Consider the following 72,089-nt stretch of genomic DNA (forward strand, 5'->3'; position numbering starts at 1 on the left):
AGGAAGTGATTCCATTTGGCCTATACTTATACTTAATATTTTGATTGAGATATACTTAAAAGTATTAGCTTGTAGTTGTGTTTACTCTTTTGATTGAGTAGCCTTATAAAGTCTTATAAACTTATGAAAAAAATATATACTAAAAATGTACTAAATATATACTAAATATGTACTACTAGTACTAAAATAGTACACTACTAGTATACTTATAAAGGCTGATTTATACTTCTGCGTCGAGTGTACGCCGTAGCAATGGCGTAGGCTGTGCGTAGCACGTGTAGCCTACGACGGAGCCTGACGTGCACCTCTTCAAAAATGTAACAACACGTCAATTCTACGCGGGGGGCCGACCAAGATGCGGTGTGAAAGGACGGAATTTTCGAGCTCTCAGCATCAAATTTGATTAAGAAGGATAAACTTGTTTTTTGGAAAGATCTTTCGTGTTGAGCAAAGTGTATAGCATTTTGGTAAATTGTTTGCATTATAACATTGTGGCAAAATGCCTAAATCTGCACAAAAACGACCAAGTGCTGCTAGCAAAACAGCGAACAGTAATAGCATGTTGATTGACACCGATCACGACTATGAAGACGGGGTGATACACGATCTGGGCAACGAAGAAGAATTTCCTTCACTTCCCATAGTACCCACAACGCCCAGCAAGCCTCCATTAGCCAAAAAAAAACCATCGCTTTCCCAAACCAGGGGTGCGTTTCCCGAAAGCATCGTTGGTGAACCATGGTCGTAAGTCCCATTGAACTCTATTGGTAACGACGGAACTTGCGACCATAGTTCGCTTTGGGAAACGCACCCCAGTATGGATAAATCTGACGAGATTGTTACTAAATTGGCTAACCTCATTAACACCAGAAGCGACGCACTAGAAGAGATGGTCAACGCGACACGTGCAGAAATCAAGACTCTTAAAGAAAAGATGGGCTGTATTGAAAGACGTGTGGAGAAGAGTGAGCAATCTACTTTGAGCTGCATGAATCGTGTGACAGATCTGGAACGATACGGCAGAAGATGGAACTTGAAACTGCACGGCATCCCAGAAGCAGCGAACGAGAAAGTTCGCGAGGAGGTGATTCGTATCTGTCAACAAGTGTTACCGCAAGAAAGGGATCAGCTACCAGCTGCGATGTCGCGCGCCGTGTGGGGTCCAAGCAATTGAACGATTCGAGGTCTCGTGCTGTCATCATTCGCTTCGTTATAAGGAGGTACAGGGAAGCAGTGTGGAAAGCTGCAAAAAACAACCCGTTTCTTCGTGATCATGGCCTGCACTTCACTGAAGATTTAACGAAGGAGGACAGAGAATCAAGGCAGAAGATGTGGCCAGTGATTAAAAAGGCGCGAGAGGAAGGCAAATCAGCATATTTTGTTGGAGGCCGTGGTTATATTGAAGGTGTGGAAATTACATATGTGATGTGTCTTATACATATGTTGCAATTGCTTTGAGTTTTAAGATTTAATGTTTTATGTTTTATGTTAATTGTAAAAGTGATTAGCTATTTCTGTTAATTACCTGTTATGCTTTTAATTCGAAAGTGAAGGAATTGCCTAATATAAGGCTAATGGTCAGTTATCCTTGTTTTAACTGTTTTAATAGGTGCTGATCTTGATTCATTCTGATTTCTTAGCTTTTTATAGCTTTCCCTTTCGAAAGGGAACTCCACTCTGCGTTTGACAGAACGCATTGGGGAACCGTCACGTGACCCAGGTGTCGAAAACACTATCCAACAACTCCAATTCCTATTGGCCGGCGACAGCCTATGACGTCATACGGCGCGACCCGGAAGTATAAAGGGAGCGCCTGGAGAGACAGTCTCTATCTTTTTCGTCTTTCGGTCCTGTTCTGTCTGATTGCATCTATACCAAAAGACTCCGGTAGGGTTTTCTATATATACCTTACAAACGTTCATGACAGTGTGTTTATCCGTGTCCCAGGGTTTGACACTTGATATACATATTTTTCTGAGCGTTTTCTGTCTGGAGAGGAGCACGCATACACAGTGCTTGAGGGCACTGCTGTGTGTCTGTCTGTTGTTTACTCTGTTCTCGTTTGGTACTCTTCCTGAGGGAAGAGCTGTCTGCATCTCTGCCTGGTGGTTCTGGCCCCTGTTTGTGCTAAGGCTTAACGGTGGCTGCAATCATAGGGCTCGCAGATGAGCTCGTTGGGAAGTTTGAGAAAGTTTTATTCTCTCAACTTCCCTGGGGCTGGCGAGAGCACCCGGATGATGATGACGTTCGTGTTTGACGTCATCGCGTCCAGCGGCGAGCGCTCCTCTGGCGGGTGTATGCGAGCTGCTGTGTGTTTGAGACACGCTTCTCGGCGGGCTGCGGCTACCGGGAGGGCGCGTTAAGAAAGGGGCCGCGCGCGGACGGTTCGGCGAGCGGTTCCTTTCTGTCCATTAATACGGCAGCTTCCATACTTTCCATTCCGTTCTGATCTCCGCTTTTGAGATCGGTGAGGAATGGAAAAACCCCTAGCCATTCAGATTTGTATCTGAACCCAGACAGACGGGAGGGGGAGGAAACACTGTTGCGTTTGTGATCGATCTCCCAGCTATATAGGGCGATTTATAGCTACCCTCTCCTCTTCTTCTTCCACCTCCTGTGTGTATATGTATATGTATATATATACATATGTCATGCTCAGATGCTTCTTATGGTCAGACTGATGGCTGGGCCCATAGTCATTGTTTCTATCAGCCCGCTGTTTCTGTTTGATAGTAAGAGGATCTTTAAGCTTAAAGAACCTTAGATTCCATCCTTTTATGTAAAAAGGAGCATTAGGAGTTTTTGGTTTTTGAGCTGCAGGAGGGTCTATATTTTATTCATTTGAAATAAGACCTTATTTCCTGTATAGTTTTCTGTGCATGTAGTCAGGAAAATTAGGGTTTTTTTGGCAAACTGAAGTTGATAGCACTTGTCACTTCAGCTAATATGTAGATGTTTAGGTCGGCCTTAATCGGCCGCCTGACATTGTTTGCTTGTGAGCTTCACTTTCTTTCTCTTATCCATGAGATTTGGAGGTGAAGCCCGGGCTTCACTAGGCTTGTGGCCTTGTAAGAAGGCCCGTAGCTTAGCGGCTAGGCTAGAGCTAGGTTTGGTGTGTTATTTACATAACCTTATATTTACTATCCCTGATTAGGTTGTATAGTTCCTAGTTCTGGCCTCCTCCCGAGGGAGTTGTTAGGCCGTATGCCATTATCCCCTTGCTTATGTAGGCGCAATTGTGAGATTAACAGCTAGGTCGTAGACTGTTTTGACTCCCTGATACTGTCTCTCAGGTGGTAGGCCCTTATCTTTGCGTAGATAAGTTATGCAGGTTTTTGCTAGGCCCCACTTCCTAGAACTTTCATGCTAAGGGAAATGAATTCCTCTGAGCCACTTGATATCAGTATTTATCAAGTTTGATTGGACGATGCTAGTTTTTAGCCTTTTGTCTTCTAGGCTTAGAACAGATTTGAGGATCTGTATGGGAATGTTTTTCCTTTTTAAATAGCATGTATTTCAAAGTTTTATGTTACTTTGAGTTCTAGATTTTTGCCCTACATATATATATATATATATATATATATATATATATATATATATATATATATATATGTGAGCTTACGTATGCTGCCACAGGTTAGTACCTGTTCTCTTAATAGTAGACCCCTTTCTGCTGTAAAGCGGCCTCTATTTGAGAGGATGGTGACTACATATTCCCCAGTTAAGAGGTGTATTTGTGTCACTGAGTGCATCACCTGTTGGATTGCATACTCAGGGTAGTTAGAACCACTTTTTGAGGAAAGTTGGTATCTATTTTAGCTCCCTGGTGATCTTGTTAGCAGTTATATTGCATATAACTCAGATTGTAGGCTTTATGATATTTAGCCTCCTTCTAGTTAGCAGTTGTTTTCTACAATGCTGATTAACTGATCATGGTTTGCTCACATATGTACACTACCACAGGCCCTGCCATGTGTTTGTTTGAGTTAGTAGGCCTTATAGCCTCCCTTAGACCACGTTGGCTTTGATTGGTTCCCTTTAGTCACATGTTTAGGGTACATTGCCTGTTGGAATGTTTTGTTATTACACTGCTTCAGGCCCTGCAGCATGTTTGTTTGAGGTAGTAGGCTTAATTAGCCTCCCTTAGACCATGTTGGTTGTATTGGTTCCCCTTAGTCACAAGAACTTAGGGTACTTTGCCTGTTTGGAAAGTGTAGCCTAGCACAGGTAGCAGTTGGCTTCCCATAGTTAGTGGGTTAGAGCTGGTTCCCTGTAAGCTTGGTTCCCTGGAAATTCACGAGCTGAAGCCATGTGTCACTGAATCGGCAGGCCACTTCAGGCCTCCTTTTTAGTTTGCACGTTGGCACAGATTGTGTTTTTCTGTGCGGCTCTGGATGAGATGTCAGTAGTGAAACCTTACTGAGGTTTAGTTTAACCTATTGTTGCCTCTGAGTCGATGATTCTAGTTGAGCTAAGAGCCACCTAGCGCTTAGGTTGGATCTTTGTGCTCCTGGAAACGGCCACGAGACTTACGCCGTGTGTCCTGAAGGATGCTAGCCTGCGGGCCACCTTTTTTTGGATACACTAGTGTTTGTTTAGGTGTATTTCTCTCTGAGAACTATTTCTATACACTTTCGTTGGCCAGGGGCCCAAGTGGTAGATTCAACCCCCTCTTTTGCGGGCTGTTTACCAGGCTTGGGACCTAAACACTGCCACGAGCTGATGCCACGTGTCTGTTGAGGTTATAGGCCTTCCAGGCCTTCCTTAATATGTGTTGGCGTACGCTGTACTCCTCTTGCTTAAAGAGTAAAAGGTGCTTTTACTGAGTACACTGCTCGTCGGATTGTGTTGGGTGGATTATCATAAGAGCGCTGTGCAGCTTTCTATTGCTGCCATGGAAGTTGTCTGTCTGCCGCCGGTTTAGACAGATTTTCAGAATGGCTTTACCAGAAACAGGCCTCATTCTGAAGTTTACTTCTGTCTTATGTATATAAGAACTGTTGTCATGTTGTAGCCCCTCTCGGGCCTCCATGAGTATGTGCTCTTGGCATAGTCTACCTGTTAGGTGAGCTCTGCGCTTCCCCTTGGGGTTTGTAATAGTGCTTAGCTCCCTAAGCTGATTATGATGGTTCGACCTTGATCAGGCCCCGTCTTAAGGGTCAGCCCCAGGCTGGTTTGTGCTCCCCTTTTCAGGGTTTTCAGCGCACAGCCTCCTCAGTGCGTTAATTAAGCACTGGGTAGATCCTAGGTTGGGCGGATTATCTCCCCTCGATATGAAGGTTCATAGCACTCAGCTGAGTTCTGCTCTCCAGGATGCCCGTCTCTACGCGTGGGTCTGAGCTGGTTTCTGCCTTTCTGCAGTCACTCTTACCTACTATCTTCCTGAAGAATGTGTTTTAGAGGCTCTGTATTCAGACAGGGTTGGCCTGAACTGAGTCTGTTCCCTGAGAAGACCAGGTCGGCCTCCCTGGTGGCAATGAGGGTGACCCTGCTCCCCTCGTGAGTGACTGGCCGAGGTTCCCTTTGGTTCCTTGGCCACATTCCCTTAAAGGGACCACTTTTCCTACAAGAAAATTGGGTTCTAGACGCCTTAGCGTTTTCTCTAGGCTCTATTTGCTAGAAGAGAAAGATAGAAGCCTTTGGGAAGTTCAGCTTGGGCTGTTGGCCAAAGGGAATGCTGTCACTGACAGCCTGGTGTGACCCGAGGGGGAGTTGCTGGGCAGTTTGAGAACTGCTTTGAGGCCTTTGCCTCAGCCATATTTTTGGCAGGCACTCCCCTCCAGCATGGCGGCGTGGGTATATCGTTCCCCAATGCGTTCTGTCAAACGCAGAGTGGAGTTCCCTTTCGAAAGGGAACGTCTCAGGTTATGTATGTAACCATGGGTCCCTTTAAGGGAATGAGACTCTGCATTCCTTTGCCATGCTTCAGGTTGCCTGCCTTCAGAACAGTCCCTCAAGACGATAAGATAGAGACTGTCTCTCCAGGCGCTCCCTTTATACTTCCGGGTCGCGCCGTATGACGTCATAGGCTGTCGCCGGCCAATAGGAATTGGAGTTGTTGGATAGTGCTTTCGACACCTGGGTCACGTGACGGTTCCCCAATGCGTTCTGTCAAACGCAGAGTCTCGTTCCCTGTTCTCAGGGAACCATGGTTACATACGTAACCTGAGACAGTTTTCGTTATATCTACATCTGTTCAGTGTGTTCTATCAACCTGTTGAATTTATCTTTTATTTCCTTTAACGCTAGGGGGCTGCGTAATATTATTAAAAGAAAAGCTTTATTTTTATTTGCTAGACAATACAGGGCTGATTTCTGTTATATACAAGAATCTCACTCAGTTATTGATGATGCCAAATTCTGGACTGCTCAATGGGGGAACTCAATATGGTTTTCCCATGGTTCTGAACATTCAGCGGGGGCAATAATGCTTAAGAATAGGTTTTGTGGTGAAATTGTGCAATCACTATGTGATTCAGAAGGCCATTTTGTTTGTTTACTACTCAATTGCAATGATACATTTTTTATTACAGCTAATGTTTATGGGTACAATAGGAAGTTAGAAAATGACAATCTTTTAGGGATCATAGAGAATACATTGAAAGGATGGTTGGACAAATATCCAAATGCATACATAATAATGGGAGGGGATTTTAATATTGTTCAGGACTATGCTGTAGATAAATGGCCACCAGGTCGACCAAATTCGACAAACACTAATATCAAAAACTTTATGGATAAGTTTAACCTAGTGGACATTTGGAGAACTAAATGTCCTAACAGTATAGCCTTTACATGGGGTAACAAATCAGGCTCTTGTCTGTCTAATAGACTACTGGCTAGTTTCTGAAAGTCTTGACAAGGATGGTGTGGATGTAGATATTTTACCTACTCCCTTAACAGATCACAGAGCTATTTATATAAATGTAGAGCTACTCCCCCATAACCACATTGTGAAATCTTCATATTGGAAACTCAATAATTCTCTTCTGCTGCATAAGGAAGTCCAAAAGAATGTAAAAGATTTGATTTCTATTTATTGGAATAAAGCCAAGTCAGAAAATGCCTTTAGCACAAATTGGGAACTGTTAAGGTTTGAACTTGGCAAATATTTGAGAAAATATGGTTCCTTTATGGCCAAAAGTAAGCGAGCAGAAGAAACTAAAATAATAACAAGAATAACAAATTTGTCTCAGAGACATCCAGATTTTCTCCTGGAGGATGAAAAATTAGAAATGGTTGAGTTAAAGAGTAAATTAGATGACATATAAGAAAAAAGTTGAAGGTGCTTTTATCCGCTCAAGAAGAAAATGGCTTGAAGAAGGGGAACAAAACTCACATTATTTCTTCAACTTAGAAAGGCGGAATTTTCTTAATTATTAAATTAAATATTAATGGGGTTACGACGGATGATCATGCAATAATTTCTCAGTATTGTAGCGATTTCTATAAGAATTTATATACCTCAAGTTACTCTCAGGTGACAGCTGATGCCTTTTTGAATTCGTTGCAGATTAAACCCACTGATAAATATAAAAAGGATATGTGTGATAAGCCTATTACATGCTCTGAATTGACGGATGCAATTAATCATTTGAAAAATTCCAAATCACCAGGTACTGATGGTCTGACATCAGAATTCTATAAATTATTTTCTAAAGAATTGTCTCCTTTTCTCATAGAGGTTTTTGTTGAAAGCATTGAAAGACAGTATCTTCCACCTACTCTAACACAAGGTCTAATTACATTGCTCCCTAAACCAAAAAAAGACAAGCTATATATTGATAATTGGCGCCCTATTTGTTTATTAAACAATGATTATAATTTGCTGGCCCTAATTTTAGCTAAAAGATTAAAAACAGTATTGGATTCCATAATTGATGAATCACAATCAGGATTCATGAAAAATCGGCATATAAGAAATAATATACGATTTGTCTTGGACATCTTGGATTATTCAGAAATTATTAGTGACAATGGATTTATAATATTCTTAGATTTTTATAAAGCATTTGACTCAGTAGAGCATCAGTTCCTCTTTGACACGCTTAAGAAATTAGATTTTGTTTTTTTCTTTTCTGCAGCTATTAAAACTTTATATAAAAATGGCAACTGTTCTGTTAAGTTATCAAACGGTACTTCTCCTAGATTCGATATTACAAGAGGAATTAGGCAGGGGTGTCCTGTCTCTCCATATCTCTTTTTATTAGTGAGTCAGCTTCTTTCCTCTCATATCAAATTAAGTCCTATGAAGGGTATCACAATCGTTAATAGAGAGATAAAAATAACTCAACTAGCCGATGACACTACACTATTCGTTCAAAATGAAAAACAGATTTCTGTAGCTACTGAATTAATCAGTGAATTTTCAAGGGCATCTGGTGTATACTTGAATATAGCTAAATGTGAGCTTTTGGCCATCAAGGAATGTTCTGAAACATCTTATTTTGGTATCCCCTTAAAAAATGAAGTTCAGTATTTAAGAATAATCATTACTAAAGATCAGCATAGAAGATGTTTTCTGAATTTCAACCCTATTATTCAAAAAACTAAAAAGAAATTAAATCAATGGCTAATAAGAGATCTTTCTTTGAGGGGCAGAGTTCTAATTACAAAGGCTGAGGGTGTCTCTAGACTGACTTATGCAGCAATGGCCTTGCATCTGGATAAAACATTATGCAGAGAGATTGATAAAGTATTGATTGACTTTATATGGAAGAACAAAATACACTATATAAAGAAAAAAGTTATTATGAATTCATATGAAAATGGAGGCCTAAATGTTCTGGATTTTGAAATATTAAATAATACATTTAAAGTTAAATGGCTTAATCAGATCATCAGAAATCCTTACTCCATTTGGAATTTTATCCCCTCCCATAGTCTTTCAAACCTGGGTAGCATACATTTTCTTCTCAGTTGTAATTATAATATTGATAAAATACCAGTAAAACTATCGGAATTTCATCGCCAGGCCTTTTTATCGTGCGCAAATCACTTTTTATGAAACATTGGTTTGATAATAACATCATATTGGTGGATCAGTTATTTAATTCAAATGGTTTTCTTTTCACCTATAATGAGTTTTTGGCATATTACATTGGCATAAGATTCCTGTAACAGGAATTGTTCAGGAATTGAACAGATTCCATATTCATAAATGCAAATTTTCTTGCAAAAAACCCTGTTTTATACTATCTTTTAAGAGAGAAGTTGAACTTTATATTGACTCTATACGATATTCTTTGAAACCAAAAGCAATTAAAACTTTAAAAATGTGTAAACTTTTCAATATTTTTTTTTCTAGATTTTATTTAAGCCCCCTCTAGTGTAATTGTGTTTTGTTTGTTACATATGTGATGTTATATATTGTATTGTGATGTCTCTGTAACACATTTTCTAATAGAAAAAAAAAAAAAAAAAAAAAAAAAAATATATATATATATATATATATATATATATATATATATATATATATATATACACTACTGTTCAAAAAAACAAAAAACAAAAAAAAAACATCAATTCTACGCGGACCGCAAGCGCTGTGATTGGTCTGCTAGAACCACTCCCTCGGGTCAAAAAACTGGCGCGGAGCACTCGGAGAAGAGCGAGCACTTTCAACTTCCACATGAATGAAAAAACACTCTGTTTCAGAGGACACATGAAGTCAAACTGCAACAAAAGTCATTACTTATTTGCTGCTTCTCTGCCGTTTCTGTTTTGTTTGTAAGCTTCTCTGACAACGTACATATCGAGCTGTTTCTTCTTCGGCTTTTGTTTTGATACTAAACATGACCACGGACACTGCCTCCTAGTGGTCTGCATGCACGTCGACGCGGACAACGACGCAGAAGTATAAATGAAAACAGACGCATAGCCTACGGCGCAGAGGCTCCGGCGTAGGTCCGACGCACAAGTATAAATCATCAGCCTTAAGTTCACTTGCAGTGCAAATGAGAAAAGTAATAATGAACTAGTTGTGCACTTAAAGTTTATAGTACACTCAAACATATACTTTTATATACTAAAAGTGGGCCAATTTAGTCCCAAGTGGTATTAAAATAGTACACTTATAAGTTTACTACTAGTAAATTGATATTAATATACTTACTACATAATGTATACTTAAAAATACTTAAACATTACTTAAGTATACTTCATAAAATGATCTTGAAGTATACTTATTTTTCATAAAGGCAGAGTTGCTTCTGTTTCATAAATCTATGACTTAGTGGCACTCATGAACAGGCCTGTGTAGTGGTTTAAAAAGATCAATATGATTAACTTTTACAGTTCATAACTATTATCAGTTTGTTAACTGCAACATATAGAGTGCTAAGTCAAAATGATTAATTCATGTGAAGTATATTATTGTTCTAATTCTGTTGGTTAGCTAAAAATTAGATGTAATTCAAGGAGTGTCCAGTAGGGGGAACTCAAAGGCTGCCGGGAGTAGCTGACGCGAACTATGCTGTGCGTCACAGTCAATACAGCTCAGCACGCAGACAACGGCACGAGTCTGTGTCTCTTTTATTAATATATATTTTCCCCCTTTTCAAGGTATGGAATTTTTATTAATGCCTTCCTTGTCATAAGTTAAGATTGCACAGTAGTTTGTAATGCTTTTTTATTTTTGAACGTGCTTAGAATTAGTGATGGGCAGAGCGAGGCTTCGTGAAACACTGAAGCAGTTGAATCAAATGTGCCGTGATGTTTCGAGGCTTCGAAACAATCTGACACCCGACTCCACGGTGACACCTAGTGGTCAGAACAGTGTAAATGCAACAAAACTCACACTAAACATGCAGTAAAAACACCTTTTACAAATCTATTGCAAATGTTTTATTGAGAGTAAAACCAATCAAATGCAAATAACTAATAATCTAATAAGATTAAATATATTGTGTCTGTATATATATATGTGTTCTTTTATCAATTTTCAAGGCTTGTTTCTCTGTTCCATGGCTCAAGCTAAACAGGCAAATAAGAGAATAACTACCATTATTTATTTTGACTATTCTAATGTCTAATTAAAACATCTACAAATTTATAAAACTGATCAGAGATCAGGTAAAACCCACAGACACTTTTTCAACAGTTCTCAGTGAATCTGAATGATTTATGGGTTAACTTTATCATCTCCCTCTACCGGTGAACCACTGAAATTTCAAACTGTTTTGAAATGTTTCGAAACAGTGATGACGTAATGAAGCCTCGTTTACTAAAATCACGTGACTTTGGCAGTTTGATACACGCTCCGAATCACTGATTCGAAACAAATGATTCATGAAGCTTCGGAGCTTCATGAAGCACGTGTTTCGAAATCGGCCATCACTACTTAGAATGTGAGGTTTAATGGTTTGATTGTCATGTTAACCATGCTAACCACGAGGAAATTGTGGGTAAAATTGTATTGTCTATCAATTTAAATGGTTGGGAGCAAATATTTTGTTGAATGTAGCCCATGTTATTTTGTATTTCATGTTTCAACTTGTTGATTGATAATGGGCTACTGAAATATTGTTCAAATAATTATTTTATTTTATTTTACTATCAAATAAGTCATAAAAATGGCTATAGAGGACTGAATGTTTACGAAATGTAAGTTTAGTGTTATTATAAAACAATTATAAAAGTGAAAAGTTATGAATATGTAACCAAAGAAGTATTTGAATGACAGTGTTGTACTGACTGTGATACATCTGCATCTCTTATCTAGACTGGATATTAACGTGATGCTTTAATCTGGAAATTAATGTCTTGTTGTGTGCATTCAATGTAATGTTAACTATGCTGTGCGTCACAGTCAATACAGCTCAGCACGCAGACAACAGCACGAGTCTGTGTCTCTTTTATTAATATATATTTTCCCCCTTTTCAAGGGGTACAACATTTTGGAGGCCCCAGCGAGGATGGATGGTCCCTGGTCCTGCTGATCGATGTAGTGCCATATGACGACATCCCACCTTGCAACCACAACCACAGTGATAAGAGGTCAGCGGTGTGCAGTAGTTTCACAACAGGATGGGCAGAAGTGCGAGTACTCTGAGGTTCCTTACTCTAACCAGGAGAAGCTACAAGTTCTTCCCAACCAAGTAGACATTTTGCTTTACACTGACACTGACCATTTATTCGCAACCAACATGGACATGCTGGAGGACCTGAAACTTGAAGTAGTTGGGACACTTTATACACTGAGTAGTTATCAGTTGACTGCAGTGTGTGACTTTCTAGATATTGTTGGTACTGAACATGAGAATATTCTGGGGAAAAGTCGTTCATTTCTAATTGCACACATTGTAAAGTATATTGGATGAGATGAGGTACAGGAACTTGAGGACCAAGGTATGTCGTTCCTCCTTAACCTGAAAGACAAAATTGTTGAAATTCAATTACCACTTGAAACTCAGCCTGCAATCCAGAATTCTGTAGAGCCAAAACAATTAGTTCAGGTCTCAGAACAGGAAAGGCTGCAAAAACAGATTGATGCACTGCAGTTAGCTCTACAATTATCACTACAGCAAACACAAAGTGAAACAAAATATGAAGTTAAGACAGTGAGCCAAACAAACCAGAACAGTAGTCCAGCAAAAGACTTCAACCAACCATTTGTATGGCAAAGAGAGTTTAAAATATCTGGCCAAATTGGAGAACCAGGACAAAAAGATAAACTCAGTTTCTCTAGCCTGGCTCATCAGATTGAGAATGGAATAAAGAAAAACGTCCCTGAACACGAAATAGTCCATGCAGTCATCAAAGCAATCGCGCCTGGAATGCAACTACGCAGTTATTTAGAGGGCAAAGGCAATTTAACATTACCTACCTTGAGAAGAATCCTTCGCTCACATTACCAGGAGAGGGGCGCAACCGAACTGTACAAACAACTCATGTCAGAGGCCCAAGACAGTAAAGAAACTCCTCAGAACTTTCTCATTCGTGCATTAGATTTGAGGCAGAAAATTCTTTTTGCATCACAGGAAGCTGAGTCTAGCCTCAAGTACGATCCTATTCTGGTGCAAAATATGTTTCTCCACACAGTGCTTACCGGCCTGCAAAACGACTACATCAGAGGTGACCTCAAGCCATACCTGCAACAAACAGACGTGAGTGATGAACTGTTGTTAGAGAAATTGAACATTGCATGCATGACTGAGGCAGAGAGACAAAGTAAAAAGAAAACTGCAGTCCAGCATCGGCCGATGGTGCACTCAGTTGAATGCACTGATGTTCCAGCACCTACAGAGAAGAAAGGGAAAACGTTACCTCAGGAAAATAAGAATAAACACAGTTCTGACTTGCTAAATGAAATCAGAGAAATCAAATCAGAGATGGCACTATTAAAGAACCTTAGTGCTGAAGTGTCACAAATCAGAGAGTCGATTCAACTGCCTCAAGCCAGTGCAGCACAGAATTTGTTCACACCTGGTTTACAAAACAACATACCAGCAAATCAGATTGAGTATTCATCTCCTGCGTATTGGCCAAAATACAGCCCAGGACAGAGAGGAAGGACTGCTCAATTTCAACAAGGATTTGCTCCTCAACGTCATTTCATGCAGCCCAGGAGTCGTCCTAGGAGGTGTTTAAACTGCCAGCAGAGTGAAACCGATATGTATTGTACACACTGTTACAGATGTGGAAGCAGTGAGCATTTCCTGGCAGGTTGCAGAGTAAGAACCCCAAACTTAGCCAGAGATGGTAATTTAAACGAGGGAGGGTTGCTTCCATGGGACAGGAAGTGACCTACCAATTGTTAAAGTCCCACCAACAGTGCTTGTGTTGTGGCGTGAAGGGGGATTCCCATGATTTCAGACTGTGTACATCATGCCACAAGGCCCTTTACTGCTCTAAGTTATGTCAGGCTCGTCACTGGAGTGAACACAAGAAAGACTGTAAGCAGAATGGACACAAAGATGTGAAAACTTTGAGTGTGGCCGCTTTAGTGGGAAAACAGTGTCTCATTGATTGTTATATCCATGGAGTAAAAACAACAGCATTGTGGGACACAGGTTCTCAAGTTTGTATCATTGATGAGTGGTGGAAAAATAATGTATTACCTGATGTGAAGCTGAGGCTTGTCTCCGAGATAATTGATGCATCTGACACACTCCAGATAGTTGCAGCCAATGGACAAGATATCCCTTATGTTGGATGGATAGAAGTTACATTTCGGTTGCCAGGAGAAAACAGTGACAGCAGAGATCCCGTCATTCCCATTCTAGTAACAAAGGGAAAACACCTCTCGCATCCTATCATTGGTTACAATGCTATTGAGCTCATAGTGACCAATAGGACAGGTGAAAGTGCTGATCCAACATGTGGGGAACAGTTGAAGAGAATAGTGAAGATGACTTTCCCGAGATTAGAGACAAACCACATTCAAGCTTTTATAGAACTTGTAAAGGCAGAAAAGTCAAATGAATATGTGGTGAGAACTTCCAGAGAAACGGTATTAATACCCAAGCGTACTTCTCTGCAGGTTGAGTGCCGAATAAAGATGAGCCCACTGAAGGAGGACACCACTTTGATGTTTGAACCTGATGTTGATCCCAAATGGGCAGAAGGGCTAGAGTTCCAGGAGACTCTTGTGCAGGTGAAGAGGGGTGCCCCACCGTACATTGTACTTGATGCTCGAAACCCAATGGATCATGACATTGTCCTGTGTGGCAAAACAGTCATTGGAACAGCACATGGTGTACAAGCTGTTTATCCATCTATGTCATTTGATCAGTCAAGTCAGTCCATACCTGCATCAGTGACTTCCATCCAAACAAGCAGCGTTGAGTCTACCAGTGATGCTTGGGACCCGCCAGTGGATTTGAATCATCTGAGTCAGCCTGAAAAAGAAATAGTACGCAAAATGTTACGAGAGGAATGTTTGTCATTCTCCAAATCAGATGATGACATCGGGTGCATAGAAAATCTAACACTGGAAATATCTCTAAAAGACACAATTCCTGTTGCACGCTCGTACATCTCTGTGCCGAAGCCGCTTTATAGGGAAGTAAAAGATTACCTTCATGACCTGATTGCTCAAGGCTGGATATCAAAATCAACATCATCGTATGCATCACCTGTTGTCTGCGTTAGGAAAAGGGATGGAAGCCTGTGCCTTTGTGTGGATTACAGGGAGCTGAATAAGAAGACCCATCCTGATCGTCAGCCAATTCCCCGGGTACAAGATATTCTCGACAACCTGGGTGGGAATTCATGGTTTTCACTATTAGATCAGGGCAAAGCATATCATCAAGGGTTTATGGCGAAGGAGAGTAGACCCCTGACCGCATTCGTAACTCCATGGGGGTTATATGAGTGGATACGAATTTCTTTTGGCTTGATGAATGCTCCAGCTGCCTTTCAAAGGTGTATGGAGGAATGCTTGGAGAGTTTGAGAGACCGTATATGTGTGCCGTACCTAGATGATGTCTTAGTATACAGCAAGTCTTTCGAAGACCACGTCCACCATGTGCGGGAGGTACTGCAGCAGCTTAGACGGTACGGAATTAAACTTAAACCGAGTAAATGTGGAATGTTCAGAAAGGAAATACGCTATCTTGGAAGAATTGTTTCTGCCGAAGGCAGCAAAGTGGACCCAGCTGATACAGAGGCTGTGCGAGCATGGAAGGAAAAGAGACCAAGCACTGTCGGACAGTTGCGAACTGTAATGGGCCTATTAAGCTACTACCGGCAATATATTAAAGATTTTTCAAAGATTGCTGGACCACTATATGACTTACTCAAGGGCACTCCAGGAGAGGAAAAGATGTGTCAACAATCAAGGCAAAGCAAACTGAAGAATAGAGGAGTGCCTTCTAACCAACCAATAGTTTGGAAAGTTGAGCACCAAGAGATTTTAGAACAGTTGATCAACCATCTGGTTAAACCACCTATCCTCGGATTCCCAGATTTTTCGCTGCCCTTTATTCTTCACACAGATGCCTCAAACCAAGGTCTGGTGGCAGTATTATACCAAAAGCAGAATGGCAAGCTCCGTGTAATAGCATATGGCTCTCGGACACTCACAGCTGCCGAACGAAACTACCATCTCCATTCGGGTAAATTAGAATTCCTCGCCCTTAAGTGGTCGGTGACCGAGAAATTCAGAGACTACTTATACTATGCACCTACATTCACAGTCTTCAGCGATAATAACCCCCTCACGTATGTACTGTCCAGCGCAAAACTGAATGCAACTGGTTGTAGGTGGGTAGCTGAGTTAGCCGATTTCCATTTTTCGATTAAGTACCGCCCTGGCCGAGAGAATGCAGATGCCGACAGTTTATCAAGATTGCCTCTCAGCATTGAAGAGATGATGAAACAATGTACAGAGGAATTGTCATCAGACTGTTTCTTTTGGCCTCATATGCAACAAGAGGTTGAATATTATGTTGCAAAAAGCTGTTCTTGTTTGAAGCAAAAGAAGCCTTGTAAAGAGACAAGAGCCCCTCTCACCAATATCATCACAACACAGCCCTTTGAGCTTGTATCGGTAGACTTCCTGCATTTAGACAAATGTAAGGGGGGATATGAATATATATTGGTGATAGTCGACAACTTTACACGGTTTGCACAGGCATACCCCACAACATCAAAGTCTGTTAAAACGGTAGCTGATCGCCTGTTTAATGACTATGTCCTGCGTTTTGGATTTCCAAAACGAATACACCACGACCAAGGTGGTGAATTTGAAAATCAGCTTTTGGCCCAGTTGACGAAGAATTGCGGTGTCCTCAGTTCCAGAACGACACCATACCACCCACAAGGGAATGGTCAGACAGAGCGATTTAAGGACCTTACTTCAAATGCTCAAAACTCAGACAGACAAGCAGAAGACGAACTGGAAGGAATCCCTGAATAAGTTAATCTTTGCATATAATAGTACAAAATGTGAGGTCACAGGATTCTCACCTTTCTATCTTCTTTATGGCCGACATCCCAGACTACCAGTAGATCTACTCTTTGGTTTGGAAGAAAGCACGGGTACGGTGAGCCACCAAGAATACCTGCAGAGATGGAGAGAACAGATGAGTGAAGCATATGAAATAGCAAGGAAGAATGTGGAAAAGGCAGCTGGACGGAGTAAGAAACATTATGATAAGAAACTGAGAAGCACAACCTTGTATCCAGGAGACCGCGTACTTATTAGAAATCTGACGCCAAGAGGAGGTACAGGCAAGTTGCGTAACCATTGGGAAGACACCATCCACACTGTTGTGAGGCAAGTTAAGGAAGACCTCCCGATTTATGAAGTCAAGCCTGAGCTGGGGAAGGGGAGGTCTAGAATTCTACACTGAAACCTCTTGCTGTCATGTGATCATTTGCCGATGGAAGGGCAATCCAACAAGGATGTTGGCCTAGAGAAAAGAATGACAAAGGACAACAAAAAAAGAAGTGATATTGTTGAAACCAGTAAGGATGAAGAGGAGGATGAGGATGAGTTTTGTGTTTATTACTCACCAAATCAGCAGCATCGTGAAGAAAGGTGTGACAAGGAAGTTGACGAGTTGGAAAGAGGGATGAGTGGACTGGCCGAGCAGACTGAGGAAATTAGAGATCAAGTGGATGTTGTTGGACTAACAGAGGAAGGAGGCCCAGGTGAAGAAGAATGTGATGAGGAACTGATTCAAGCTGAGGATTCCTTTGTGATGGGTCAGTGTGAAGACGAACAGGTTCAAATTGAGAACACAGCATCACCTGAGCCATTTAATGATTCAACAGCAGATGAGAGACCTTCTAGACCTCAGAGAGAAAGACGAGCCCCTCGACTGTTCACTTACGATCACCTTGGTACTCCCACTTGCTATAATGCAAGCTGTAGTGGTGAAGTTCAGCAGTGTCAGAACATGCCTTACTGTGGACAGCAAATATTTCCACCATGGCCAAGCCCAGCGCCTTTTTATAATTCTTACTCATATCTTGCATATGGATATCAGAGATAGACTGTGGCATAATACAGGCTGAGAAAACATTGATTTAGTAAAAGCAGCATAGTCCACATGAAACAAAGACTAATAAGCTTATGCTATTATAAAAAAAAGCACAAGTGAATTGCAAGATGTCGGGACGACATCTAATTTTGAGGGGGAGTGTGTAGTGGTTTAAAAAGATCAATATGATTAACTTTTACAGTTCATAACTATTATCAGTTTGTTAACTGCAACATATAGAGTGCTAAGTCAAAATGATTAATTCATGTGAAGTATATTATTGTTCTAATTCTGTTGGTTAGCTAAAAATTAGATGTAATTCAAGGAGTGTCCAGTAGGGGGAACTCAAAGGCTGCCGGGAGTAGCTGACGCGAACTATGCTGTGCGTCACAGTCAATACAGCTCAGCACGCAGACAACAGCACGAGTCTGTGTCTCTTTTATTAATATATATTTTCCCCCTTTTCAAGGTATGGAATTTTTATTAATGCCTTCCTAGTCATAAGTTAAGATTGCACAGTAGTTTGTAATGCTTTTTATTTTTGAACGTGCTTAGAATGTGAGGTTTAATGGTTTGATTGTCATGTTAACCATGCTAACCACGAGGAAATTGTGGGTAAAATTGTATTGTCTATCAATTTAAATGGTTGGGAGCAAATATTTTGTTGAATGTAGCCCATGTTATTTTGTATTTCATGTTTCAACTTGTTGATTGATAATGGGCTACTGAAATATTGTTCAAATAATTATTTTATTTTATTTTACTATCAAATAAGTCATAAAAATGGCTATAGAGGACTGAATGTTTACGAAATGTAAGTTTAGTGTTATTATAAAACAATTATAAAAGTGAAAAGTTATGAATATGTAACCAAAGAAGTATTTGAATGACAGTGTTATACTGACTGTGATACATCTGCATCTCTTATCTAGATTATCTAAATTAATGTCTTGTTGTGTGCATTCAATGTAATGTAAACTATGCTGTGCGTCACAGTCAATACAGCTCAGCACGCAGACAACAGCACGCGTCTGTGTCTCTTTTATTAATATATATTTTCCCCCTTTTCAAGGGGTACAACACCAACATTTTGCTAAGCGACAGTGAACAGCAGATCTTTTAACCTTTCCATTCTAACTTTTTAAGAGTACAGTAACCCAATAGTTTTAGCGGGACAGGCCATTTGCTCTACTCAGTATTAACTCAATCAAACACTGGGAGAAAAAGATAAGGTTCATTAGTTAAAAATTAGTTAACTACATTAATTAACATGAACTAATAATGAACTGCACATATACAGCATTTATTAATCTTTGTTAATGTTAATTTCAACATTTACTAATACATTATTAAAATCTTGTTAATATTAGTTAATGCACTGTGAACTAACATGAACAAACAATGAACAACAGTACTTTCATTAACTAATGTTAATGAAGATTAGTAAATACAGTAACAAATGTACTGATCCTGGTTAGTTAATACATTAACCAATGTTTAACTAATAAACCTTATTGTAAAGTGTTACAGAATAAATAAAGGAGAGAAATCATTTTAAATGGACAACAAATAACCAAAAATGGCATTCATTTCCCACAAAACCACATCAGGTGTGGAAGAATTTCATAGATCAAGATTTGTGTCATATATTCATTATCCTTGCATAACCTTAAATCGCATAACCTCATTTTTCTGCCCTTAACTGACAAAGGGCGTTAAACTGGCACAAATCACTTCCACACACCCTACCTCCTTCTCCCATCGACAAAGTACAGGAGCCGCCCTGCATCTCCGTCTCTATAAGAGATCAGAGCCGGGCTCAAATGTTCCATCCTCGACAGGACAGCTCTAACGGTTTCCTTCAGTGTCCTCTCTGGGTTCATCTCATCTCTGCATCCATCCACCATGTCTTGCTCTCTCCGTACGTCATCCTGCTATGGTGCCAAGACCGTGACCTGTAAATCCGTAGTTACTCCAATTAGCTGTAGAACAATAACTACTTGTACACCCAAAGCATACAGTGTGTATGGCTATGGTTTTGGAGGAAGAACTCGGATCTCTTCCCCCTGTTATCGCCGCCCTGTTATCGATTGCTACCCAGATCTGCATTGCAAAATTGGTGGAGGATATGGACGTTATGGCAGACTGAACAGTGGAGGAATCGGAATCACCGCTGGGAACGGTGATTACATCCAGCTGAATGAGAAGGCCACCATGCAGTGCCTGAACGACCGTCTGGCGTCCTACCTCGAGAAGGTGCGCTCCCTGGAGGCTGCCAATGCCACTCTGGAGAGGCAGATCCGTGAGTTCTATGAGAAGAAGGGGCCGATCTGCCAGAGGGACTACAGCGCCTACTGGAACACCATCGACTGCCTGAAGGAAAAGGTACACTTGTGTACTTTCATAAGGAATGTAATGATGGAAAACTTGTAACATATTAAAGTATGCTCTACGTCTACATTGATAGATTAGAAATGCTACCATCGACAACGCCAACATCCTACTGCAGATCGACAATGCTAAACTGGCTGCTGATGACTTCAGAATAAAGTGAGTTCTCTTAAATTATATTCCTCTGTAACCATAGTTTGGAAGCTTTAGCATCTTAAAAGTTCATTTTGGTCATGTTTAAAACATGATTGGTGAGTTTATGCCCCATCCTGCCTCTCCACCAATCAGATATGAGCATGAGTTAGCAGTGCGGCAGTCTGTGGAGGCTGACATCGCCAACCTGCGTCGCTTGCTGGACCAGATGACCCTGACAAAGGCCGACCTGGAGATGCAGATCGAGACTCTGCAGCAAGATCTAGCGTGTTTGAAGAAGAACCACCGGGAGGTTAGTTTGCCTGTAGCAGATTAAACTATGAATCTTGAAAGTTTGTGCTATGTGCAAAGTGAAGCATGCTTAGAAAGGACTTGCAATGGAAATTCTTTCATTAAATGAAAATTCAAAAGCCATGTGTAAATGAGTTAGTCAAGACCTGATGCATGAGCCATGTGTGGTTACAGGATGTGGAAGCGCTAATGTGTCAGTTGACAAACACAAAAGTGTGTGTGGAAGTGGATGCTGCTCCTCAGCAAGACCTGAATAAGGTTTTGGAGGAGATTCGTTGTCATTATGAGACCATCATAGACAAACACCGCAGAGAACAGGAGTGCTGGTTCAACGAGAAGGTGAGACTTCAGCCTCTGTCTCTTTGACTCCTCTAGAGGTGAATCTCAAATTGCCATCATATAGAGTGGCAGACATTTGGTATTAAAACAGTAAACAGTAGGGTATGACAGTAGAGTGCATAACAAATTATACATAGTTCATTATACATAGTTGTGTGTCTTTCTTTCTCTCTTTAAGACGGCACAACTGTGCAAAGATGTGGCCTGCCGCACAGAGTGCTTAGAAACTTCTAGGTCACAGATCTCAGATTTGCAGCGTACCTTGCATTGTCTGGAGATCGAACTACAGTCTCAGATCAGCATGGTGAGAAAATCATCTGTTTATTTTAATGTGCATTAGCTGAACTAACCTGAAAAATATTATTGTTTAGTGTAATTTTAGCTTTAAGTAAGCAATAAGTTACGAGAGGCTGTGCTGTATCATGAATAAGTCTCGAGTACCTTATTGCTTTTATAAAACAGTTACCACACAATACAAATATTAAAGCCAAAAATATGTATCAATGCAATCAAGTAAACTTTCACTAAAAGCCTTCCTTCTGCCAGAAAAAAAAATAGTCCCTGACTGTGAACAGGAACAGAAGTTACTTTTTCACGCCATTAGATGGCGGCAAAGACTGTCTTTATGAGTGACTCACTTAGAAGCGAAGACTTTTATATTGAAAAGACTGAATTGTTGTGAACACGGAAAAAGATGCAACTGACAAATGCTTTAGGCTTGTTCGACTTGATGCCGCGCCACAAAGACCGATCGGCGGCTGACTTGTTGTCCGACTTGAGACAGCGCTGACGTCATGTGACTGTGACGTATGGCTTTAAAGTACCGCGAGAGCGATTCGAGATCAGCCGCCTGAGTTAGCCAGCGCAGTTTCTCAAGAGGAGCTGTCGGTACACGATCCGTTCCACCTGCACGATCCGTTCTACGCATGCGTAGTAGACTCTTTAGAAAACGCACATGCGCAAATGATAATTATGTTTTGCGACGACCTGCACGATCCGTTCTGTGTGTGTGTGTGTGTGTGTGTGTGTGTGTGAGAGAGAGAGAGAGAGGGAGAGAGTGTGTGGGAGAGGGAGAGGGAGAGGGAGGGAGGGAGAGAGAGAGAGAGAGAGAGAGAGTGTGTTTGTGTGTGTGTGTGTGTGTGAGAGAGAGAGAGAGAGAGAGAGAGAAAGAGAATTTTTACTCTTAAATAAAACTTCTGTGTGCACACATGCTTCTTTCAAGTCATTTCCATTGTCAATTTGAAATACTCTATAACGTTTCCCCACACTTGTTCTTCATGTAAGTGCAGATAGTCTTGGTAGAAATGCATGTTCCTTATTGTCTTCTGTAAACAACATTGAAGGGGTTATTTTCCTTGTTTAGATTATATAGATATATATTAGCCTATATAGACCCATACTAATACAAAATTACTCAACTTAAAAGTTAACTATTAGCAGCTTTTAATTAAAAAAAAACAACACAAACCGTCTTTGACAATACTACTGACCTCAGACCAAAACACGGCAAGTTAAGTAAGTTAAGCCTTATACCAGCAATGAATCGCAAAGGAGAGTATGGAGGAAACTGATCATGTATGTTCATGTAACGACTCACAACTCCTTTATTATTTTGGATTGGCAACCACGTAAACACATCGTAATGCATAGCGTAAGCTACATTTAAAAGCATCAAAATAGACCCGCTGTTAAATGTTAAACACAATACAACTAACGTTACACAAATATGCCACAAGTTGTGCCGCCTTGCTGTCAAGTGTTTCATTAGTAGGTACCGATAGTGTAGGAACACCGTGACGTTTTCTACTACATAATTACACGCATGCGTGAAACGGATCGTGCAGCGCTGATGACGACACAGCTGTTTCATGATTGGCCGGATTCACCGCATGACAACGATCACGTGTGTTTCATGTTTATTGTCACGCCTTCAGCTCCACTATTGCTCAAAAATCTGTGTTTTTATAACAGTTAAAGGGGCTCTATGTAAGATTTTTACTTTAATAAAGCATAAAAATACCCTAATATGTTTGCAGATATTTAGGAAACATGCTAAGTTCACCTACTTGTTTCTCAGAAAAACAATGCTACAGCCAGATATTCTACTTTGAACATGTGCCTTCAGTGTCGGAATGTCTGTTTTTGTTTTGGTCTGTGCGAAACCATGTGCTGCCAGTTTATCCAATAGTATTTCAACATCACAGGTTGCCAGTTGGCGGAAAACACCGCGTATTGCAGCCATGGAAACCAGCAAACAACTGGGTCAGAGAATCAGGCAATAACGTCAGTGCGTTTCTGCTCTCTTCTCTGTCACGGTGAAGTGACACACACCCACGCGGGCACCTCCTTTCTCTCGTCTCATTCGCTCCGGTTAAGTAGTGCTTGTATTGCGCATTAATTTTAGTCATTCCCGCAGGTCTCGCGCTCACACCGAAAGCGCGCGCACTACTGATCTATATTAGTGGAGCGAACAAGCCACGCTCAGTCTCAAACAGACAGAAGTCAAACAGAGTTACAAGTACCAAAATAAGCGCCTTCCTGCGCTTAAACTGTCAAATATATACAAAAGTATGTCAAAACCAGTGGCACAGGCAATCTTGGTGAATACACAGATAAACACCGTCAGTTTTGAATCATTAAATAGCTAAGAAAGTGAACCCATGTCGTGTGTGTAACAGTATTGGATCCGTTGAACACCGTTTATAGACTCTTAAAGGGACAGCAGTCCAATATTCCTGCTGCTGTCTGTCATGTTAATCAAAGAACAAAAGACAAAGAAAATCACTTTCTGCTCTTGACTGAATACGTTTTATAACTTTAATGGTAAGAATTGTTTGCAATAAAGACTACAGAAATTAAGGTAACCAATGCAGAATAACACAATGTGTTATTTTACATTTGATTACTTTAATTTCTGTAGTATTTCTTATCTGAATAAAAACCCAGTTAACCCGAAAAACATTTCATAGCTCTCTTTATTCTATTGCATTTATTTGAGCTGTTTATATTTTATTACTGACTTTTACTTTTTTTAATGAAAATAAAACTCTGCATTGAAGAAAAGTAGATTTTTGTTTGTATATGTTGTCATTTATAGTTCTTAGAAAGAAAATCGGAATCGGCAAAAAATATGTATCTGCCGATCACACTAACAAAAAATCGGAAATCGGAATCGGCCAAGAAAATTGCAATCAGTGCATCTCTACTAAAAAGCCTCTGAATCCATCTAATTATCTCTATGAACAACAGCATATCAAAACTAATCATAAATCAACTCATCAGCTTACAGTGTGCAAGTCTCCTCAGCTTTCATTGTCAATTGCACACCCTATTGTTGCTGGCAACCATATGCTGTAAAAGCTGGCAACCCGCGTCTGTGAACGAGGGGGCGGGCCAACAATTTGGACTGCAGTACCTATTTTGAACACTGGGTGTCATTTCTACAGAGAGCCCCTTTAAAGCTCTTTTCATGTAGTCGCGATGTTGTATTGTGTCATGTTCATCAAAATAAAACGGATAAAAATCAAAGACCCCATTGTTATTTAAATAACATATGCTTATGTTGAACTTTATTCTTGTAAAAACAGACGCTGTAAGCAGTAACTTACATAAAGTTTTGAATGAAAAGGTCTCTGAAACATCAGTGTATTAGTCAAATATTGCATTTATTTCACTTCAGCTGTGATAAAGTATGCAAACCGATGCAAACGCAGCGCGAGCATCACTACAGGAAGCAGAAAGTGTCCGACTTCACATCTCCGTTTTCAGCTCCTCCCTGCCTGCACGCGGCTAATCTCGCCGATCAGTTACATCCAGCCGCAGCCGATGTCGAACACACCTTTTGACTAGCGCTGTCAGTCACAGGAAAACCCCTTAAAGAAACACTCCTCTTTTTTTGAACATAGGCTCATTTTCCAACTCCCCTATGAGTTAAACAGTTGAGTTTTACTGTTTTCAAATCCATTCAGCCGATCTCTGGGTCGATCTGGCGGTACCACTTTTAGCATAGCTTAGCATAGGTCATTGAATCTGATTAGACGTTAGCATCTCGCTCAAAAATGACCAAAGAGTTTTGATATTTTCCTATTTAAAACTTGACTCTTCTGTAGTTACATCGTGTACTAAGACCGATGGAAAAAGTTGCTATTTTCTAGGCCGATATGGCTAGGAACTATACTCCAATAATCAAGACCTGCCGTACCATGGGTGTAGCAGGTGCAATGATATTACGCAGCACCTGTGACCCCCCTGTTTGCACAGGGAGCGTGCCTTGCAACCATGGAGACATTTGTGAGAGACGCTGCGTAATATCATTGCGCCTGCTGCACCCAAGTAATCCTTTATTTTTTCTGCCTCTTCTCATCACGCACACAGAAAGGAGCACTGGAGTGTTCACTAGCAGAAACAGATGCTAGGTACAGCATTATACTAGCAGGCTTCCAGAAACACATCGACACATTGGAGGCAGAGCTTTGTCAGGTGCGCTATAGCATTGAGCAGCAGGGCAGAGACTATGATGCACTGCTGGACATCAAGAGCCGTCTGGAGCAGGAGATCGCCACTTATAGGTGCCTCCTGGAAAATCAGGGCATCAAGTAAGTTCATGTTTTTATTCTAAAGACCTGAACATCACAAGGGTGGGAAAATGTGTGTTTTTTTTTTTTTTTTTTTCTGAAGTGACTTCACTAATGTTCTAATTTTTTTCCTCTCTTATAGGACTCAAGGACCGGGTAGGCTAATTAAAATCTCTTAATATTTTGTGGTTGTGGGTGTGTTTTGGGTCAGCTTCAGACTGTATGTTATTTATTAATATCTCTTTTACTCTCCCTTTCAGGTTATGTGTTGTGTAATGTTGTGTGTACCCCAGTCAAAACAGAGCTCAGATGTGAAACAGTCGTCAACAACATCAACATCAATGTCAAAGAATGTAACAAGGCTGTAGTCAGTGTTGGGCACGTTACTTTAAAAAAGTAATTAGTTATAGTTACTAGTTACTTCTCACAAACAGTAACGGAGTTAGTAACCGAGTTACATCATTATAAAAGTAAATAATTACCAGGGAAAGTAACGTTTTGCGTAACTTTTTTAAATTTATTTTTAAATATGTCAAATAACTTGAATGCCCCTATTATTAAATATACGTAAATAATAAATAATTCTTCATCGGACTCCTGACTCATGATCCGCTCTTGCTTATGAAATTTCTCTGTACTGTCATTAAAGAAAACGTAGTTTCATATTTATGTTTAAATAGTCCTATGTTATGTTTTAAATTCACTTACTTGATTATGAAAAGTGAACACCATGAGTAAGATGCGCAAATATATCGGGAGTCATGGAGTGGGTCAGACATGATTTTGACCACTTCATTAAGTTTTGTTTTATAGAAAGCCTCTCTTTAAAGTGAATTTCGTTTTGTAAAAATTGTATCTTAATTTTAATCAATGTTTCATCAACCAATTGCCTGGATTTAATAAATAAGAAGCAAATATAGCAGGCAATATAATCATGGATGCGCGGGCGTGATCACTGGCGCGTGAACTGGAACGCGACTTATAGGCTAAATGAACCAAAACTCAGCGTATAGGCTGCTTGCCTCGCGGACATGAGAAATATATCTATAGAAAGCTTGAAATATCTACTTTAAAACGAAATAATTAAAAACGAAAAGAGTCTACTCTGATTATGTAATCCGAATGAAATGTGCATTTTCTCTAGGCGCGTCCAGTATATGCGGAGATCTTTGCAGCCGACACTGATTCAGAAAACATTACTTTATTAATAAACAATTAAAATGTCTCCTTGCTGTTTTTTTGCCATATTCATAATCATTACTTTTGCCGGTTCTTTACATATGGCAAGCGTTATGCGTGCGCTTGAGTGCCTATATTACATAAACGCTCATTATTAGTTTATTCTCTCCAGTATTTAAGAAATTAAATTAATATAAATGTGATTAGTCAACTAATGGCTTAAATGAACAACTACTAGTCGACTAGAAAAACTTTATTTCACATATTTTCGATCCAGCATGTCACATGTTTATCGCAGTAGATAGGACCTTCGAACCAGAAAGTCACAGCTTACATTTCACTAAAAGGTTTTTGTCTTTATGCTCAACTAAAGTGAAATAATGAGCATATTTCCACTTTGAGAAACTCGTCTTGCTCTCGCCTTGACTCGCCAGGACTGCCGCACATACTTGAATAAACGGAAACACGCCCACAGTGCGTCTTCGTGTGGTTGGCATCCTCCAATCATACAATGCGTCGCTGCTGTAAACAGGTTAGGGTGTAGGCTACACTTCAGCCAAAATTAATTAATTTAAAAAAGTAACGTACAACGCACCATATGGTAACGGTAACGGAGTTATTTAAAAAGTAATGCGTTACAGTATTACTAGTAACTAGTTTTATAGAAAGCCTCTCTTTAAAGTGAATTTCGTTTTGTAAAAATTGTATCTTAATTTTAATCAATGTTTCATCAACCAATTGCCTGGATTTAATAAATAAGAAGCAAATATAGCAGGCAATATAATCATGGATGCGCGGGCGTGATCACTGGCGCGTGAACTGGAGCGCGACTTATAGGCTAAATGAACCAAAACTCAGCGTATAGGCTGCTTGCCTCGCGGACATGAGAAATATATCTATAGAAAGCTTGAAATATCTACTTTACTGCCCAACACTGGCTGTAGTGCAATGAAACATTCTGTACTGACAGTCTTACAATTCACCATTAAAGACCAGTTGAGAAGCAGTTTTCTTTCCTGTCCTGATGTACGTATTTCTTGTTAAAACAGGAAGTTTGGGCATCTGCAAAATGTACATTTTGACTATGTTTAAGGACATACTCTCATTTTATTTTAAGAGGCCTTTTATTGATATTCTGACTGGAAGAGCCATTATGACCTTTAATAAAATTCAATCCCAGTATTTTAGTTTCAATTCCTATATTTAGAAACTTTAATTCACTCAATGGAGTGTATAAATAAATACTAGAACACCACCTTGAGATTGTTAAATAAATTATATTACTTGAGAGGTTATAGTATAACAGTGTAGACTTTTTAAATTTATTAATGCATGTTACGTTCCTCTCCTAGTCTAGGATAAGCTAACAAAAAGTAACGCAAGGATAAAAAAAGAAAACGTGGAGGACACACTTCAGCCTCAGTCTCAGAGGGAAAACACAACACCACTTTAAAGGAAAGTCAAAAATGTTTATTTCCTTATACCAAAAAGAGAGCTTAACAAAAAAGAACATGAGGGAATAAATCTTCAGGAGAGAGTATGCTTAAAATAATAAACAAAACTGGAGCTAACTAAGGTTTAAAGAATCTACTTACCCTGCTCAAAAACAAAGATGAAAAACAACAACACAAACTTCCCTGAGCTCCCTCTTTAAACAATAAACAGGAGAAAACAATTGTACACAAAAATAAAGAGGCACTCTCTCCCTACGATTCCCAGGTAACCCAATAATAATTAAGAGTTAAATGATACAATACCTTCTAGTTACCCACACATGGATAGACCTGAAAGCAGGCTAAAGAATGATGCTAGCACACAGCAAAAGTATAGGCCCACACCTAACTCAAAACTGTTAGCACTCAGTCACACACAGTATACACGGGCAGACAATTCAATTTCCACTCTGAGGCTGGGGAGAAGTGTTCCTCAGCACAGGATTTTCTGAATGCACCATATATACAGCTCTGCTCAGACTCAGGCATGCTCACAACGAGTTGCAGCTGGTGGTAATTAACCTGAGTAAGAGAGTGAGGGAGAGAAACAGAGCACAACACAGCACAGGACACACACACAGGGATATTGTCGATATATGTCGTGGCCACGCGATGTAAAGTCGTGGCCTCGAGATCATATGGTGAGGGAACGATATATTTTTCTCGTGGCCACGACTTCATTATGTTGAGGGAACGACATCTATTTCTCATGGCCACGAGTTACATGTGTAAACAACGCGCGCTACCATAGCAACCTGGAACTATCAGAAATGGACAATACCATAATAATATTTATTTTTAATTAAGAAAAAGCGCGGAATCAAGAAGTGATTATTAACATGTTACCTATTGTGTTGTGTGCGATGCCTACAGCAGCATTCGAATAAAGTTTATCAATAAATGTGCCGTGTCTTTTAAATCCATTCACTGATTGTTAATTTTTTATATTTTTATATTATTTATTATTATTATTAGGCTATCATTATTGGTTAAATGTTTTTTATTCATTGTTATGTAGCCCTATTTGCTTTATTTCCCCCTTCATTTCGTGTATCCTTTCTGTAGGCCTATATTATGTTAGCTATATTTTGTAAATACTTTAAACGCCAGATCATGCCAATAAAATGTGACTTTATGACTGTATTGTAGCCGTGAAGATAGGATAAATGAGGGTCTGTTATCATTTGTAGCCCCTCGTGCCCGTGACAGCATTTGAATGAAGTTCGAATAATTAATTATTATTAATTGGTTATATGTTAAAAGAATAGGCCTATTTAAGCTAAAAAAATAAATAAAAAAATCCATTCACTGATATAGCCAAGACAACAACTTAATTTTGTTCATCATTTTATTCATTTTATTTAGGTGTAATAGGCTTATTAATAATAATAATAATAATAATAATAATAATAATTATTATTATTATTATAGAGACACGATCAGATTAAAAGGCTGTGAGATGGGATGGATAAATGTTCATTATCATTAAATGAAGTTTGTCATCAAATTGATAATAACAAACTTCATTTGAATGCTATAGTGGCAACGTCGCGCGCAATAGGCTATTTATAGCTTATTACATTGCGCGCGATGTTGACTAGACAGCATTCAAATAGCCTAATAATAATTTCTTAATTCCGCACTTATTTTATCATTCTTAATTCCAGGTTGCTATGGTAGCGCGCGTTGTTTACACATGTAACTCGTGGCCATGAGAAATAGATGTCGTTCCCTCAACATAATGAAGTCGTGGCCACGAGAAAAATATATCGTTCCCTCACCATATGATCTCGAGGCCACGACTTTACATCGCGTGGCCACGACATAAGGATGTCGTTACCTCGACAAAATGATCTCGTGGCCACGAGTTATTATCACGTTCCCACGAATTAATATCTTGTGGCCACGACATATTATAACGTTCCCACGAGTTTATATCTTGTGGCCACGACAAAACTAAATGAACCGAACATGTCACCGTAGAATCTAGTGCGCTCACAGCGACCTCTAGTGTATGAAAACAGATGTTTAGGTTACAATTACAGTCTTCTACAACTGCTAAAAAGTGCTTACCAATTACTTAAATCTACTTTTTCTATACTATTAGCACAGCAATAGACCCACTTCACTCAATTAGCCGAATAGTTAATTTTCTGTCCAAAACCATATTTTGTTAAATAAATACACATTTCAAAATACTAAAAATCCTTTTCTACATATACTAACTATCAAAACACAGCAAATCTGATTGAAAAATCGAGTTGTTCTGTCAAAACTCTAGCAGTAAAAGTATGCTTACAAGTAAGCCATTCTACATTTTTGGTTGAGTGTTGAACGTGTGCATTCTTGGCAACATACTATCTAAAAGTGAATAAGTCATTACTTTATAGGATGTACAGTAGAAAAAGAGAAGAAGAAGAAAGTAACAGAATTGCAGCTACTGGTCAAATGAGTCCCCTATGCAGAGCTTCAGTTGCCCCCTTGGTTGAAATTGCTTTCTGGAGGTGGGGTGGATGATGTTTTTTACCCTTGGTAGTTGGTGATAAACAACAAATCCAACATACATGGCCTTTGGTTACTGTGAAAACTTTTCTCCACGACAGAATAAAAAAAAGCAAGGTAATTGTGACTTTTTTTCTTGCAATTGTGAGTTTACATCTCACAATTCTGACTTTTTTTCCTCTGAATTGTGAGATATAAACTAGGGATTTAGAGAAAATGTCAGAACTGTGAGATAAAAAGTCACAATTACTTTGTTTACTTTCTATAAAACATAAAGATGAACAGTTTAGCACACATTCTTCTTCCTCTCCCATACCTCTTCTTCTCCAACTCTTTTCCTTCAACTCTTCCTCTTATTTTTTCTCTCTCTGCTTCTCTGAGTTGTTCAGCATCTACACTGAACAAAAGTATGTATGTCCAAGTAATGAAAAGAATTCAACACCTGACTGAGATTGGAATCAGCTTTCTCAATATTTCAGAGGTCTTTAACCTACAAACCTAACCTAAAAGCAGTTGTTTCAATATTTTTAATATATAGTTTTCTATCACTTTTGAGCTGCTGTTGTTGCAAAAGCAGCTTTATACTATATTTAAGGAACATTAGGTCTTACAGTTTTTTATGATTGCTTAAGCACAATTTTAAAAACAAGGCTCATTTTGTCAAAACACACACAATTCACAGATCTACACACACAAGTAGCAGAACACCTCAGTTCTTTGGCAAAATGAAACACTTCATTCAAAACTTTACATTAACAAAACCCAACTTTGACACCGTATGGAACACACATGGTTCATACATTCTGATTCTGTTTGATTCATTTACACACTGCTGTGCTCAATCTTAAACACTTGTAACTTTTATACTTTTCTAATTATATAGTCTGGGTTTGATTTTTTTTCAGAGATATTGCTGGAGTAAAGTACATGAATATATTGACAAAAAAAACCAACAACAAACAAACAAAAACACAAGGGCAGTACTGCACATTGATGAAAATATTTATTTCTCACCACATTGTAAAACCATTCAGTACATCCATGCCTTTCCAAAGGTTACATTTTGCACTGAAAATCAGAACATATTCTAAATACAATATATTACACGAACAAAAACATCAGATAAAACAAAAGCATGATTTTAAATGAAAAATAGAAAAAAAACCTAAGCATCATCTCTTGGCCTAGCTGGATCTGGTCATAGCACTTCATCCACATCTCAGGCGATGTCCTCTCACGCAAGACAGCGAGGGAAGAATCTTCTTGAATCCATCCTTGCACAGATCCTGCATCAATTAGGTCAGGCCTTCTCTTGAATGAGGCATATCCTGATATAGACCTGGAGATTGTAAACCTTCCATGCCAAAAAAAAAAAAAACCCTCCTCAATGAGTTTACAGTTTTTGCCCGTTGCTTGAACACATTTTGCAAAACTTTGCTCATTGTGCCAAAACTCTACACACAAGTAAACATGACACAACACTGGGAAATATACCATTCATATCTCTGTCAAATTGAAACTCTACTATCAAAACCTAACATTCCTTTGTCAAAATGTAACTCTGATGACAAAATGACACACACTTGCATCATATGCATACACTTTCAGATCAGGGGGAACACACTAGTCTACTTTATATAAAACACTGCAGTCTTTAATTTTCAATGTTTTTATTCAGTTCATCAGTTAGCATTCTGTGAGGCTCAATGCAACACTTAGTTTTTGTTCTGCTTTTTTTTTCCAACAAAGGTTTTCACAACAACCAAAAATGAAAGTACTGAAAGGTTACAGATGACATCAACTCAATACTGCACATCACAGTACTATACAGTACAGTAAAGTAAATGTAGTAACGCAAAAATAAAACAAAAATAAAACAAAATACACTACTGTAAATACAGAAAAACAGGCCAATTGTGCGTGGGTGGGATTATAGATCCTGCCGTCTGTTTGGGTCTGGCCACATGATCCACCACCATTGCTCTAATATCATCTGAAATATTGTTCCGTGCATAGCCTCTTTGACCATGTCCTACTCCTCTCTCTCTTTGTCTTCCTCTTCCTCTTCCTCTGCCTCCACCTCTTGCTCTCCATGCTTGCAAAGTTCTCAGAATGGCTTTAACTGAGGCCTTTTCGTAGCTGGCTGATTGGTGTTCAGTTTTGTAAGTAAGTGTTTTGAGGTGTGTATTTGAGTGGTTGCAATTACCCGATGTGTTTTGTATTTTGGATACATGTGTTTTCCAAATGGCACCCTGAGATTTCATTTTTGAACGAAGTGTCTTGTATGAAATAGAGTGTAGTATGCAGGACCAAGTGTGTTGCATAAAGGAGTAAGTGTGTTGCAGAATTGCAACTAGAGTGCAAAGCAGCGCTTTTGTTTAAGGTATGGGTACATGTGTTTGAGGTATGGTATAAAGCTTCAAGTTGTGTTACTTTAGTCTAAGCATGGGTCTATAGTGTTCAAGCAACGGGCAAAAACTGTAAGGAAGGGACAGTATGGTGGGATGTCTTGGAGTGAAAATTGTGGATGCTAATGAAACCAGTTTTGGACCAGAGAAATTTACATTGTCCCATATGACAATGTATCTCATCTGCTCTGCATCCATTTGGTCTTCTGCTGTGACGATTTTGTGCAGTCTGTCTGTGAATATGTGGGCCGTGTTGTAAGGGACTAAGTTGGCATGCTGGTGGAGGACCACATTCTGCATGATTGCAACATATATTGTGATGGCCCGGGACATTCAAAATTATTCAAAATGATGTTTCTCCATCTCCCTCTTACTGCATCATTGCCTTCCATTTTGTTGAAGACACATAAACTCACCTTTTGCCTTTTTATAGTACTTGCACCTGATTGTTGAGTTTACAGTTAAGCACCTAAGTGTCTGCACACCTGACGGCTGTGTTTGATCAATTGGTTTATAGGGGTGGTATTTTGGAAAGCAGTGTCTTGAAATGGCAAAGAAGTGACATTATGTTAGTTTTCTGTGTCTAATGTAGAGAAGTGTGTTTAGTGTTTTGCAAAAAGTGTGAGGCTGAGAATGTGCTTATAGTTGTGCAGATCTGGGCTGAGGTTTTGCTCCTTGAGTGTAGAGTTTCAGTAACTGTGTGTTATTTTTAATTTTAGTGTGTAAACAATTGTAAAAAACTGTAATGTCTGACTTGCTGTGTTTAAGCATTTGTAAATAAGACCAGAAAGATCCATGATTTAGGTATAAGCTTGTGTGAAAAGAAAACGTAAGCATTTTAGAAAAATGTTAATTGACTGCATTTTTTTGTATAAACAACATGAATTGTGTTAATGGTATGGTCACAACAGATGGATGTTGTGCTAATTGTGTAGAGTTTTGAAAATGTGACTACAGATTGGACAAAAGTATGGTAAGCAGGGTGAACGATAGCTTGTGGAGGCTAATATTTTCACAAGCTGTTCATTTTCAGTAGTACAAATCTCTAAACAGATAGGCTAAGCAAAAATTCAGTTTTCAATTTTAAGCATACTGTCAATTGACTATAGTACAATGGGCCTGCATGAGCTCACTTTTTTACCATGCATAAAAGTTTAATTTAGACACTTTCATTTAAAGTAACTGTCTTTCATAATGCAATTGCATAAGAGTTTTCATTTTTCATCTGTTCTTATTCATTTTAATATATCTGACTATTTTATTGGCTACAATGAATTAATAATAGTTAATCAATTAATTATTTTAGCTGGTTTGATTATTACAGTTTTTTCAATTGCTAACATGCATTGTCCAATAATGAAAAAAAGCCGCATTTTTAAAAAAAAAGCCACATTTTTCAAAACTCTTCATACAGTCTGATATCAACATGAATTTTGGCCAAGCAGTTCATCTCACCTCCAAAACTCACTCAGACCAACAAAACACTTCATATCTCAAAATAAGCTCCATCATAACACTGGCAACAATTCACGTAAAAAAAAAAAAATACATTACATTCATAACACACTGACCTAAAACACTAACAACAGGGAGCATTACATAAATGATGAACTTTGATCTTTGAAGTTTTAAGGATTTTTCACATAAATCAGTATTTCATAGAGTAAGAATAAGATCTTTTTATGGTTGACTGTATTACAGCATAAATAATGAATGAGAAATGCAGCAATTCATTATTGTCTATATGTTTACATATATAGAGTTAAATTTACATATAAAGTTGAAACAACAAAAACAAGAAAATGCTGAAGTAATAATTACAAAGAAAAAACAAAACAAAAAAATAAATGATGATGATAATGATAATAAACAATGAATAAACAAGCAAAGAAAAAAATGATCAAATGAAGTATAATCACGTAATGTGCAGCATTGGAGTTCCAGCAGTGCAAAAGTGTTAATTTTGAAAAACGTGGTCATTGAACGCATTTTGCGTGAAAGCAATGAACAATGATTCACAGTTTGGTCCACACAGATTTCTGTTTCGCTGAATGTGTTTAGAGTTTTGAAAATGTGGCTTTAGTATTGAACAGTTTGTTAGTAATTGAAAAAACTGTAATAAAGTGTGAAACAGCGCCTCCATCCGGACATAGAATATGCAGTCAATGAATACTAACAGACATATCACATTTCTTCCAGAGAGAGGCGGTATAGTACCAACAATATGATACAGTACAGCACATTAGTGCAAATCAGCAATTGCCATTAGTGAAACGATTTAACATTTAAAAAAGATTACAAATTTGAAAGGGAGAGGAGGTAATATCTGGAGTTAACAAGTAGAAATGGAAATGCACGATCATAAAATGACTGTAGTCACATTATTATAAACATTATCTTTCACTTCTATCCCAATGAAGGAGAACGCAAAAGACTGAGTCTCTCTGTATCGCTCAGGCTGCACCGCAATGTCTATTCACAGGCGCGATCCCACTACTGATCGGCACGGGGGTTTTGACCTGCTCCGTCTCCGACCTGGGCCGGTTCACCCCTCCTTAGACGACCTGGTAGTCCCGGGCTCCCCCAGGAGCACCATATCGATACCGAACTTAGTGCGGACACCCGATCGACATAGTCCACTGCAGCCCAGAACCCCTGAGCTCAAGCGATCCTCCAGCCTCAGCCTCCCAGTAGCTTGGATTACAGGCGCGCGCCACTGCACCCGGCGAGAGCTGCGAGAATCAGCGCTGCTACTGAATCTAGTGCGCTCACAGCGACCTCTAGTGTATGAAAACAGTTTTACATTTTACAGACTCATTTTACAGTCTCTTTAGTAGCTATATTGTTAGCTATATTGCTTTAAATTAGTTTAGCACACTAGACTGAGTCTTCCATCTACCATAAGAGTAGCCTATTTATTTGAATCTATTCTCATTAATTTTAATACTTCTGTTTTGTTTTTTTGTTTTGTTTTTTAAATAAACTGATCTTAGTTTAACCAATTAATCATTTGTTATATCTATAGATTTTCTGCTGGTTTGAACAATAAATGTGTATTATATTTGTAAAACACTATCTTACATTTGTGACACATATAATAAAAAATAATGGATTGTTGTACATTTATCTTACAGAGTAGCCATAAAGAATAATATACTTTATTATTATAAACAAAGACTGGACTGGATTACTTAATTTGGCCAGTAAGGTCTTTATTTTGTGTTAATTTTGTTGTTGCTATTCAACTAAGAAGAAAGTGACACCTCTAGCAGTTCAAAACGCTTACACTACGTCCTACACCTTCCGTATTCAACTTATGAAACAAGTGTAACTGACTTGATGTCAGTTCTCATTTCTTTCTTTTTAAGTTGAATATAAAGGTGGTCTGGCAGAAGCTAGTTATTTTACTTTGTAACGTGTTAAATATGGATATTTTTCTTACATAAACACATGCCTTCATTTGTGTGTGTGTTTGTTCTGGATTGTGCCAGACTTTTTACATTTTTTTTTTTTTTTTAAATATTCCTGATGTTCCATTCATTCCATCCATTCATCCACATAAACTCCTCAAATCCAGTAAATTTGTTTTGTGTATTCCAAGTTCAAGTGCGACAAAAGTCAGAAGGTTTTGGACCACTCTGATGAACACTCAATTTTTAATTTTTTTAAAAAATATTCATTTTGGGTCAAAATGACCCGAGGAGAGGATGAAGAACGTGAAGGAATGTATGACTGAAGAAGGTCTGATGATAAAGAGGAGCCAAATTATGAAGAGCTTTGAAAGTGAGCAACAACATTTTGTAATGGACACAATAACAACCTGGAAGCCAGTATAGTTGAAAAGGAATAGATGTTATATAGTCAGGAGTATGTGTACTGGTAACAAACCTTGCAGCTGAGTACTGAATTAACTGCAGTCGGTGAAGTAGTTTTTAAGGAACACCAAATAAAAAAGAATTGCAGTAATCAAGCCATGATGTTACCAGACCATTAATAAGGACTTCATTACAATGCTGAGAAAGTGAGGAACGGAGTCTAGCAATATTACGTAAATGAAAAAAATTCAATAGGCCTAAGTGAAATATTATTAATATGAGAGCCAAAAGAACCAGCAAATCATCAAATATAACACCAAGGCTTTTAGGTGGAAATACTAACTGGACAGTTGCCAATAAGCAGAGTAAAAGACAGCATTTTAGAGATGGATAGACCTAGACCCAATAACTTTCAAGTTTAATTTATTTCACATTTAAAAACAACAGGTTGCTGTACATAGAGTCATAAAACAAACAACAACAAAATCAAAGAGAAAAAAAACAGCTTTCAAACTGAATTAAATTCCAAAGAATAAAAATATGTTTTAAGACTATAGATTTAAAGGCAGACAGTGTCTGGGCCAGCCTGGCAGACAGTGGTAAGGTAGTCCAGCAAATGCAAATGCACAATCTCCCCTGTGCTTCAACCTGCTCTAGCCAGAATTATGTGGTTGGCAGACCTCAGAGACCTTTTTAGGACGTGCAGTTGTATAAGGCCAGAAAGGTAGGTTGGGGCTTAACCATATAAGGATTTATAAGCAAACACCAAAACCTTAAAATCAATCCTAAAATGCACTGGAAGCCAGTGCAGGAAAGCCAATATGGGTGAAATGTATTCATGTTTGTGCATTCCTGTTAAAACTCCAAGCATGAGAAAGAGGCCTGGCTGACACCAGCATAGAGGGTATTATAATATTCTAAACAAGATGAAAAAAAAGACATGTATAACCCTGTCAAATTCATTAAATGACAAAAAGAGATAACTTTATATAAAAGTCTTAACTAATAAAAACTCTTTTACCACAGAATTTATCTGTTTATCAAATTTAAAGTCTATGTCCATTATTTTATCCAGATTTTTAAGAGGGTTTAGCATAGGGAAGTAGAGAGCGCAGATGTTGTTGGAGGCCTTATAAGTACGGTTTGGGCCAAATATCATGATTTCAGTCTTGCTCTCATTAAAATGGAAGAAATTTAGGGCCATCCAAGCCTGAATGTCCTTAAGGCAGTCAAAAAATAAAGAGCTGGCATCTTTTCATATCAGCGGCAAATAAATTTGTGTGTCATCTACAATGAAACGAAATGCCATAATTCCTAATGGACTCTAAATGGGAGCATTGGGCATTGGGCCAACAGGATTGGGCCAAGAATAGAGCCTTGAGGCACTCCACATGGAAGGGGTGAAACGAAGAAACAAAGTCTCCAAAGTGGACAGAAAAATTCCTGTCAGATAGATAGGACCTAAACCACTCCAAAGAAATACACTTAATACCAACAACGTGTTTCAACCGATGATTAGGATATTAAGATCAATGGTGTCAAATGCAGCTGTCAGATCTAAAAGCATAAGAATGGCAGAATCCCCTGAGTCTGTGACCTTTAATAGATCATTAAAAACTTTTAAAACTTTTTTTGTGTGCTATGAGTTTTAAAACATGACTGACATTCTTCAAAAATGCCATAAAAAAGATTGCAGCTGTATACAAACAACTTTCTCTAATATTTTTAAAAGAAAGGGAGTTTAGACATCGCAGTGCTTTATTTTGCAGTAAAGTTGAACTGTTTGGTTAAGGTGAGAGTTTGTTTATTACCTTTCCATTGTTCTTTATTTGTTTTTTTTTGTTTGTTTTTTTTTTAGATTATTAAAATGCACACTTATTGATGCATAGTACAATTTCAGTTGTTACTATGCATGAGCTCCATCCATTTCAGATTCATTACATTTGCCAGCATTTAACACATGAAACTGTTTACACACAATCTCTTAATGGAAAAATGTAGTGAATGTGGAAATGTATGGCAGAAAATGTGTGTTTCCTTTCAAGTTGTGATATAAACAAAAAATAAGTAAACATGAAAAAAATTAAAAAGCCAAAATATTGATATTGAACTTTAATAAGGAATGCACACCATACATTTCCCAGTATAGCAATCCCATAATGTTACAACAGTTAATGGTAAGAAAGTTAATGTTAATGGTACGAAAGTCATTACATAACAATTAATGGTAAGAAATTACAGAGTGGTGGTACTTAAAACTGCACTTTAACCAGGACCATCCACTGCATTCACTGTTTACAGCCCACCTGCAGAGTAGAATAACATTTATTTATTTATTTTACACAGCAAAATCTCTACAGTTAAATCAACTCTGCTTAGAGAACATATGGTCCCTCTCTAAATAGTGTTAAAGTAACACTGAAACAGAGTTAAAGTCAGTTGTGGTTTTTGTGTTTCTCTTTTCTTCAGTGATTCTGCTTGTTAACAGCAGGTGTTCATCACTAATGCTCAATCATCACTTAATTAATCGCTTAATTATCTCATTAACGTTAACTCTGCTTCAGTGTTACTTTAACACTATGTGTACTCTGCGTTGATGTAACTCTGGAGATTTTGCTGTAAATATGCATGGAAGAGAGAGATTGTAATTACCTTAATTTTTGGACCTAAAAAAAAGAAAGATGGAAAGATACATGTCAAGCCAGGAAAAATTATGTAATATAAAACCCTTGATCTGTGATATAAAAATATGAACTGACCTACTGCCCTGATTTTCCAGGAGGCACCTGTAAGTGGCGATCTCCTGCTCCAGACGGCTCTTGATGTCCAGCAGTGCATCATAGTCTCTGCCCTGCTGCTCAATGCCAGAGCGCACCTGACAAAGCTCTGCCTCGAATGTGTCGATGTATTTCTGGTAGCGTGCTAGCTTAGCGCTGTACATAGCCTCTGTATCCAACAGTGAGCACTCCAGTGCTCCTTTCTGTGTGCGTGATGAGAAGAGGAAGAAAGAATAAAGACAAATTTCCATTAATCCAAGACAATAAACTATACAGTTATTGAATAGAAACCTGCAAATACATTTTTACCTTAGATAACTTTTAACATTTAACATTTAGTTAAGCCTTTTTTATGCCTCAGATAATTTATTACCACTGCCTCTCACAATCCTTTTTAATTTCTTTCTTTTTCTCTGTCACATTCTGTATTTCCTGCATCTCACCATGCTGATTTGAGACTGTAGCTCGATCTCCAAGTTCTGCAAATTACGTCGCAATTCTGAGATGTGTGATATGGAGGTTTCTAGGCACTCTGTGCTGGTGGAAGCATCTTTACACAGATCTGCCGTCTTAAAGAGAGTCATAAACGTACACATCATGTGAGCTATTTAACTCATGAGTCACTGAACTATATTGTTTCACTGTATTAATACCAAATCCAACAAACAATTTGAAACCATTAGTCACAGTGTATGATGGCTAATTAGTGTTCACAATGTAGAGGAATTAGAAGTCTCACCTTCTCTTTGAACCAGCACTCCTGTTCTCTGCAGTGTTTGTTTATGATGGTCTCATAATGACAACGGATGTCATCCAAAACTTTTTTTAGGTCTTGCTGAGGAGCAGCATCCACTTCCACACACACTTTTGCATTTGTCAGCTGACACATTAGTGCTGCCACTTCCTGTAACCACACATGGCTCAAGCATTATGGCTTTAAGATGTGAATTCAAGTTATTGCATTAAAAACACAAAATTACAAAATTGTGCTTTTTGTAGTTTTTCAATTATTTTGCTACAGGCAAACCTCTACAAACCTCCTGGTGATTTTTCTTCAAATATACCAGCTCCTCCTGCAGAGCGCAGATCTGCATCTCCAAGTCGGCCTTAGCCAGGCATGTCTTATCAAGTATGCGACGCAGGTTATCGACGTCAGCCTTCACACACTGCCGTATCGACAACTCATTCTCATACCTGATTGGTAGAAAGTCGGAGGGGAGTGAAATGATCATGTCTAAATGTAACAATTATCTATATACAATAAAAAAGCTATATAGCAACACATCTATAACTTTTGTTAAATCTAAAAGATTAGAGTGTGAGCCATTATTTTTCATTGTTTCCTCTATCAATGTCGTATTTATAGCTGGATTACATCTGTTCAAATTAACAGCTGTATATGTATGTATGAATGTACATTTGCTTGCGTTTCCATTTTATTCTGTTTCTATTTGCCTAAAAAAGTAATATCCCTACTGTTTGGACTAAAAAGGAACACAAATTAGAGCTTATAGATCTTTATTAGTTTTCCACAATGTTTTGAATCAAATGCTCCAAAAGAACTACATGTGAAAATGTCTTTATAAAACTCACTTTATCCTGAAGTCTTCAGCAGCCAATTTAGAGTTGTCAATACGCAGGAGGATTTTGCCGTTGTTGATAGTAGCATCTTTAATCTGCAATGAAAAGCATTGGCTCATTTATAACTTTGAAACAAACATTATGTATTTGTTTAAAACAAAGTATTTTCTTATCACTTTACATTATGTTATTAGGATTCTCTGCAAACAGTTTTTATACACAAAGCAAAGATATTTCAGTACACATCTGAATATGGATCAGAAATCAGTGCCATATTTATTAGAATCTCAGACATCAGACACAATTTTTGTAAAATATTTTGAAGATTTCCACCTTTAATTGTCTCTAATATTCCAAGTTATACCTTTTCCTGAAGGCAATCAATGGTGTTCAAGTAGCAACTGTAGTCTCTCTGGCAGATCGGCCCCTTCTTCTCATAGTGCTCCCGGATTTGCCTCTCCAGTGTGGCATTGGCAGCCTCCAGAGAGTGCACTTTATCTAGGTAGGATGCCAGACGGTCATTCAGGTTTTGCATGGTGGCCTTCTCAGTCTTCTGGAGGTAGTCATAATCCCTTCCAGAGCACCCTCCAGCCATGATTCTTGCACCAAATCTTTCACCATGTCCTCCGCTGAGCAGTCCACTGTGACATCTGTATGCTCCATCAATTCTGTATGATGGACATGGGGAACAAGTATTCGAACGAAAAGAGCAGGAAGAGATGCGCGTCCTTCCACCAAAACTACAGCCATACACACTGTAGGCTTTGGGTGCAGCTGTACCACAATGACGCGGAATGATTATTGACTTTGAAGTCATGGAACAGGTATTGGAGAAGGTGCTGGAGAGGGACTTGGGGCAGGTTTCAGAGCATGTCTCAGGGCAAGTTATGGAGCAGGTCTCAGAGCATGTCTTCAGAGATGTCTCGGGGCAGGTCTTAGGGAAGGTGAAGGAGCAGGGCTTGGAGCAGGTGTCTGAGCAGGTCTCAGAGCAAGTCTTCAGACAGGACTCGGGGCAGGTCTTGGGGAAGGTGAAGGAGCAGGAATTGGAGCAGGTGTCTGAGCAGGTCTCAGAGCAAGTCTTCAGACAGGACTCGGGGCAGGTCTTGGGGAAGGTGTCTGAGTAGGTTTCAGAGCAGGTCTTCAGACAGGTCTCGGGGAGGTGAAGGAGCTGGGCTGGGAGCAGGTGTCTGAGCAGGTCTCAGAGCAAGTCTTCAGACAGGACTCGGGGCAGGTCTTGGGGAAGGTGAAGGAGCAGGGCTGGGAGCAGGTGTCTGAGCAGGTCTCAGAGCAAGTCTTCAGACAGGACTCGGGGCAGGTCTTGGGGAAGGTGACTGAGTAGGTTTCAGAGCAGGTCTTCAGACAGGACTCGGGCAGGTCTTGGGGAAGGTGAAGGAGCAGGAATTGGAGCAGGTGTCTGAGCAGGTCTCAGAGCAAGTCTTCAGACAGGACTCGGGGCAGGTCTTGGGGAAGGTGACTGAGTAGGTTTCAGAGCAGGTCTTCAGACAGGTCTCAGGGCAGGTCTTGGGGAAGTTGAAGGAGCAGGAATTGGAGCAGGTGTCTGAGCAGGTCTCAGAGCAGGTCTTGGGGAAGGTGAAGGAGCAGGGCTGGGAGCAGGTGTCTGAGCAGGTCTCAGAGCAAGTCTTCAGACAGGTCTCGGGGAAGGTGAAGGAGCAGGGCTTGGAGCAGGTGTCTGAGCAGGTCTCAGAGCAGGTCTTCAGACAGGTCTCAGGGCAGGTCTCGGGGAAGGTGAAGGAGCAGGGCTGGGACCAGGTCTCAGAGCAAGTCTCCGGGCAGCTTATTGAGCAGGTTTCAGGGCAGGTCTTCAGACAAGTGTCATGGCAGGTGATGGAGCAGGTTTCAGGGCAGGTCTTCAGACAAGTTTCGTTGCAGGTTTTCGAGTATGACATGGTGGATAAATGCAGAGATGGGATGAAGGCAAAAGGAACACTACACAAAAGGTCTTTAGAGTTGTCCTGGAGTAGATGGTGCCTTTGAACCAAGCTCTGTCCTGTTATATAGTTGGAGCTTGAGGGCGGGTTCTACACTTTGTCGATGGGTGTGTGTATGTGTGTGTGTCAGATCCTGCAGCCAGCACCAGTGATATTGGTACTCAAGGACCAAAGTTGAGTTTCCACCCTAATGAGGAAACTGCAAAGGAATGTATGTATGTGTGTGTGTGTGTGTGTGTGTGTATTTATGTTTGAATAAAAGATGGTGCCCAAAGTGGACAAAGCAGACACGTATGAGTAATTTTAACAATTTTACACTATGAAGATATTTCGGGTGGAGTTTCATTTATACACGTGACTCAAAGGTCACTGAACAGACTAATGCATTCACAACAAAGCTTAATCTTCATGGTAAGGTCAGAGAAACCAATTAAAATAATTTGAAAATGAGGCTTAAATGTGTGATTTTACCAAGGATATTCAAACCTGCTGCATCTAAAAAGGCTTTCAAGGTTCTTGAGGCTTCATTTCAATAAGAAATCAGTTTTTTTCACAGATTTCTCCGGATTTAAACTTTTAATATTGAGACTTATGGGAAACTCAGAAAGTTATAATAATAGTGTGTTTGCCAGATTTCAAAACATAAATTGACAAATTTTATACTCATTAAAATCATCAAGCAAGAAAAAATCAGGTCATTGTCAAGTTAAAAAACATTTTATTGTAATATCACACATTTAATTTTTTAATACACACACACACACACCTTCGTTGCCTTTGTGGGGACTCTCCATAGGCGTAATGGTTTTTATACTGTACAAACTGTATATTCTATCCCCTACACTAACCCTACCCCTAAACCCATCACAGAAAACATTCTGCATTTTTACATTTTCAAAAAAACATAATTTAGTATGTTTATTAATCCATTACCCTCGTAGGGACTGCAAGCTGGTCCCCACAATGTAGGTGATTTCATATCCTTGTGGGGACATTATATAGATAGATAGATAGATAGATAGATATATAGTGTGTGTGTGTGTGAGTGTGTGTGTGCTTTCTTGTGACATATCAGGACACAAATTTGTATAATGACATGACATGTCTATGTCTGCTTGGTCATTCTCCAGAGATGTCGCGCTGCTGCTGCCACACATCACAGGGGTTGAGGCGCCTGTTTCTAAACTGATGACTGAGACTACAAATATTCTACCTATGATTGAAATTTTTATCTAACAGTATTACATGGGTATTACAAGGAGAGGGTGACTAATGAGGACATTACTCCATGTCCCCATTTTTCAAAAGGCTTATAAATCATAAAGAATGAGTTTTTTTGAGAAAGTAAAAAAATTCACAGTTTTCTGTGATGGGTATGGTTTAGGGGTAGGGGTAGTGTAGAGCGATAGAAAATACGGTTTAGTATAAAAACCATTACGCCTATGGAATGTCCCCACAAATCACAAAAACAAACGTGTGTGTGTGTGTGTGTGTGTGTGTGTATTAAACATTGCATTAAACAAGAATGTCTGAAAACATGTACACCACAGAATAAAGATTATAAAAATGAACATGAGGAAGGAGGTACGCAGGTACGGATTTCTCTTCCTTTGAATCTTCAGGTAACTTAGATTTTTGCAGTATAACAACCTAGACCTTTTGATAAAGAACCTGATCCTAATAAGTAAAGACTTTATTCATAGATGTAAATATTTAAAGAATAAAAGCCCCATTTCAACTGATGAAAGAACAAACTGAAGCTGTTTGCGAAATCTCTCTCATGACATACAGAAATGCCCTGAAACTTCTTTCTGTTTTAAACATGTTTATGTTACTATAAGACACCCTTCTTCTTCTTCTTTCTTTCTGTTTTTTATTCTTTCATTTTTTCTGTCAACATCAACAGTGTGTGTTTAATTGTAGAAGTATGCTGAGAAAGAGCATAAGAAATCATAGGAACCCACTGAGAACTTTGTAGTCACAGTGTTACACAAAATTCCTTTTTTCAAATATTTTGGGAAGCTTACTGAATGTTAACATACTGAATGAACTCATGGGTTTGTAGGTTTGCTAGTACTCTAAAAAGGTACTCTAAGGAACTGTTAAGACAAGAAGACTGCAAAACTGTTTGTATGTTCAGATTGAGGGATCCCTGTTGCATTATTTCATCATCTTATTTGGATTTATTAGCTTCCAGCATTATTTTCTTTCAGTCAGATGTGTTAAGACTCAGATACCCAGAAAGAACCAGACAAGAAAAATACCTTGAACATGGGTGTAAATGTGTGCCCAACCTGACAATCAAGTAATTATCTATGACTTATTCACTCAGTTTTAGAAAAGGACTCACAAAGCAATGGAATCTTGACTCAATAGAATCATGTGTAATTTCATGTGCAATAATTAATTAAAAGAATTAATTAAATGAGAGTAAGATGCAATTAGGAGTTTGACTCACCTGTTGGTGATGCATGTCTCTTGCAATCACATACCATAAAAATAAATAAGACAAGGGCAAATAAATTTCTGTTGAGTCAGTCACTGTCTCATTTGGAAGAATAATATATATATATATATAATTCCCTCAAATTCAAAATATTAGGCTAAATAAAAAATATTATTGAACATATATCTGATTTTACTGAGGAAAAAAAAAGTTAAATTTGAGGTGTTCAGCCACTTTTCACCAGAAGGAGTATGAGTGTGACCCGTAAATGAGGAATAATTAATACTTGGCCTGTCCCATGTCTTAAAAATGCCCTGAACACACAATAAATCCACCACTCTGAAGCAGTATTCGAGGTATAACGTCATGCATTAGGATCGGAAATCACATGGCCTGAAAGTGCGAGATGTTGAGGAAAACATTACCAATGTAAGTTCAATTAATTAGGCCTAGATATTGCATATAATTTGGTAGTAAAACATGCTTTTAATGACTTAATTAGAGCACCACAATTTTAAATTGTGTCTTTTGCTATAGGGACTACTGAAAAGACATTTATAAGTTTATTTTAAAATGAAAAGTATTGAAAATAAAAATGAAAAAAGCTCTGTAAACTTGCTTTTTTTGCAACCTAGTCTCATGGTGTTATCAAACGTTCTACACACAATGACAGTCTTCACGTCTACTTAAAACACTTGGGCCAAATACAGGAAATACGTCATGAAAGTAGACAAGTGGTCAAGTACAAAGACCGCTAGTGTGGGCTATGGCATTTGGACAGGCCAATTGAATGTTCGCCCTGCTACACGTAGCCTAATCATTTCTTAATATTCCATTTTCACACACTACAGGTCGCTGTGAGCGCACTAGATTCAGTAGCAGCGCTGATTCTCGCAGCTCTCGCCGGGTGCAGTGGCGCGCGCCTGTAATCCAAGCTACTGGGAGGCTGAGGCTGGAGGATCGCTTGAGCTCAGGGGTTCTGGGCTGCAGTGGACTACGTCGATCGGGTGTCCGCACTAAGTTCGGTATCGATATGGTGCTTCCTGGGGGAGCCCGGGACTACCAGGTCGTCTAAGGAGGGGTGAACCGGCCCAGGTCGGAGACGGAGCAGGTCAAAGCCCCCGTGCCGATCAGTAGTGGGATCGCGCCTGTGAATAGACACTGCAGTGCAGCCTGAGCGATACAGAGAGACTCAGTCTTTTGTGAGTGCACATTTATTATGTGGTAAAAACCGCAGCAACAACAACTTAACACTAAATAAAGCCCTAACTGGCCAAATTAAGTTATCCAGTCTTTGATTATAAATATGGTAGCTTATAGATTACTGGCTACCATGGGCGAGGCTAGCCCTTTTTAGGGGTGCTTCAGCACCCCTAAAAAGGAGCTCAGCACCCCTAAAACTTGGAGTAAGAAATGTTATTCTAAAATTTTTGTTCGTCTTTTACAAGGTTAAATAATGTCCAAATCATACTCCGTAGTTTGTGGTTTTAAAATGTAGCCTATGTGTTAAGGATGAAAATGAAAACATCCCCCTTAGCAAATGATGTCATCCTCTTCTCTTCTTCTACTTCTCCTCTGTACCTGCACCGCTCAGCACGACCGTCATCCAGCGCGAAACACACGCAGAGTGAGAACCCGATATGTAGGCTAGTGTTGTGAATCAACTAAGTTGCTCCAAAGCTGTGTCTCACACTTCTTTCCTTTTACCTAGAGTTGTTCCGATTCCGAAACCATATAGGTGAGTACTGGAAAATATTCCCCCTGGGTGATGCTACTCCTCAAACCACCAACAGAGCATATAAAATACCAAAAATATAAATCTTTTTTTAAAACATCGCCAAGTAAAACGCTCTCTTTACGACCACAACAAACGGGACACTTTTCAGACGCGCGTTCCGACCTCGCCTCAGCGCCAGTCGCAAGTTAAACGAGGGAGCTTCAGTTGAACAACAGTGAACTGCGGTTGAGATGTTGTCAGGCTATGTCGGTAAAACTCAGAAAAATGAACACGACTGTCCAATCAGCCGTTATAGCTACTGTGCTCGCGGCGCGCTCTCAAGAATTGCATGCGCAAATGCGCCGGCGCGTGCTGCATAATTACTTTATTATAGCTTAAATAAAGCGCAAAAGAAACTGCGAGCAATGATGGTCGTTGTTCTGTTGTAAGTGAAGTCATGAAATTGCCAAACATGCGATTAAAGCTGCCTCAAAACTGTGCAGGCATGTATTCGTTGACATGGTTTTAAAGCTATTGTTATCCAATTTGTTGGCCTTAAAACGTCTTAAAATGCACATATGTACACCAGGGAAATCTAAATTTTCTCGGGGGAGCATGCCCCCGAACCCCCCTAGGAAACTACATTTTCTGACCTCGGTAATTAAAACCCGGCGTGCGGCCCGGCTTATTCTATCTAATGAAATCTGAGGTAAACGTGCATTTCTCCAAGTGTGCACACTTTTGGACTAAAAGTTTGTGTGTATGCACTGTGATCAAAAATAAATGGGACCAAACACAATTGAATTTGTGTCTCGTTATTCAATTAATAACTAGGCTAAAAAAAAAGAAAAAAAATCTGGATTTTGGAGTTAGTTGAATCAATGTTAAAATGATAAAGTTATTTTTCAATAGACATATTTTTTGTTTTTGTGTGAAAAGAGGGTGGGTGGTGGCAGTGGGGCTCATTGGGTGCTCAGCACCCCTAAAGCTCTGACCCTAGAATCGCCCCTGCTGGCTACCCTGTTAGATGAAATAAAACAATACATTTTTTATTACGCTGTATCACAAATGTAATTTAGATTTGAGTATTTTACAAATATAATGCACACATTTAATTATCAAACCAGCTGAAAATTCAGATAGCAAATGACAAATTGATTGAACTGAGTTCAGTTGGATTTAAAAAATAATTTGATGTAGGCCTATAGTTTTTTACGATTGCTTTAGCACAATTTTACAGTTTTTTACAATCGCTATGACAGTTTTTTCGATACATTTAACAATTTTCCTAAACTCTTAACGCACCAACACACCTAAAACACACAAATGGCAAAACGGTTAATTTCATGCTCAAAATCACACATTGTAAACTAAACCCCAAAACTTTCAACATACAATAATAAACTAACACAATACACTATGTCTAACAAAACACTGCAAACATGTTTTAAAATCAAATAATTATTCAAAACACTAACACATGTTCTCTTCCAACAGGAACATTTAGTCAATTATAACACAATGACAAAAAAACACTATCATCAGCTAAAATTACAGAAACTGCATTATTTTAGGTGTCAGGTCTGCCCTTATACAATAGACAGTATATTGTATTGATCATAGATTGTGTTTTGCATTGTAGTTTCTTTTGAAGCCTCTCAACATTTTTGTTTTGTTGAGTTTAGTAAATGCATGCCTTTTGTTTCTTTTGCTGCAGAAATTTAATACAAAAAATGAATGACCATCTCAGAGTAGCTTTATAAAATGTACAGTTTATGTAAAAAAAAAATACAGACACAGAATTGCTGCAGTGAAGACTTTATTTGCAAAAGGACATTACTGCAAGATATACAAACAGAAAAAGAACCGGAATTATAATAAAAACAAAAAACAAAGTAATCTTCTAATCTGCCCGGTCTTCTGCATTTGGCCACATGTTCTCATCCACATCACACCTGATATCTTCTCTGGCAAGGCACCGTGGGAAGAATCTTTTGGCATGCCTTATCCACCCCTGGCAGTGTTCAGCTGTGATGTCTTGGCATGCAGCATCCATTGCATCCAGGAGGGACATTTGGTCATGTGGACGATGGTCAAAAACCTTCCATCTCCAGGCTGAGAAAAACTCCTCAATGGGGTTGAGGAAAGGGGAGTAAGGGGCAAGGAAATGGGACATCATCCTTGGATGGGCGTCAAACCAGGCTGTGACTGCACGGGAATGGTGGAATGCCACATTGTCCCATGTGATGAACATATATTGGCAAGTGGTCTCCCACCTGTCCCCTTTCTACCTCTGGCACCAGTCTTTCGTGCAGGTCTTCTAAAAACAGGAGAAGGCGGTCGGTGTTGTAGGGGCCAATCTCACATTTATGCAGGAGTGCACCGTCGTTGGAGATTGCGGCGCACATGGTGATGTTGGATTTATATATTTGCATAATTGCAATAAGCTGTTTCTCATTAGCAATGGAATAAAATACAGGGAATATATTTGTGTTTCAATTCACAATTTGAACAGCTGTTCACTTTGACTTTAGCCTATATAAGTTATGTTTAGAACATGATGTTATCTGTTCTGACATACAGTGTGAAAGCATTTGTAAATTTGACTGTAAAATTACATTGTTTTGATCTTGGTTGAGCTTGTGTGTAAAAGAAGTTCAAGCATTTTAAATTGGTGTTAACTGTATGCATTTTGTATCAAAGCAACAAGAAATGTGTTAATTGTATAGCCTACAAAGACGGATGTTGTGCTAACCGTGTTAAGAGTTTAGGAAACTTGTTAAATGTATTGAAAAAACTGTCATAGCGATTGTAAAAAACTGTAAAAAATGGAAAACACAACATCCAGAACATGAAGTTACAGAAAAAAAAGTATACACAGTAAACACATTTTGCCATTACATAAAATGTATAGAAATCACAAGTAATGTGAATTTAAAGTATACTGTATGTACTCCAAGTACAGTATTATATTCAATATTATATAGTATTGAATGTCTGTATATACAGTACTTACATACTGCAAACATACAGCAGTCTAAATGCAAATGACTAAAAGGTCAAAGAAAACTCTAAACGAAAAGCATGATACAGTAAACACACACACACACACACACACACACACACAAAACAAAGTTCAGAGTCAGTGAGAGATTCATTCTGCTTCAGCATCACGTCTTCATGTTGGGTCCGGCCTAAATCAAGTCAAGTTACCTTTATTTCAATTGCAATTTATACTACACAGATACTAGTCTAGTCTAGTCTAGTATAGTATAGTATAGTATAGTATAGTATAGTATAGTATAGTCAAAGCAGCTTTACAGTGATAACAGGTACATGATGATCAGTAATGCAAAGAGGGTTCATTTTGGCTGTACAGCTCTAAAAGAAAATAGTGTCATTGTTCAGCTGAAGTCAGTTCAGTGTTGATTCACTTACATTGTAAAGACCATCAATTATTATGTAAATTACTGTAATTATTTTCCTCTATAAAGCAGTTCTGCAGAAAACAGAGATGTCATCATCTAGGCTAGCTTAGTTCAGTTCTCATCCTATAATGTCAGTACTGTCAGATCAATAATATTGTTGAATATTATTGAATATTGTTGAGGACATTTTCCACATCACAGGCAATGTCGTCTCTTGCCAGGCATAGGGAAAAACCTGTGCCGGATCCAGCCTTGACAGCCTTGTCTCTACACCTCTTGCTCTTTCTCCTCATCATCCTCTTCCTCCTCTACTTTTCAGATTGTTTCCATCTATTGTTGGTATCATCATTCAGCACCTGTGTCACCTGTGCACTCTGAACTGACCTATATTTTATACAGATGATTTGATCACATCATTAGAAATAAGTGTGAATAATTTTGAGTCATTGTGTTTACAGTTTTTTTCAATTGCTAACAAGCGTTTAGCAATACTTAAAGTACTTTTTCTAAACTCTTAACACAGCAAGACACAAACATCAGACAGTTAGCCAAATACTTCATTTTCTGCCCAAAAACATATTTTGTTAAATAAACACAAACTCTACATTTCAAAATGCTAAAAAACCTTTTTCAGCACATACCAACTCTATCAAAACACAGCAAACCTGATTCAAAATCGAGTCGTTCTGTCAAAACATAGCACTAGTTTTCTATTCAACATGAACATATAGTCAATCAAAGCACAATGACTGTCAAAATACTAACAGTTGATGGCATTATGAAAAATGCATTACTTGTCATGTTTCGGTTCTGACTGGAGAAAATTGTTTTTATAATTCAGTTTCCTTTTACTACAGTGATAGTATAATGCATGTAAGCCATTCTACATTTTTGTTTGAGAGTTGAATGTGTGCATTCTTGGCAACAGAAGTGAGCCATTATTTTATAGAATGTGCAGTAGAAAAAGAGAAGAAGAAAGTAACAGAATTGCTCAGGGCAGCTACTGGTCAGATAAGTCCCCTATATGCAGAACTTCAGTTGACCCCTTGGTTGAAATCTCTTTTTGGGGGTGGGTGGTGTTGATGTTGCCCCCATAGAGGTTGGGATGGTGTCCCCTTGGTAGCTAGTGCCCTACGCAGGCCACATATTCTGCATATATGGAACAGTGGTAGTGGAATCGTTGTTGTAAAAGCTTTACATGAAGCTTTTACTGAAATGAAAACATGAAATTGCTGCCATTGATCAACAACAAATCCAACATACATGGCCTTTGGATGCTATTGAAGCTTTTTTTCCCACCACAGAATAAAAAAAAGTATAAAAGGTAATTGTGACTTTTTATCTCACAATTCTGACTTTTTCCCTCAGAATTGTGATATGTAAACTATAGGAATTGAGTTTAAAAAGTCAGAATTGTGAGATAAAAAGACATAATTACCTTTTTTATGTTCTATTCATGGCAGAAATAAGCTTTCATGGGTTCCACATGTGTAAGTGAAAAAAACAGAGATGCACAATCCAGCACACATTCTTCCTCCTCTCCCATACCTCTTCTTCTCCCTTGTCCTGATCCAACTTCTCCTCTCCTCCTTCATCTATTCTTCTCCCTTACCCAGATATTATTTCCTCTCTGCTCCTCTGTGTTGTTCTTCATCCACACTGAACAAATCATTTTCAAAGAGTCCTATTTTACTGTGTATGTCCATGTAATGGAAAGAAGTTCAACCCCTGACTATGCTTCCAAGAGATTGGAATCTGCTATTTCTCAATATTTCAGTGATCTGCTAATTAAAAATGCTTATCAATTGTTTCAGTATTTGTTTTATATATTTTTTAAATACTTTTGAGCTGCTGTTGTTGCAAAAGTATAGGTTTTATCCTATATTTAAAGATTGGAACATTAGGTCTTCATTTCTGACTTGCTGTGTTTAAGCATTTGTAAATAAGATGAGAAAGATCCATGATTTTGGTATGGGGTAATCTAATGAAAATAAAAAGTAAGCCTTTTAGAAATGTGCTGACTGCATTTTGTGTGAAAACGACATGAATTGTGTTAATGGTATGGTCACAACAGACGGATGTTCTGCTAAATGTGTTTAGAGTTTTGAAAATGTGACTATGGACAAAATGATGTTAGCAATTGAAAAAAAAAACGTCATTGTAAATATTCTGCTAAGATTTTACATTTTAATATAAATCCTGCATAAATGCAGTTTGCCATCATTTTGATTTGAATGTGCTTTTATCAGTTTTGAAAGCAGTTTGTTTGCATTTGAACAATGTGCTGCAAATATATAGTGTCAGATGAATAACAAAAGTGTTCATGGATTTTGAAAAACGTGTTCACTGAATGCATTTTGCATAAAAGCAATGAAAAATGATTCAGCTTGGTCCACAAAGACTTCTTTTTCGCTGAGCTTTGAAAATGTGGCTTCAGTATTGACTGATGCTTGTTAGCGATTGAAAAAAAAACGAAACGTTTGTATTACATGTTTGTTTGTAAAGTATCAACATATGAGTGTACGGAGCCCCTAAAGGGGACATGGTTGTAGAAAAAAATGGGAAGGAAGGAAATTTTACGTGGTGGTGGAAAAAAATTTGGGATGGGAGGAATTTTTTTTTTCAAATGTTTTGCGTACCCTCGCAAAGATGTTTTGCGTTCCCTCGCAAAGTTATAATCGTTCCCTTGCTGTGAGCTCGGACGAACACTTCCTCTTTAATGTCCCGCTGGCTGGCAGTAGTGTTTCAGTTAGTAACATACAACAATGCACACAAATAATGCGCGGCTCATAGAGTTTGAACTTGTTGGACTCAAAAATGAAGAAATGCAGTCAGTGCTTATGTCAAGCAGCTCAGTTGGCAATATAGCTATTCACAGATTCGAGCTTCCCGGATTAATAACTCGTGAGCTAAACGTTGTTAAAACACAAATGCAGCTACTTCCAATCATAGTAACCTAGACAACAAGCTACAACAACCCAATTTTCCTCAAATGTGCTTTATAATAAATTGGTCTCTATGAGCAGGCAGCGGAGATACACGCCTGAAGGGACCGTCTGAAAAGTGCAAAACCCAACACTTAGTTTGATAAAAATTAGTATTATTAAGATGATTAATTATTAAATAAAATAATACAATAATAACTTCACTGTTATTAGTAAATATATTAAATAAATTGTAATGCCATCAAATCCAGTAAGCAATTATCATGCAAAAGCTGTTGTAAGTAGCCTATGTAAGCTGTGTACCAACATCATTTGTTTAAAGAAGGCCTTTATGTGCTACTTGCCAAACTAAGTGTTGTAGTACCTATAACCAGCAGGAGAGCAGTGATGTATGAACTGAATTTGGTGACAGTACAGTGTGTTACAGTGAAGTTATTGAGTATTTTTCGTAATATAAAATGAGCAAAAGGGTTTCGGGTTTTGCACTTTTCAGACGGTCCCTTCAGGCGTGTATCTCCGCCTCCTGCTATAGAGACCAATTTATTATAAAACACATTTGAGGAAAATTGGGTTGTTGTAGCTTGTTGTCTAGGTTACTATGATTGGAAGTAGCTGCATTTGTGTTTTAACATCGTTTAGCTCACGAGTTATTAATCCGGGAAGCTCGAATCTGTGAATATATTGCCAACTGAACTGCTTGACATAAGCACTGACTGCATTTCTTCATTTTTGAGTCCAACAAGTTCAAACTCTATGAGCCGCGCATTATTTGTGTGCATTATTAACGTATGTTACTAACTGAAAAACTCCACTGCCAGCCAGCGGGACATTAAAGAGGAAGTGTTCGTCCGAGCTCACAGCAAGGGAACGATTATAACTTTGCGAGGGAACGCAAACATCTTTGCGTGGGAACGCAAAAGTTTTGCGAGGGAACGCAAAAACATCTTTGCGAGGGAAAGCAAAAGATTTGAAAAAAAAAAAAAAAAAATCCCTCTCATCCCATTTTTTTTTCTACCATCATGTCCCTTTAGGGGCTCCGTATGAATGAGTGAAACAGGATAACAAAACATAATTCGAATTATTATTATTAGGAATTAGGAATGCAACTGACATGGTTTAGCCTACAGTAAATATATGACTACTTAATTTAATACCAACAATGCTTCGTTTTATGTTCAGCTTATAAAGTTCACAGAACAGCACACAAAAGACTGAGTCTCTCTGTATCGCTCAGGCTGCACTGCAGTGTCTATTCACAGGCGCGATCCCACTACTGATCGGCACGGGGGCTTTGACCTGCTCCGTCTCCGACCTGGGCCGGTTCACCCCTCCTTAGACGACCTGGTAGTCCCGGGCTCCCCCAGGAGCACCATATCGATACCGAACTTAGTGCGGACACCCGATCGACATAGTCCACTGCAGCCCAGAACCCCTGAGCTCAAGCGATCCTCCAGCCTCAGCCTCCCAGTAGCTTGGATTACAGGCGCGCGCCACTGCACCCGGCAAGAGCTGCGAGAATCAGCGCTGCTACTGAATCTAGTGCGCTCACAGCGACCTCTAGTGTGTGAAAACAGACCTTTCGACCACCCTAGGTAGGGTGCACTAGAGAGTTGAGAGTTTTACATACTCTTTGGTAGGCTAGCTATAGTGTCAAAGAAGGTAATGTAGCCTAAAGTAGCTACATTTTCTTCAAAAATGCATTTTTACAAATTCATGCTTCAAGTAATAACTCATCACATGTAGCCTAGGTTTTCCTCATAAAGTTATTATCTTTCATAATGCAATTACCATAAGAGATTTTATCTTCATCTGTTCTCATTACAGTTTTTTACGGTTGCTTAAAATAGCACACAGTTACTGAAACTCTACACTCAAGGAGCAAAACCTCAGCTCAGATCTGCACAACTATTAAGCACATTCTCAGCCTCACACTTTTTGCAAACCACTACACACATTGTTTTGCACAACGCTAAACACACTTCTCTACATTAGACACAGAAAACTAACATAATGTCACTTCTTTGCCATTTCAAGACACTGCTTTCCAAAATACCACCCCTATAAACCAATTGATCAAACACAGCCGTCAGGTGTTCAGACAGTTACAGTTTTTTTCAATTGCTAACATACATTTGTCCATTCTTTAGTCACATTTTCAAAACTCTGAACACATTTAGCACAGCATCCGTCTGTTGTGACCATACCATTAACACAATTCATGTCGTTTTCACACAAAATGCAATCAATTAACACATTTCTTACAGTTTTTTTCGATTGCTAAACGACAGTGGGCACAACTGGAGTCACATGTGCAAAAACTCTAAGTACAGTCTGCACAACAGCAGTTCATGTGGACCAAACTCTAGTTCGTTTTTCATTGCTTGAACACAGTTTTCAAAACTCTACACACTTATCCCATGACTTTAACCACAACCTGCACAACACTGTGGATTTACAGCACTTTGTTCAAATGCTAACACTCTGCTGTCAAAACTGTGAACCACACATTCAAAACACAATAGATTTCAGCCTTGTGCCTTTCAAACACTGCTGATTGCAATTTTGCAGGATTAGCCCCTCAATTATTTGTTTGAATTACAGTATGTACTTTTAGTTTCTACCTTTTTTTCTCATTACTGTAATTCCGTAAATTACTACAGACTATTGAAGCAAACTGCTAATTTTCATTTACCTTAAAGAATTGTTATGTTCTAAAAATTTACAGTTTTTTTCGATTGCTAAACGACAGTGAGCACAACTGGAGCTACATGTGCAAAACTCTAACTACAGTCTGCACTACCAACAGTCACCTGAGCTAAACAGTTCACATCACCTGCAAAACTCATTCCAAGCAACACAACTCTTAACACATGGCTCAAAACAGGCTCAGTGCAGCCAAACACTATGCACAACCCTCACTGAGATAACACACACTGTCACTCAGAACACACTGAGAGTAAAAACACTAGCATCAAACTCCAACACAGAAAATACAAACTTTTCATCTTTACAGTTTGAACAATTTCAGTGACTTCATACAAAGTAATATTTTCTTCAACGAAAAGAGTGACATTCTTTCACATGATTCAACAATTCTTTAAGGTAAATGAAAATTGCTTCAATAGTCTGTAGTAAATTTACGGAATTACAGTAATGAGGAAAAAAAAAAAAAAAGGTAGAAACTATATATAGCCTATATGTATGTGTGTGTTCACTAACAAGTCTAAAAAAAAAAAAAAGACACCTGCTTAGGCTTTCAGCTGAAATTGCAATCAGCAGTGTTTGAAAGGCACAAGGCTGAAATCTATTCTGTTTTGAATGTGTGGTTCACAGTTTTGACAGCAGTGTGTTAGCATTTGAACAAAGTGCTGTAAATCCACAGTGTTGTGCAGGTTGTGGTTAAAGTCATGGGATAAGTGTGTAGAGTTTTGAAAACTGTGTTCAAGCAATGAAAAACAAACTAGAGTTTGGTCCACATGAACTGCTGCTGTGCAGACTGTACTTAGAGTTTTGCACATGTGACTCCAGTTGTGCCCACTGTCGTTTAGCAATCGAAAAAACTGTAAATAAATCATGTGAAAGAATGTCACTCTTTTCTTTGAAGAAAATATTACTTTGTATGAAGTCACTGAAATTGTTCAAAATGTATGAAAAGTTTGTATTTTCTGTGTTGGAGTTTGATGCTAGTGTTTTTACTCTCAGTGTGTTCTGAGTGACAGTGTGTGTTATCTCAGTGAGGGTTGTGCATAGTGTTTGGCTGCACTGAGCCTGTTTTGAGCCATGTGTTAAGAGTTGTGTTGCTTGGAATGAGTTTTGCAGGTGATGTGAACTGTTTAGCTCAGGTGACTGTTGGTAGTGCAGACTGTAGTTAGAGTTTTGCACATGTAGCTCCAGTTGTGTTCACTGTCGTTTAGCAATCGAAAAACATTGTAAATGCTTAAATTTTCTTTTCATATATGCTTACCTCATACCACAATCATGGATCTTTCTCATCTTATTTACAAATGCTTAAACACAGCAAGTCAGAAATGAAGACCCAGTGTTCCAATCTTTAAATATAGTATAAAACCTCTACTTCTGCAACAACAGCAGCTCAAAAGTATTGAAAAAACATATATAAAACAAATACTGAAACAACTGATAAGCATTTTTAATTAGCAGATCACTGAAATATAGCAGATTCCAGTCTCAGTTGGAAGTATAGTCAGGGGTTGAACTTCTTTCCATTACATGGACATACACAGTAAAATAGGACTCTTTGAATCGGATTTGTTCAGTGTGGATGAAGAACAACACAGAGGAGCAGAGAGAAAATAATATCTGGGTAAGGGAGAAGAATAGATGAAGGAGGAAAAGGAGAAGTTGGATCAGGACAAGGGAGAAGAAGAGGTATGGGAGAGGAGGAAGAATGCTGGACTGTGCATCTCTGTTTTTTCACTTACACGTGGAACCTATGCTTATTTCTGCCATGAATAGAAAATAAAAAAGGTAATTATGTCTTTTTATCTCACAATTCTGACTTTTTAAACTCAATTCCTATAGTTTATATATCACAATTCTGAGGGGGAAAAGTCAGAATTGTGAGATGTATATTCACAATTGCAAAAAAAAAAGAAAAAAAAGAAAAAAAGAATTGTGGGATAAAAAGTCACAAATACCTTTTATACTTTTTTTTTTTATTCTGTGGTGGAAAAAAGCTTCAACAGTAACCAAAGGCCATGTATGTTGGATTTGTTGTTGATCAATGGCAGCAATTTCATGTTTTCATTTTAGTAAAAGCTTGTAAATCTTTTACTACAACGATTCCACTACCATTGTTCCATATATGCAGAATATGTGGCCTGCGTAGGGCACTAACTACCAAGGGGACACCATCCCAACCTCTATGAGGGCCAACATCAACACCACACACCCAACCCCAGAAAGAAATTTCGAACCAAGGGGCCAACTGAAGTTCTGCATAGGGGACCCATTTGACCAGTAGCTGCCCTGAGCAATTCTGTTAACTTTCTTCTTCTTTTTTTTCTACTGCACATTCTATAAAATAATGATTCACTTCTGTTGCCAAGAATGCACACATTCAACACTCAACCAAAAATGTAGAATGGCTTACATGCATTATACTATCACTGTAGTAAAAGGAAACTGAATTATAAAAACAATGGATTTCATATTTTCTCCAGTTAGAACCGAAACATGACAAGTAATGCATTTTTCATAATGCCATCAACTGTTAGTATTTTGACAGTCATTGCACTATGATTGACTATGTTCATGTTGAATAGAAAACTAGTGCTATGTTTTGACAGAACGATTCGATTTTGAATCAGGTTTGCTGTGTTTTGATAGAGTTAGTATATGTTGAAAAAGGTTTTTAGCGTTTTGAAATGTGGAGTTTGTGTTTATATAACAAAATATGGTTTTGGGCAGAAAATTAACTATTTGGCTAATTGTGTGATGTTTGTGTGTTGCTGTGTTAAGAGTTTAGAAAAAGTACTTTAAGTATTGTTAAACGCTTGTTAGCAATTGAAAAAAACTGTAACGTAGTGTCTAATGAATGATCTGTAGTGTTTATATATTGTTTAATGTGTGTATGATCTGAAAGCTTTGTTTGATTTTGCCATAAGAGTCAGAGGTTTTGTGAAATTAGTTTGAAGATTGGATTTGTGTTTAATGTTTTGAGAAAATGAGTGATGGTTTCAAGAAATGTGTTTTAGCAATTGTGAAATACTGTAATCAAAATTTCATTTTTTTATATGAATATAGTACTTGAAAAAAGTAGGGAAAAAAGAGGGAAAAAAACTCCAGGGCTGCAATGATAATAAAAAAAGAATAAATAAAATACATTCTACACATTACTGTAACAACATGTGTAGTTGTTCATTATAGTGAATTACAGTGATGGTTCTAGTCTGCTCTCTCTCTTGCTTTGGAGTGGGTGGAATTTCAGCTAAAATTGCAACTAGCTTGTAATGATTATTTTTTAAATTTTTGGCTATAAAATTGAGAATATTTTAAAATAATTACTGCATAAATGCTTGGAATTTGCCATCATTCTGTTTTGAATCATTTTGAATGCAGTGTGTTAGCATTAGAAAAATGTGCTGAAAATACATAGTATTTTGCATGTTGTGGAGTACGAATGGGAAAAGAGTTCCTGAATTTTGAAAAGTGTGGTCACTGAATGCATTTTGTCTGAAAGCAATGAAAAATGGTTCACAGTTTGGTCTGCATTGACTTCTGTTTCGCTGACTGTGTGAAGAGTTTTGAAAATGTGGTTTCGGTATTGAACAATGCTTGTTAGCAACTGAAAAAAAACTGTAATAGAAAAAAGTGTTTCATTATGCAGTGAATACTGAACTGTTTTGCTAACATAAGAGTGTGTTTAGTTTGCTGTGTTAATTGTTTTGAGAACAGCTACATTCATTTGGAGAAATTTGTCAAATCGATTGAGAAAAACTGTAAGCCCCTGAATGGTTCTTCAGTGGTTCTTTGGGGTGGTTAAGGTGCTATATAGCACCACTGCCATACAAAGAACCTGTTAAGCCCCTTTAAAGGTTCTTTATGAGCCAAAGAACCACTGTTGGTGCTGTTTAGCACCATTTTTGTTGAAGAAATAAAATGTGATATGGCACCTCTAATGGGTTCTACATAGCACCATTTGACAAAGGTGCTGAAGAGCACCTTTAAAGATAGCACCAAAAGTGATTCCTCTATGATTATGAGCCAAGAACCACTTTAAGTGCTACATATCACTTTTTTATATACTTTAAATGAAAAGTGTCTAAATGAAACTTTTAGGTGTGGTGAAAAAGTGTGCTTGTTGAAAAACTGATTTTTTGATTAGCCTGTTTGTAGATTAGTACTAACAGTGATGAAAATGAACAGCTTGTGAAAATATTTGCCTCCAGTATTTGCTTTAGGCAGAGTGAATTGTGTGAATCACAATTCACCCTGCCTAATTGTAACCTAAACATCTGTTTTCACACACTAGAGGTCGCTGAGAGCGCACTAGATTCAGTAGCAGCGCTGATTCTCGCAGCTCTCGCCGGGTGCAGTGGCGCGCGCCTGTAATCCAAGCTACTGGGAGGCTGAGGCTGGAGGATCGCTTGAGCTCAGGGGTTCTGGGCTGCAGTGGACTATGTCGATCGGGTGTCCGCACTAAGTTCGGTATCGATATGGTGTTCCTGGGGGAGCCTGGGACCACCAGGTCGTCTAAGGAGGGGTGAACCGGCCCAGGTCGGAGACGGAGCATGTCAAAGCCCCCGTGCCGATCAGTAGTGGGATCGCGCCTGTGAATAGACACTGCAGTGCAGCCTGAGCGATACAGAGAGACTCAGTCTTTTGTGTTTGTTCTTGTCCATTAGGATAGAAGTGAAAGATGAATAATGTGACTTAGACTACATAATTTAAATTTATGACCGTGCATTTCCAATTTACTTGTTAACTCCAGATATTAGCTCCTCTCACTTTCAAATTTGTAATCTTTTTATTTGTAATCTTTTGTTTTGCAGACAGTGGCAACAAAAAAAGAATACATGCATCCACCCAGTCGACAACAGGACATTACAATAAAAACATAGGGATAAAAATAAACAATTGTTAAGTTAAGTTTAGTGGCTTTTTAACATGTCCAAGTTTAAATTCGACCGATTCGACTCTGGCTTTGGAATTTCAGAATGATCATATCATCATTTCAGATGCAATAAGTATGAAGATTATTCTAGTTGATTAATTATTCTGTCACAGACTTTTTTAATGCACGTTTTATTCCTAATAAATTTACTATTAGTTTCTATGTTTCCATCACGTATAATGTGCATTTTATTTTGGTTGCGGAAGGATGCATTCGGCGTGTGCACTGCACACTATCTAGTGGACTTTTGTTTTCAAGCAGTGGCATAACTTTGTTTTAAAATGTGGGTGGGACAGAAATGTGTGTGTGTGTGTGGGGGGGGGGGGTGAATTGTAATTGTATTATTACAATAATAATAATATGATATTAAAATTAATATGATAGTTTCTTCCTTACATCTGCTATAATACAATATGTCATTAGTCTCAAGAGTATGTACATTAGTTAATATATATGTGGATCCGCATTTAATAATGTGTTGTCCTGATGGACTAATGGTAGTGTAGGTGCCAAATACGGTTTGATGTCTTTTATTTTGAAATTGTCACTTTCAGTTTGTTACGTCACTTTGTCTAGGTGCATATTACCATGGGTTGTTGTTGTCGTTCGTCTAGATGTTTTCCTGCTCACATTAGAAACACTGTCTGTTGGTTGTACTTGATTCTGAGCATCATCATAGTCAATATCACTGTTCTGATATTCACTTAGAACATTCATATTATGAGAAGAAGAAACTGGTTCAGAAGAAGGAGGAATATTAGAATCACAATTCAGCTGAGGTTCAATAGGATTATCCATTGCTCTTGCACTTGTCTCATGAACAACAGAGTGTGATGGGCAAAGATTTGCATAACTTTGAGTAGAACTTGATTTTATCAATGAAAGATCTCATGAAATGTGATGAAAATGCTTTACAAGTGTCTTCAATGTTGGGGTCTTTGAAATGTTTGAAGGATGATGCATCTGTATTGCATAAAGAGGTACTTCCTTTTCTTCCTCCTGATGAACAAAACAAACAAAATGAGTGGTTTGGTTCAGTTTCTAAGCACAATTACGGGTTTATGGAAGATGTTGAACGATGGCTGAATGAAGCTAAAAATCTAAGGAAAAATGCTCAAACAACACAATCAAGTTCTACTCAAAGTTATGCAAATCTTTGCCCATCACACTCTGTTGTTCATGAGACAAGTGCAAGAGCAATGGATAATCCTATTGAACCTCAGCTGAATTGTGATTCTAATATTCCTCCTTCTTCTGAACCAGTTTCTTCTTCTCATAATATGAATGTTCTAAGTGAATATCAGAACAGTGATATTGACTATGATGATGCTCAGAATCAAGTACAACCAACAGACAGTGTTTCTAATGTGAGCAGGAAAACATCTAGACGAACGACAACAACAACCCATGGATCTCGAACCAGTCGATCTTCTATTGTATCTGCTCGTCTTAAGGTGGAGGCCGTGGAGGCAGCTTTACTGGCACATCAGGAAATGTTACAACGCAAACATGCACTACAGAAAGAAGAGGAGGATTTGAGGAGGAAAAAAGAACAAATGGAGCTTGATACTAAAATCGCTGTATCAATGGCCAAGATGAAAGTGTATAGTGGCGCGAGATCAGAATCGATTGAGTGTACAAACCTTCCTGATACCAATGCATTTAGAATGAAACATGCAGGAATCAGTTCTCCTAACCCTAACGTGGAATCATTTTTACCTTCAAGTCCACATTCAATGCCACAACAGCCACCTGTATCTTATTCACAGAGTCAAGCAGCACAAGATTCAAGGCATCTTCCAACTCCGCCAGTACAACAACAACAGAGTATAAGATCAAATAAAGTGTCAACGCATTCTGCATTGCCCAGCATTAGTCATCATGTTGTACATGGATCTGGATTGCAAGGTGCACATGGATCAAGTTTACAGGATGATTTGGAAGGAGGAGGTATCCTTAGGGTTATTGATAAGCAAAATGAAATTGCTGCCCTATTAGTTCAGCAACAGAACTTGTCTTCACTTCCGCCAAGGGAGGTTCCATTTTTTGATGGTGATCCATTGCGTTATCATGATTTTATGAGAACATTTGAAGAGGTTGTGGAAAAGAAAACGAGTAATAATGCAGATTCCTTGCATTTCCTTGAACAGTATACTAGAGGGCAACCTAAGGAACTTGTTAGGAGCTGTCAGCACATGGTTCAGTCACAGGGATATTTAAGAGCTAAGACGTTGCTCAAGGAGCATTTCGGCAATGAGATAAGGATAGCCTCAGCCTACATGGAAAAGGCGCTTTCATGGAGAACAATAAAATCTGAGGATGCGAAGGCTCTGCAGGACTACAGCTTATTTCTCCGGAGTTGCTGTAATGCTATGCAAGATATTTGTTACATGAATGAGTTGAATCTTGCTTCTAATATGCAAATTGTTCTTGCAAAACTTCCTTATAAGCTCCGAGAAAGATGGAGACTAGTGGCCTATGATTTACAGGAAAGATGTAACCACCCAGCTTGCTTTTCTGACATTGTGGACTTCATAGAAAGACAAGTGAAAATAGTCACAGATCCCGTTTTTGGAAATATTCAAGATGTCCTGTCTAGTGGAGGTAGAAACCTGAATATCAAATCATCTCATTCAAAACCTAGAAGCAGTTTTGCCACTATGGTCACTGCAACTGGTGCAAATGTGTGTAGTGGGAAGACTGTAAACAACATCTGTCTTTTCTGTGAAGGAAAACATCCTTTGGACTCCTGTAAAGTGCTTGTTGGAAAATCCCATGGTGAAAAAAATGAGTTTCTTGAAGAAGAAAGGGATTTGTTTTGGTTGTTTATGTACAGGACATATCAGCCGTGACTGTAAAGAGAGAAGCATATGTAAGATATGCCAGCTCAAACACCCAAGCCTTCTTCATATTTCATCAGAGAAAAGAGGCATTCAGAATAATAAAGATGAGTCAAGGTCAACAGTGGGAAGTGCTTTGGTCTCTCTCCAGTCCAGTGCTCTTACTGGGGCTGGTAAAGATAATTGTGCATTGTCCATTGTTCCTGTATGTGTGAAATCAAAGAAGGGAAGTAAAGTTGTGACCACTTATGCTTTTCTGGATTCTGGGAGCTCTGCAACTTTCTGTACAGAGAGTTTGATGTCTAAGCTTGATCTTTCTGCAAAGAAAATTAACATTCTAATGAGAACTATGAATCAGGACAAATCCATCTTCTGTTACGTTCTTAAGGATTTGGAAGTGTCAGGATTGGATCAAGAGCATTACTGTGCTTTACCAGAAGTATACACGCAGAAGACCATGCCTGTAAATAGAACCAACATCGCCACACAAAACGATCTTGCTTGTTGGCCTCATTTAAGTCAACTACGTTTGCCTTCAGTTGATGCTAATGTCGAGTTGTTGATTGGTGCTAACGTGCCAGAAGCTTTGGAGCCATGGCAAATTGTTCATAGTCAAGATAATGGCCCATACGCTATTAAGACCATGTTTGGATGGGCAGTTAATGGACCGATTAAGCGTCAGGAAGAGTGCGCTGCTGAGGATCATCCTTACATAACTGTTAATAGAATCACCGTTATGAAACTGGATGAATTGTGGGAGCAACAATTCAGGGCTGACTTTCCTGAATGTGTTCAAGAGGAACAGCAAGGATTGTCCAAAGAAGATCATCAATTCATGGATTTTGTTTCACGGTCAGCAAGACTTATCAATGGGCATTATTATATTGGTCTTCCACTTAAAAACGAAAAGGTAATCATGCCATGGAATAGAGTAATCGTTGAACAACGTGCTCTAAATCTCCAAAGAAGGCTTCGAAGAAATGCTGCTTTACATGCTGACTATACTACCTTTATGGAGAGTGTCATCGCTAAAGGCCATGCAGAAAGGGTTCCCACAAATGAACTCGAAAGACTTGATGGACGTTTATGGTACATACCTCATCATGGTGTGTATCATCCTAAAAAACAAAAGATTAGAGTTGTGTTTGATTGCGGCGCATCATACCAAGGAACATCTTTGAATGAACATCTTTTGCAAGGTCCAGATTTAACAAGCTCATTGGTGAGTGTTCTTATGCGATTCAGAATGGAGTATGTTGCCATGATGGCTGACATCGAATCGATGTTTCATCAGGTCAAGGTACATCCTGAGGATTGTGATCTTTTGAGGTTTCTATAGTGGACAGGAGGAAACATTGATGGCAGTTTGAAAGAGTACAGAATGGTTGTACATTTGTTTGGAGCGACATCGTCTCCAAGTTGCTCTAGTTATGCATTGAGAAAGTGTGCAGAGGACCATAAGGATCTGTATGATGCAAAGACTGTAGACGTTGTCTATAATAACTTCTACGTAGACGACTGTCTTGTATCGGTGCCTACAGATTCAGATGCTGTACTATTGTACCAGAAGCTCACAGAAATGTGCGCCAAAGGTGGGTTCCGTTTAACGAAATGGACAAGTAACAGCCGCACTGTGTTAAATGCCATTCCCAAGGAAGACAGAGACAAGAAATTAAAGAACTTGGATTTGGAACATGACACGCTACCTTTGGAGAGAGCATTGGGTGTTCAGTGGTGTGCGGAGTCGGATGTTTTCAAGTTCAAGGTGACCATCAAAGATAGACCTCTTACGAGAAGAGGGATTCTTTCTACTGTTAGTTCTATCTTTGACCCTCTTGGCTTTCTGTCTCCTGTTATTCTACGGGCCAATATGATACTTCAAGAACTGTGTCGAGAAAAAATTGGTTGGGACTGCACTATTCCAACAATGTACATTGAATGGTGGACAAGTTGGTTGGAGGAACTACATGAATTGGAGAAATTTGAGGTCCGCAGGTGTTTGAAGCCTGAAAACTTTGGAGAAGCTACAACTGCCCAATTACATCACTTTTCGGACGCCAGTGAGAAGGGCTATGGCATGGTGTCCTATTTACTCCTTCATAATGATCAACAGCTTGCCCATTCTTTTCTTCTAATGAGTAAAGCAAGAGTGACACCTTTAAGATCGATCACTATCCCTCGTCTGGAGCTCACGGCAGCCACACTTGCTAGTCGCATGGACACGTTGTGGAAGAGAGAGCTGAACATGCAATTTCAGGATTCTGTTTTTTGGACCGACAGCACCTCTGTGCTTAAGTATATTCGAAATGAGACTTCAAGGTTCAAGTGCTTTGTAGCAAACAGAGTTGCTGAAATTCGAAAGGTTTCTGAAGTCACACAATGGAGGTATGTGAATTCATCCGACAATCCAGCTGACCTAGCATCCAGAGGCTTAAAGGTGAATTCATTCTTGAAAAACCAGATATGGATTTCTGGTCCTCCATTTCTTGTGCAACCACAAGAGTCGTGGCCCATGGATCCTACTGATGTAGGTGTGATGTCCTCTTGTGACCCAGAAGTAAAAGAAAGTGTTCTGGTGAATACTGTACAGGTACATCAAGAGTATGATTTTATGCCTTACTTTAATTACTACTCTTCATGGATGCGATTGAAACGAGGCATAGCTTGGATCCTTCGATTCAGGAACATTCTGATTGATCTCTGCAAGGAAAGGAAAAGGTTGATGGCTGTTTACTCTAATCTGGACAAATTGCAACAAGAGACTGTTATTAACCAAGAGATGCAAAAATTCAGATCTAATGTGTCTTCAAATTTGTTGTCTTCAGAGGAGCTGGAAAGGTCTGAATTGGAGATTATCCGTCTATGCCAAAAGAAGAGATATTCTGAGGAACTGGCTAGTTTACAGAAAGATGGATTGGTAAAACGGAGTAGTGAACTCTTTAGACTTAACCCTGTGCTTCACTCGGATATCATCAGAGTTGGTGGCCGTCTGGACAAGGCTATGATGCCGGAAGAAGTTAAACATCCGGTAATACTAGCCAAGGATCTACATATTTCAGATTTGATTCTGCGGCAAATTCATAATGACATTGGACATTGTGGACGGAATTATATGATGGCTAATCTACGACAGAGATATTGGATCCCTGGTGCTAGCACGGCTATAAGAAGAATTTTGTCCAAGTGTGTAGTTTGCAGACGCCTTCATGGAACCACGGGTTATCAGCAGATGGCAGATTTGCCGCAAGATAGAGTCACACCTGACAAACCACCGTTCACGCATGTTGGATTGGACTGTTTTGGTCCTTTTGAAGTGAAACGGGGAAGAAGTGTTGTAAAACGTTACGGAGTAATCTTCACATGTTTGACTATAAGAGCTGGTCACCTTGAACTAGCAACTTCACTTGATACAGACTCTTTCATCCATGCATTAAGACGATTCATTGCACGTAGAGGACAAGTAGTTGAGATCCGTTCAGACAATGGTACTAACTTTGTTGGCGCTCAACGTGAACTGCAGGAAGCTATGAAAGGCTGGAATCATGATCAAATCAACTCATGTCTGCTTCAAAAGGGAATTAAGTGGAACTTTAATCCCCCGGCTGGTTCGCACTTTGGAGGAATTTGGGAAAGGCTTATAAGATCAGTAAGGAAGATTCTGAATTCTATCCTTAGAGGACAAAGTTTGGATGAGGAGGGTCTCTATATACTCCTTTGTGAAGTTGAATCCATCCTTAATAATCGTCCTATATCCAGAGCATCTATGGATGTAAATGATTTGGAAGCCCTTACTCCTAACCATCTCCTTCTGCTAAAAACACAGCCATCTTTACCACCTGGACTATTTAATAAAGACGATCCGTATTCACGACGGAGATGGCGTCAGGTCCAATATATGGCGGATTTATTTTGGAAGAGATGGATTGGGGAGTATCTACTTCAACTACAAGAATGGAGTAGACTTCATATATTGAAGAACTGGACATTTTTACACACACATAAAAACACACATTTGTGTATACACTACACCATTTGTAAAATTGTGATTTCCATGTAAATGTTTAGTGATGTATAACCTATGTGATTTATGTATTGTGATTATTACAGTTTTTTGGGTGTAATAAGGGTGGAGGTGCCAAATACGGTTTGATGTCTTTTATTTTGAAATTGTCACTTTCAGTTTGTTACGTCACTTTGTCTAGGTGCATATTACCTGTTAATTTGTATGTGGAGAGCATGGAGGAAGGGGGTGAGTAGCTGGGACGCTCACTTTCTGTTGACCGTTTCATTTCGTTTGGTTATTTCATTTTATTTGGTTTATTTTTGTTTTCTGCCTTAACGTCTACATTCAACATGTTGCTGTTCATTCCAATTTTGTAATTAAAACCTTTTTGCATCGAAACGCGTCATGGATATATTCTCACTACTTAGCCCCTTAGCGGGTACTGGCTGCCGCTACAGGTAGCACTTTTGTTTAGCGTGCAAGAGGTTCAGGGTTCTAATCCATCCATGTTTAATTTTTTTTCTCATTAAAACCAAAGATGTTCATCAGTGATTGTATATCAAGAACACGTACGCATTTATATGTATTTTGTTTTGTGATTTCAACGTAATGAATAGAGAGTCTCTGCAGCAGCTAAGCGATAGACTGAAGCGCTCGTCCGTGTGAATCCGCAGTGTGCACGAGCGCCAAGAGAACACTGTTGCGCCTCTGATAACAGCGACAATGAGCACTCAACATGATTTCAAAAACAACACATCCTAGCGCCAGATTGCCTATTATTAACACAAATTGATAATCAACTAGAGGTGTTTCTTTTGTAGATATCCGTGCCGTGAGATGTTTCAAAAAGTGGTGGGGACAATATCGACCCTTTCAAAAAGTGGTGGGGACATGTCCCACCCGTCCCACCCGCAAATTACGCCTATGTTTTCATGCACTCAATTTACTTTCGCATGGGCTGTTGTACAGTACAAAAAATGTCCGTGCCATCACAAAAATTGGGCTGCACACGGACGGGGAGTGTGGACGTCTGCGAACTTAATTAATTGTTTAATTATCTCATTAACTTTAACTCTGCTTCAGTGTTATTTTAACACTATTTAGAGAGGGACCATATGTACTCTGAGCAGAGTTGATTTAACTCTGGAGATTTTGCTGTGTGCTAACAAGCGTTTAGCAATACTTAAACTACTTTTTCTAAACTCTTAACACAGCAACACACCTACATCACACAATTAGCCAAATAGTTAATTTTCTGCCTGAAACCTTTTGAAATTAGTAGTTTTTATCAGTATTTGAGAGAGATCTATACAAACTTTTTCACTCTGCCACAATGATCTATTGATTTGCTCTGGATGTTGCATTATCAGGCTTAATGTTATTACCTTGTCAATTCATATAAAACAGCCATATTTGCAGTTGAGCCACCCTGACATTTGAGAATATACAAATTGCTGTGCAAAAGTTTTCAATTATCTCAACTGCTTTAAAACTATAAAAATTGTTTAGATTTATATTTCCAATGTATTTTATTTTGAAGTTCTTATAAATAAAACACCACTACACCAATGCCCTCCATCCATCTCTTCTCCTCTCCTCCTTTTTTAAATCCTCCTCTCTCCTCATTTGTTCCACTCTTCCTTTGCTTCTCATTCCACCCCTTCCTCTACCCACACCACCACCTTTACACTTACACCTCTTTATTTTCCCTAATTTTTGCATATTCTTATTCTTTTCTTGCTCTATACTTTTCCTGTTACATACTTTTCCTGTTGCAACTGTGATAAATGCAATGACTGTCAAAATACTAACAGTTGATGGCATTATGAAAACTGCATTACTTGTCATGTTTCAAATCTACCTGCAGAAAATATAAAATCCATCATTTTTAAAATTCAGTTTCCTGTGTTGAAAGTGTGCGTTCTTGGCAACATACTATCTAAAAGTGAAGGAGTCATTACTTTATAGAATGTGCGGTAGAAAAAAAATAGAAAGTACAGAATTGCTCAGGGCAGATACTGTTCAAATGGACCCCCTATGCATAACTTCAGTTGACCCCTTGGTTGAAATCTCTTTCTGGGTGTGTGGTGTTGATGGTGCTCCTGTAGAGGATGGGATGGTGTCCTCTTGGTAGCTAGTGCTCTACGCAGACCACATATTCTGCGTATATGGAACAGTGGTAGTGGAATCATTGTAGTAAAATCATTGAATTGAAACTTGAAATGAAAAAATGAAATTGCTGCCATTGATCAACAAACAAATCCAACATACATGGCCTTTGGTTATTATGGAAGCTTTTTTTCCACCACAGAATTTTAAAAAAGCATAAAAGGGAATTGTGACTTTTTATCTCACAATTCTCTTTACATATTTATTTATTTTATTTTTTGCAATTGTGTTTACATCTTGTGAAATATAAACTATAGGAATTGAGATAAAAAAGTCAGACTTGTGAGATAAAAAGACACAATTACCTTTTTTTTATTCATGGCAGAAATAAGCTTTCATAGGTTCCACATGTGTAAAAGAGGAAAACCATAGATATGGACAATCCAGCACACATTCTTCCTCCTCTCCCATACCTCTTCTTCTCTCTTGTCCTGATCCAACTACTCCTCTTTTCCTTCATCTATTCCTCTCCCTTACCCAGACATTTTTTTTCTCTCTGCTCCTCTGTGTTGTTCTTCATCCACACTGAACAAATCCGATTCAAAGAGTCATATTTTACTGTGTGTCCATGTAATGGAAAGAACTTCAACACCTGACTATGCTTCCAACTAAGATTTGAATTTGCTATTTCTCAATATTTCAGTGATCTGCTAATTACAGTTTTTCTTGATTGTTTACACACATTTTCTGAAAGCATGCCTCATACTCTCAGAACTCTACACACAAATCAAAAAACACACACACAATGGGCAAAACCCCTCAATTCTCCTGCAAAATGAAACTTTACATTCAAAACAATGTTCTTTCTTCTCAAAATGGTATTTTGTTTTCAAATGACACACACAAACCTTCATATGAATAGACATTTATAAGAACCAGTTGAACACTGATGTGCTCTATGTAAAACACTATGATGAATGGAAAACACTTCTCCATTCATCATAATGACTTTGGTCTTTATTTGGTTCAGTGTTACACTTACTACAGACAGTACATACATAAGTGTGTTGTAAAATATTTGTAGTATATATATATATATATATATATACATATATATATATATACATACATATACATAATATATATATATATATATATATATATATATATATATACATACATATATATATATATATATATATATATATATATATATATATATATATATATATATATATATGTATGTATGTATATGTATGTATATATAGTCAGAACACACAAATACACGGTAACAATATATTTTATTTTTCCAACAAAAACAATGTACAGTGCACATCCCAACCAATGCAAAGTTGCACATACCGTACAAAACAACAGAAGAATTTACTGTATACAGTTACAGTAAAAAAAAAAACTATGCTGCTCTGCCTCTGTTTCCATTGTTGGCATCCATTGCTCCAAAACAGAAGAGCTCACCTGTTGCCCTTTTATGCTAAAGCTCTGTTTGCTAATTGTAAAAATGTGTGACAGGTGTTTGCCCATGTGATGAGTCAGTGTGCATATTTGAATGGCAGTGTGTTCCT

The 72,089-nt window shown here is 38.6% G+C and overlaps 3 protein-coding genes and 1 long non-coding RNA gene across 4 annotated transcripts in view; 2 read left to right on the top strand and 2 right to left on the bottom strand.

The window, feature by feature from the left end:
* LOC125261375 overlaps positions 1-2,091 on the top strand; it is a 6,529-nt gene extending 4,438 nt beyond the window's left edge. Inside the window, exons 2-3 of the long non-coding RNA XR_007183274.1 lie at positions 888-892; positions 2,080-2,091. This is a non-coding gene — a long non-coding RNA (uncharacterized LOC125261375). The remainder of the gene's footprint in view (positions 1-887; positions 893-2,079) is intronic.
* A 17,744-nt stretch (positions 2,092-19,835) lies between these two features.
* LOC125261374 (keratin, type I cytoskeletal 19-like) lies at positions 19,836-25,703 on the top strand. The gene is made up of 6 exons (XM_048179952.1): positions 19,836-20,315; positions 20,398-20,480; positions 20,610-20,766; positions 20,940-21,104; positions 21,283-21,408; positions 25,479-25,703. Exons 1-6 carry the CDS (start codon positions 19,836-19,838, stop codon positions 25,701-25,703), a joined length of 1,236 nt encoding a protein of 411 aa, XP_048035909.1.
* Positions 25,704-35,805: 10,102 nt separating this feature from the next.
* LOC125261368 (keratin, type I cytoskeletal 19-like) lies at positions 35,806-42,076 on the bottom strand. The gene is made up of 7 exons (XM_048179945.1): positions 41,798-42,076; positions 41,446-41,528; positions 40,890-41,046; positions 40,592-40,756; positions 40,296-40,421; positions 39,835-40,055; positions 35,806-36,040 (listed from the first exon to the last, which is right to left on the bottom strand). Exons 1-7 carry the CDS (start codon positions 42,026-42,028, stop codon positions 35,806-35,808), a joined length of 1,218 nt encoding a protein of 405 aa, XP_048035902.1. The 5' UTR covers positions 42,029-42,076.
* Positions 42,077-42,573: 497 nt separating this feature from the next.
* Positions 42,574-43,340, bottom strand: LOC125261369 (keratin-associated protein 4-6-like). Its single transcript, XM_048179946.1, has 2 exons — positions 42,878-43,340; positions 42,574-42,809 (listed from the first exon to the last, which is right to left on the bottom strand). Exons 1-2 carry the CDS (start codon positions 43,338-43,340, stop codon positions 42,574-42,576), a joined length of 699 nt encoding a protein of 232 aa, XP_048035903.1.
* Positions 43,341-72,089: the final 28,749 nt, after the last annotated feature.

Source organism: Megalobrama amblycephala, unplaced genomic scaffold, assembly GCF_018812025.1.
Source record: "Megalobrama amblycephala isolate DHTTF-2021 unplaced genomic scaffold, ASM1881202v1 scaffold405, whole genome shotgun sequence".
Taxonomy (NCBI): Eukaryota; Metazoa; Chordata; class Actinopteri; order Cypriniformes; family Xenocyprididae; genus Megalobrama; species Megalobrama amblycephala.

Excerpts from the sequence above, each read along its gene's own strand:
- LOC125261369 (XM_048179946.1), bottom strand. The coding sequence starts at position 43,340 with ATGTCATACTCGAAAACCTGCAACGAAACTTGTCTGAAGACCTGCCCT. Across the intron at positions 42,810-42,877 it reads CAAGACCTGCCCCGAGTCCT|ACCTGCCCGAGTCCTGTCTG; the intron begins GTCTGAAGACTT and ends ACCTTCCCCAAG.
- LOC125261368 (XM_048179945.1), bottom strand. The coding sequence starts at position 42,028 with ATGGCTGGAGGGTGCTCTGGAAGGGATTATGACTACCTCCAGAAGACT. Across the intron at positions 41,047-41,445 it reads GCTGAAGACTTCAGGATAAA|GTATGAGAATGAGTTGTCGA; the intron begins GTGAGTTTTATA and ends TCTACCAATCAG. Across the intron at positions 40,056-40,295 it reads TACAGTCTCAAATCAGCATG|AAAGGAGCACTGGAGTGCTC; the intron begins GTGAGATGCAGG and ends TCACGCACACAG.
- LOC125261374 (XM_048179952.1), top strand. The coding sequence starts at position 19,836 with ATGTCTTGCTCTCTCCGTACGTCATCCTGCTATGGTGCCAAGACCGTG. Across the intron at positions 20,767-20,939 it reads TGAAGAAGAACCACCGGGAG|GATGTGGAAGCGCTAATGTG; the intron begins GTTAGTTTGCCT and ends GTGTGGTTACAG. Across the intron at positions 21,105-21,282 it reads AGTGCTGGTTCAACGAGAAG|ACGGCACAACTGTGCAAAGA; the intron begins GTGAGACTTCAG and ends TCTCTCTTTAAG.